We start from the raw sequence: 72,089 nt of genomic DNA, 5'->3' as shown, positions 1-72,089 counted from the left end.
ACAGTAGTGAGTGGGGAGTGACTGGTCTCTCCCACATAACAAGTGTGCATTGGGTGTGTGGATGGACCGGCCTCTCCTTTTAAACTTCTCTCTCAAATGATGGATGTGCATAAAAGGATGTATGGGAAGTGACTGGCCTCTCCTTTGGGACTTCTCTTTCAAATAATAGGTGTACGTAGTAGTGAGTGTGGGTGCTGGCCTCTCCTTTCAAGTATTTCTCTGAAACAATAGGTGTGCATAGTAGAGTGCATGGAGTGTTCTCTCCTTTGAGACCTCTCCCTCATATGACAGGTGTGTCACGTGGCCCAATTAGAAAATATGCAATTTTCATGAACACGTTTCTTAAGTTGCCTTCTTTCTGCAACGTAGTGACTTTTGGCAATCATTTGCGTACATGTCAGTGTAGAATAGGATTTTACGAAACTGCATCTACTTACATTTCAACTTCATAGGCACACTATCATGAAACCTTGAACATTAGGTACGATGTATGAAGTTTGCTGCACAAAGGTCACAGCTTATCTAGCTAACATAAACAATTGCAGCCTGACAAAGACCTCATCATGCCAGCCTGGGCACTGTTTATTACAGATACAAATATACTTTGTTGTTTAAATCAGAAGAGCACTCTACTGACACTTTGAGTTCACTGCATGCCGGTATTCCAGCTCAGCTGATTCCTATCACCTTCACAAGGGATGTCTCACGCTACACCAACAGTGTATCAATAGAAAATGATCTCTTGGAGGAATCAACAATCAAAAACTAGTCTTCACAATCAAAAATCTTCACATTCAAAAACTAGTCACCACCAATCATAAAAGGAACCAAAAGGCAATTAAATAAAATCTGTTTAATGAAACAGGTAGTTAAAAAACAATTGTACAATTAATTAAAATTTGTATGGTTAAAAACAATCTGAGCTATAACATACAAAGTTATATTGTACATACATTATTAAAACATTACATATAAGAGAGACACAACATTCAATACATACATATTTGGCATTTAAAAAACTTAATTGAAGAAATCAGCAAGTGAAGGTGCCTAAATATCAATGACAGTTCATTGTTCCTCAAATTTAACAGAACCACGGGGGCAGCAACACATTTCGGTGGAAGAACAGTGTAGGACTACCTTCTTCAGGACACCAACACCAAGTATCTATCTAAATATGCAGTATTCACCAATATTTATGGTTATTATTGTAAGGGTGAGTGACAATGTTGACCGTCACAGATCTGGTTGTAGAAATATGAAAATGTTATCTATATGTTTGCTCCTGTTGTTGCTAAAGGCCCAACCTTCTAGAAATCAATATTGGTGAAATACATGTGATTGGTTCAGGAATTATTGTTGGGCATACACCCCTACGTTCCTGTGATCAAATCATATTCTTGTAGGTACAAGAGTATTGTGGAGACAGTTAGAGTATGGGTACTTGAAAAGAGGCATTGTATAAAGTGTGGGCACTAGTCCAAAGAAGTTAGGGATAGGTAGGTGGAATTTTTATACCCCATTAAATACAAACCCCAATCTCCCAGCAATTTTCAGGGACTCTTATATGAACCGATGGTGACTAAGTGGATTTCTTCTACCTCGGCCAGGTATGCTTACAAAGGAAGACCAGCAGTCGGAGGTAACTGAAACATAAAAAGATTTATTGCGCTCGAGCGGGTACACCACCTCACAGCTCCATGTGGCTATGAGGGAAGTGGACAACTTACAAAGTCATAGACAGCCTTATATACTTTTGTGCTGGAATAAGCGTAGGTGGGAATGGATATGACAAATCAGCAACTGCCAAGGATGATTAACGATCCCGGGACGGTCCCACGTACTAGTCAGGACCAGTCACTCTGGAAATATGTATACATGGCATGTAAAACACAAATATAAAGATGATTCACTAAATCACATCTGTCATCAGTAATTGTGTGGCCCATATGAATAAAGCAGAACTATGCATTGCTTGTGCCAAGTATAAACATAGACAGGCCTGTGGTTACAGAGTCAGGCGCTCACTTGATTACTCAATCGGATATAGAACAAAAGGTTACATCTTCTTGTGTCAACAGTAATTTGTCTCCATCGGCAGTATTTAGTTAACTGTAATACATTGGCATTACTTAGATAGGAAAGTTGAGCAAATGAGTCATTGACCTTTAAACAATACACCCTGCTCTACTTGTGCGTCATAAAGTGAAGTGCAAACATATGCTCTGGGGTCGACTGGTGTATTAACATTTCTGTGTGCAGATGAAGCAGCCACACCATATGATCTGAGGTGGCAGGCAAGAAAGAGCTACTATAAAATGGATGCTGGAAAATAAAAAATGGAGGAGCTTTCGTCCATTACTAAAAACTGTATTTCCACAATCGGCCCTTTGGACGCAAGGTCCAACATTTTGTTGCGGCCTAATGCACATGTTCATATATGGGCCGGCTGTTACTATAGTGGGCCTCACTGCGCTCATTGACGTAATCAACAGTATTTGCGTCAGAAGGGTTATTATCTGAGATTTCAATATCCATCAATTGTTGGGTTACAACATCCCTCATAATAAGAGCATTAGTCACAGTCACTGGGGGCATTGGGGGTGGTTTTAGCAATCGCCCCAAACACTGGCAACACATGGGCAGACAATAATGAGAACACAGCACCCAATTACCACAAGGAAGATAGCCACTAGAAACATCCCTATCTTCCAGCCCCAAGCAGACAAGGCATTCCAAATGGAACCTACAGGATCCCAGGGGCCAACATCACTATGGGCCTGGGCACCTATATCATATAGCCTTTTGACAGCCTGTCTAAATGATGTTGATGAGTCAGGAATATACGTGCAGCAAGAGGACCCGATCACTCTACAGACTCCACCCCGTTCTGCTAACATCATGTCTAGCACAATCCTGTTTTGGAGAGAAACTAATCTGAGAGCCTTAAGCTCAACTGTGATGTTCTCAATTATGCCTGCTGTCTCTTCTATAGTAGCTTCTAGTAGACGGGACAACCTGCGTATGTTTCTGGAATTTATGGCAGGGCCATACCAAGGAACAAAGGCCTTTAGTACATCACCATCTATCTCAGCCGCTGTATCTCCTTGATCAACACTCCTCCTACCTCTCAGAGTTCTGGATGCTTTATTCACTTCTGCAGTACTTTTTACAGACATTGCTGGTGTTACAAGACCTAGGTGACAACAGCCACCCCAATTCACTGGTAGCCATACATAGGCCCTGGAACCACAAATGAAATAAACTGAGTCACCGATATAGAGTGGAACAGTTATTTCCTGGGAAGACACTTCAAATGTCATATTGCAATTGGTACTATTCCCCATGTTGGCGGTACCGTTGCTCCTAATACATATACTCCCAAGCACACTACGCTGCCTCATTTTCAAAAAGGGTATCTCTCTGGTGTCCCTATGGAGCGGAGGTGTGCTATCATTTTTTACCAAAAACAGCGGGGTGAATATGTTAGAAAATGGGAACGTTGCATTTGGTAAAATCACTTCAGAGCAATTCCCTGACTGGAGAATGTCTTTATCATAATGGGTGTACAAGGAGGCAATTGGTGTTCTGGTGGTAGAACGGGAAGTTACTAAGTTGCTGAAGACCCTTATTAGCTCAACTTTCAGCATCGCAATGTGTAATGCATAACAGGATGCTTCAAATGGCAGGGGTACCTGAAGAAGGGGTATACCTTCGTCTACATAGGCTGGGAATTGCATACAGATCCAACAATTATTTTTATCAATCACTTGATGGGTCTGATGAAGTAAGGTAAGGAAAGAATTATGACGCATCTCCTCTCTGTGGTCCATATCCTCTGGTGGTACTGTAACTGAGGGGACAAAGTCAGAGGGAAGCTCTGATGGGAGCGGGGCTGTTTTTGCAATAGGATGGTAGAGCTCTAGGAGATATAATAATCCAATGACCAAAGACATTATGCAAAATAACATACAGAATATGCATATTTTGGAGTACCAACGCCCCTTTTTGTTCACATTAAGAGTGGAATATGTATCCTCCATTTCTAGTAAAGGAAGATGTCTAGTTGTTCTTCCAAACGGAAATACCATTCGCTCTCAGAATTTTGATTTATATAATCTCACAAGTGCGGCAGTTCAACAGTGTTCGTTATAGGCCTCACTGTTACAGACCTTGCGATTGGCAAATTTGACCTCACACCCTCTCCTCCTATGGGTCGCTGGGCTTCGGAGGTATTTCTTTATTCTCTTTTCAGCTCAGAGTCGGCAGTGTCCTTATTTTACTAACCTCACTGCACAAGTTAGTCCTTTAAAGTTGGCACTATTCAGTGCGTGGCAGTTGGTGCTTGCTCCGTCCTAAGCACTCTTCATCTTCCTTGGGCGTAGATTGTATCCTGATGCAGCCTGTTGATCATCCATGCGTGCAGGAATGCAGTCACCAGTCCTTCGGTCAGAACGGTCCTCTTCCTGGGGCAGTGCTGGCCAGAACGGTGGTGCTCTCTTCACATTTGATAGATGAATCCAATTTTTGTGTCCGTCGCATCGAACCGCCGTCTGTGTGACTAACAGAACCTGCGCTGGCCCTTTCCACCTGGGCTGCAGACTGTTCTTCCTTACAAAGTTCTTGGTCAGGACCCAGTCCCCGGGTTTGATGTTGTGTACTTCTCCTTCCAGAGGCGGGGACCATGTGTCTCTGACCTGTTGGCGAATGGTAGACAGGGCAGAAGTTAGTTCTTTACAATAATCCAACAAAGCAGAATGCGTCAATTCTTGCAACTTTGGTGGAGAGGCAAACCCATATACATTGGCTGGTTTCCCCATAACAAGCTCATATGGAGAAAGTCTGTTTTTGGATGTAACAGTTGTCCTCATGGAGAACAAGGCTAAGGGTAATGCATCTACCCAGCTGAGAGTGCTTGATGCACATATTTTTTGCAGTTTATTTTTCAATGTAGCGTTACAGCGTTCCACAAGCCCTGCTGCTTTTGGGTGATAAACTGAATGAAAACTTTGCTTTATCCCCAACCCTTGGCAGACTAGGTCCATTATTTTATTCGAAAAATGTACCCCGTTGTCACTCCAGAGACTTCTGGCCAAGCCATAGCGGGTAAAGTACTCTCTCAACAACATTTTAGCTGTGCTCAATGCGGTATTGTCTTTTAAAGCGAATGCCTCCACCCAGTTACTGAAACTACATATAACGACCAAGACATATCTTTTGCCATTGGCAGGGGGCATTTCTATGTAATCCATCTGTAGGCATTCAAAGGGGTATTCTGGCAATCTGAAATGACCAGGTGGCACTTGTATTCCCTTTCCCACATTGTGGAGAGCACAGGTCATACAGTTCTTGGATAATTTTACAGCTGTCTTCCTAATGTTTTTGTTGACCCATATCTTTTCAATGGTATTTGTCATTCCATCAGCCCCCAAGTGTGCAGGACCATGAACCATGTGAAGCATGGGTAGGAGAAAACTGTCAGGCAGGACCCACTTTCTCAAATGTCCCAGTGTATGCATCCAAGCCCCAAAGTGTGTGTCAAAATATTATCCTTCCTTAACCCACTGCTTCCTCTCATCTTCACTTGCAAATTCTTGAATGTCCTTTATCTCTTTGTAGGGATCAATGTTTGTCTCTCCCTTATCAGTCTTTGACACTACATATGTTAAGGTGTACTCATTCAATGCAGTGTGTTTTGCTGTTTCATCGGCGAAGGCGTTTCCCTGACCTACATGGTCTGTGATTTTCTTGTGTGCACTACACTTCATGATGGCCAACTTAGTTGGTAATGCAAGGGCATTTAGTAATCTTGTGATCAAGGTGCCGTGCTGTATTTTCGCACCTCCAGATGTGATGTACCCCCTTTGGGCCCATAATCGGCCGAAGTTATGTGCCACCCCCCATGCATACTGACTATCGGTGTAAATGTTTACGGCTAAGTTTTCTGAAAGCTCACATGCTCTAGTTAGGGCAATCAACTCGGCTGCCTGAGCAGACATCTGTTCTATTTTACATGTTTCTACAACTGTTTTATTGGTTGTGATTGCATAGGCTGCAGAGGTAGTTCCATCCGGTCTCTTTAGACAAGAGCCATCCACAAATAGTGTTCCATCGACCTCTTGCATAGGTATGTCCACCAGATCTACTCGACCTTTCGTTTCAGTTTCAGTGACAATCACGCAATCATGTTGTACTTCATCCTGCTCCGAAGGGAGAGGCATCAGAGTAGCTGGGTTTATGGTGTTACACCTCTGCAAGGTCACATTAGTGGCCATCAGTATTAGCTCATACTGAGTCAACCTAGCATTAGTTAAATGCTGAGTTTTGGTTTTATTCAGCAGTATGTCTACTGAATGAGGTACGTAAACCATAACTGGATGTCCAAGCACAATAGATTCTGCCTGTCTCACTGCAGCAGCCACGGCAGCAATATTTCTGAGGCAGTTCGGTAGACCTCTTGCTACTGGATCCAATGTTGAGGAAAAATAGGCACATGGTCTATTCTTCTCTCCATTTTTCTGGGTTAGTACAGCCATTGCGCATCCTTCTCTCTCATGTACGAACAGTGCAAAGTTCTTAGTGTAATCTGGTGTGCCCAAAGCAGGTGCATTGCATAAAGCAGTTTTCAAAGCCACAAAGCTATCTTGATGTTCTTTATCCCAAGGAACAGGATCTTCCACATCTTTGTGAGTTAAGGACAGTAATGGTTTGGCCAGGTAAGAAAAATTTGGTACCCATTGTCTACAAAAGGAGACCATTCCAAGAAATGCACGCACATCTTTTTGAGTTCTAGGTCTGGGAATGTTCTGCACTGTTTGTATTCTTTCAGATGATAATCTCCTCCCACCTTTCGACAGGAGATGACCTAAGTAAGTTACCTCCTGTCGACAATATTGTAACTTAGCTGGTGAAACCTTGTGTCCATGCAGAGCAAGAAATGTTAGCCTGCTTACAAATGTCCTCTGTCTCAGCTGTGATCAGTAAGTCGTCTACATATTGCAGTAATACTGTACCTGGTGGCAACGCACAGTCATCTAATTGTCTCTTTAATGCCTGGCTATAGATGCTAGGGCTTTCAGTATACCCCTGGGGAACACGACAGAATTTATATGATCGCCCTTGGAAACTAAAACTGAACAAATACTGGCTGTCTGGGTGTATGGGGATACTGAAGAAGGCATTCTTCAGATCTATTACAGTAAACCACTGGGCTGAAGGTGGTACAGATGAAAACATTGCTGTAATGTCAGGTACAACTGGGTATTGTGGTTCCACTATTTTGTTTATGGCTCTCAAATAAACAATCATCCTATATTTGACCTGTCCCGTTCCATCATCACGTTTAACCACAGGTAAAATTGGACTATTACATGGACTGCTTGTAACTTCTTGTATGATTTTACGTTGTAATAAGTCTGATATGACTGCCCACGTTCTTCGAAGCCCTCGTTTTCGTGATCCATGGTAGGACGTCTAAATTCCAGACTCTACGCCTGTCGCAAGTAATGACGGCTGCATGCAGTCTAGTCTTCAAACATCTGCCTAGCGAGGTTCTGCAACAAGAAGGCGCGCAGTCGTGAATCAAACACTAGAGTGAAAAGCCGTTCGCATTTTCCCTTTTATCATAGCGGCGGTACTTCCCACATGTGCGGGGGTCTGTCCTCCACGAAGGCCCTCTGTCCGGCCACATCCCCCCACCCCTTCGTGAAAGGTGGGGGTGAACCAGGGGGTATACGTTCATCCAAAAACAGAAGCCAAGTTGGAATAGCCCGCGGTAACATAAAGAGAGGACACTTGGACTTTCGTTCTTCACTCGTATAACATATCAAAGCCTCACTACAATTTGGCAGCCACCATGGACAGTATTTGAAGCCAATAGGGTTGGTGTAGTAGCATAAGACTCCTGCCTACTATACTCGCTACTGTGTGGACAGCGCACTACAAGGACGCGCTCACCGGCTAAGGAGACAGGCGACACCGGACCTCGCCGCACCCGCTTCGCGGGTGCCGCATCGTCGTTGGACGCTGTAAGGGGCATCAGCCCAAGACTCTTGTGGGAAGTTGCTGGTCAGTGGTAGAGGGCTGCAGGGCTGCGAGCGTCAGGGACTCCATTACCCAGGAGTCCCTGCCAGACCGGCATCAACTTCCGGTCCGCTCTCCCTGGCGGCCGCCCACCGAAGGACCTTTTAAAAACTCCAACTCCCCCTAGCACCAGTGGGATACTCGCTACTGTGTGGACAGCGCACTACAAGGACGCGCTCACCGGCTAAGGAGACAGGCGACACCGGACCTCGCCGCACCCGCTTCGCGGGTGCCGCATCGTCGTTGGACACTGTAAGGGGCATCAGCCCAAGACTCTTGTGGGAAGTTGCTGGTCAGTGGTAGAGGGCTGCAGGGCTGCGAGCGTCAGGGACTCCATTACCCAGGAGTCCCTGCCAGACCGGCATCAACCTCCGGTCCGCTCTCCCTGGCGGCCGGCCCACCTCCCAGTACGCGGGTATAACTGGGACCAGCCCTCCCGCAGCGCGGGACGCAGCCCGGAGCAAAGACCGGGCTAAGAGCGGGCCGTTTGAGGCCGTTCGAGGACGGCAGCGGACGGCCCCGGCCCGTAACCCCTGGTCTGCCGTGTTACAAGTAAGATAGGCAAAATTGTGCCCGGAGCGGGTTTGGGTTTTTGAATACTCGTTCTGTCTATCTGGGCGGATTATCTAGTTACATTCGCATTTGTATAAAGAGTGTACTCAGGTCCGACTATAGAAGTTGGTGTTAACTCAGAAATCATGGCTTTGAGATCTGGTAAAACTCGCAATGTCCAAATCAAAACACCCACAGGAGTGGTATCAGGCCCATTAGACGCCTTTATCACACGAGCCACGGGTATCCTTGAAAAGGAAATTGCAATGGTGGAAAAGCGACTTTCCCTAGATTTGGTCAGTGGGAAACGCTCTTCACTAGGTAGGTTGGCCAAGATCCCCAGCCCCGTGCCACCTGCACAAGCACACGCAGCTTTTAATTGTATACACCTAGATACCACGGAAGCTATTGTTCATATGGATAGCGAGGAGATAGAGCCTCCCGCTCACACCACACTCTTTCCCAAACATCCCCTGGACGACCATGAAGTAACAGGAGAAATTGAAACTCAGGATAGTCATAACATTAAACAAAGTTCTGATTCTGTCGATTTATCCCCTGACTCTTCCAAAGTAGATTCTAATGTTCCAGCTCACACAGATTATACAGGTATAGACAAGGGTTCCAGGAAAAGAAAACAAGACTCCAGTTATAAGGGAGGGAGAAAACCCAAGATGCCGAAACTAAAAGACCCCGTTGGCAACCCTACATTAGGATCAGGCCATCCAAGCGGAAAACAATGTACAAATGCACTGACTAACACTTTATGCCCCTCCCTTATTTCTTTAGGTTCCTCAAACCCATGCCCAACATGTCTAAGCAGTGATGATTCCTTGCTGGCAAAGATGGAGGCTTTAATGAAAAACCTCCTATCACCTGTCCTGGAGAGGACTAGATTAATGACACTGCAAATAAACTCTTTGGAGGCTGTAGTTAACGCGAACTCTGCTATACTACTGTCCCTATCAGACATAGACTCCGGGTTGGCTAAACCTTCCCACTCATCTTCGGCCCCAAAAATAACTATTATCCCATCTAGTCTCGTTGATAACAACCCCAATCCGCCAGGGTCAGTAATAGACAACCTTAACTCTAATAAAGGGGGTGCTTATAAAAATTCCCCAAACAAGGTATCAAAGGCCGCGCCCCAACGCTCTCATATGACAAAGCCTATGAATAAAACCCCCGCTAGACGTCAATCTACCAAACCACCCCCCCAGGTAAAACCCAATACTGTTTCCCAGAGCCTCCCACCCCATAGGCCCCCAGCAAACCATCAAAATATTTTAAATCCCCCGGCAAAGAAACAACCCAGGCATCCTACGCCGCGGGTTGATATCCCCATAGAGGCAACACCTTACACCATGGTGCTGACTGGTGTTGCCCCACTGCCATCTGGTAAAAGGGAGACTCATGATGACCTGCGCAATAAGGTTATCTTTTGGCTGAATAAAAACAGACCCCTGCCTCCATCCTCGCCAACAGAAATCCTATTTGTAAGAAGGGTTGACTGGGTGGGCCAGAGTCCCAAGGATTTGGAGGGTGATTGTATTTTAATATCGTTCAGGGACTCTTGGGTGGTGGACACAATCTGTCGTGAAGCTAGGTTTGCCAGACAGGGAGACGTCCAAACTTTAGACCTTTCTTATTTTTATCCCCAAAGACAGGCTCACTCCCAAAAGGCCCCCAAACAGGGACGAACCATCACTAGGAACTACCCCATGACACCGCACCTACCAATTTTTCCACCACTATTCAACCGCTTTGGTCCCCTGTCTGATCTGGAGGCCATTGACTGACTCCATAAATCACCCCAAACACCTGAACCCGTAGAAAATGCCGTCCCTGGGGTAGGGGGTAAGAAGCAGGGTCAGGTGCCCACCCAACTTACAGTCATGGTAGAGGAGTGCAAAAGGGTCTCAGTACCAACAGGGAGGGACACACCATCTTCAAGGGAAGGGGGAACCTCTTGGTTGTTGGCTGAACATAGTCTTATGGGGGGGCCAGAAAATGGGCTGGAAGCTGGGACAGGACAGGACACGTTTGCAGCCTCCGAGGTGGTGGCCTCCTCCAAGGCACCCATACCGGAAACTCTTGCTCTAGTGTCCTGGAACATTGCTGGGATTAAAAGTCGTATCCATTCTGGTGACTGGCTCGAGTTCATGGATAAATACGATGTTATCCTACTCCAGGAAACCTGGGCTGCCGACCCATTTTATAAGCAGGGCTATGTAAATTTTTATAAAGCAGCCATTCGAAATGCTATTGGGAACACCAAAGGGCGAGCCTCCGGGGGGCTACTGATCTGGGTGAGACAATCCCTGGGTTATTGTATCACGGAGATAAATGTACCAAATCCGGATCTCCTTATTGTTAGGCTGAGAAAGTCTGGCCATCGGGACTTGATTTTGATAAACATATATGCACGAGGCCTGCCAGGTGGCCGTACGCCACCACTGTTGGAGGTATTAGAATCTGTTCTGGCAGCCCTCGACTGTACCAATGTTTGCTTGCTTGCTGGGGACCTAAATTGTTGTTTTGAACCCCTGTTAGACCCTGGGGACTGTTGGGGCTCTGTGGAGGACACAGTTTGGGGTATACCTGAGCTGTTGTCTGTCAAACCAGTACCTGCCACAGAGGCAGCGGTGAATTGGACGGCCTTTTGTCTCAACAGTGGCTTTCGGGCCTGTAATGGCCGAACTAAATCAGACCAGGGAGCCAACTGTACTTTCGACAACGGGCTAAGAAGAAGCCGCATTGATTACATCTTGTTGAAAGTAGCAGATTGGTCTCTGATGTTGGATATGGAGGTAACTCCCCGCCCAGAAAGCGACCATAACCCCTTGACTTTGCAATTAAAGTTGCCAGGACTAGCAAGATTAGAGGAACCCGGTATCACTCAGACAGGGGACACCTACCTAACAAATGATAGGAAGAGGGTAAAATGGTCCAAAATTGAGGGGGATGAGCTACTGAGAAACAAGATTACTAGTGTGGTTAATAATACTTTTAATAAAATGCTGACCCACGCTGAGTTGGGGGATAACACCAGAGAAGCCGACCTTATCTTAAATCTCCATAATCGTTGCTTTGATGACTTAAAAATCCTGCTTTCGCAACCTTGCAGACAGGGAAACAATACAGCACCTACTCGTCCCCACAAATGGTATAACAAAAACTGCAGGGAAGCTCATACTGCCCTAGTTAAAGCTGTTAAGTCTCGGAATGCAAGCTTGGTGAAAGCCGCCAGATCATCCTATAGGAAAACACAAGGGGAAGCTAAAAGGGAGTGGGAGGACAAATACTGGTCCGACCGCTTGGAAGCCTCCATGTCTAACAATCCCATCAAATTTTGGGAAATAGTCAAGTGGGGGAAGGATCCGGACGGACGTATCCCCACAAACCATGTGCCCCCCAATGAATGGGTGATCTTCTATGCAACTCAGTTCTGTGCAGTTAACCCTATGCCATCTAGTACATCAGTAGAGACTCCCCACCCCACCACCCAAAGTGAGATCATCACCTTCACAGAAGGAGAGGTCGAGCTCGCATTAAATCGCACCACGCGAGGGAAAGCGCCAGGTATGGATCTTATACCTGCCGACTTGTTCAAAGCTAACCCTGCCCTGTGGATACCATACATTGTCACGGTGGCAAACTCCATAACCGCAGGTGCAGACATACCCAAATCTTGGAAGGGGGCGGAGATCCTGCCGATCTACAAAAAGGGCAATAGGTCTAATCCGGGTAATTATCGCCCGATTAGTCTTATTGACTCTATACAAAAACTTATCGCTCGCATGGTCTTGGGCAGGGTCCAAGGATGGATTGAGATGGAGGACATCTTATCCCCAATGCAGGCGGGCTTCAGATCGGGAACCAGCACCATCGACCAGGTGTTCAGATTTTGTCTGATCTACTGGAAGGTGGTGCTGCTTGGCGGCGGTACCATCTTTGCAGCGTTCATCGATCTGAAGTCCGCCTTCGATCTCGTACCGAGGGAGAAAATGTGGGGAGTCTTGAAGACCCTAGGGATGCCAACAGAACTGCTTGATTTGATAATCAAACTGCATAAGGACAACTTTGCAAGGGTAAGATGGGGTGGTCAGGGCCAGGTGACAGAACCCTTCCCAGTCACCCGTGGTGTCCGCCAGGGCTGTGTTTTGGCACCCACTCTTTTCCTATTGTTCATTGACCAAGTCGTAAAATTCTTTGAATTGACCCCAACCGATGCCCCCATGCTGGCAGGACAGCGATTCCCAATGCTCATCTTTGCTGATGACACCCTACTCCTCTCCAGAACACGCAGCGGACTACAGCGGGCCCTGGACCGCTTTGAGGAGTTCTGTGTCATCAGCGACCTCAAGGTGAATGTTGGGAAAACCAAATTTATGGTGCTAACTAAGAACCACCCTGTCCGGAGTACAGTTAGTATGGGGGGAGTCAAACTGGACCAAGTAGAGAACATGACATACTTGGGGGTTATGCTAGATAGTCGCCTGAAATGGAAATCACAAGTTGATGCTCAACATCTTAAACTTGCCCGACTTACTGGCTGCTTACTCAGTGAGCAAAGGAAATCTATTACAAAGCGGGTCACACCAGCTCTTAAAATCTACGACGCAAAAATCAACCCTGCAATTCTATATGGTGCAGATCTGTGGGGCCACAAGGATTTGACGGGCCTGTTTAAAATACAGTGCAAGTTCCTCCGCAACCTGGTAGGTTTGCCACAGTCGTCCCCCTCAATCCCCCTTTGCTTGGACTTAGGATGTCCTCCAATTAACGAGTTGGCCAGATTTAGACTGGTTGCCTTTTGGAGGCGCCTATGGACCTCGCCTGACCTTATCCTATTTGCAAATGGGGTAGTAGAAGTAAGGGCAATTAGTGGATCGGAAAAAATTCCCTGGTTCCGAACGGTCAAATCCATCTTGACGGATATGGGTTTAGAGCACCTTTGGACATCCCCAGCCACTAGTACTTTCCCAACTAAACAGGCATTTAAAGAATTGTACTGGTCCACGCTTCGCCTGAACAGAATAAATGCCTCTTGCTCTACTAGTCTTACTGGTAGGTTTCTTTGTTTTAAGCTGGACCCCACACGTGAACACTATTGGGACACGGTTTCCAAATCCTTAGACAGGAAACTTTTCCACCAGTTCCGGGTGGGTACTTTGCCGTTGAATACCTTCACGAAAAATTGGTCCTCTAACACCACGGACCAATGTAAATGGTGTTCAGGCCAGAAGGAAACAGAGGGCCATTTTCTGTTTGCTTGTCCCAAATACCATGAACCAAGGGCCAAATGGCTAAAACCACTCTTTCAGAGCCTGCCCATAAGAAAATCAGAAGAGGCTATCCATGTTTTAAAAACTAACACACTTGAAATCTTCACAGTGTGTACTGCCAAATATCTGGGCTGGGCGTGGATACTGAGGGCAAAACAATAGCTTAAATCTGGACAGTATGAATTTACTTGAATTTATCTCTAATCCCATCCCCCTTAGGGGAATTTGTTTGTTGTTTCAGGATTGTCTACAAACTATTTAATTCCTTTTAATGTATGTGTATTTATTGTCCATTAATTATTGCTTGTAATATTGTCTTTTATGATTTTTTTTAACAATCGAAATAAAGACTTTAAAACCTGAACCTGAAACCTGACTGATCTAATACCCTCCTCACCTTCTTTTGATATTTTATATTGGGGAATGCGAGGCAATCTGACATTTGGCTTTAATGTAATATGTACTGGCTCAATATCCATTTCACCTACATCATTTGGTCCATGTGCCCATAATTTTGGATCAATATCCTGCAGTTCGGGTGGTATGTATTTTTTGTCTGAAACCATGTATTGTCTGGACACTCCTTGTTTCTTACAAGTTAGATAGACACCATCCGGCGTGCAGTATATAGTGGCATGCATCATTTTCAAAGCCTTTAAACCAAGCAAATTTAGCGAACATTTCTCTGTTAGTACAAATGGCATACTCCCTGTTATAGGACCAATTGTGAAATCCAATGGTCGTGAAATGGGGCTTGTGACAACAGCATTTGAAAATCCCACCGACTTATCTAATCTTCCCGTGAGAGGAACATGGGGGAGCAAGCGGTGGGAAATGGATGTGTTAGTGGCACCAGTATCTAGAAGAAATTTTCTCTCTTCACCTTCAACTACCATTTTTACATATGGGCCTGAAGAATCCACTGGTATCTGCACTCGCTCCCTGTCCTCTCCTGGGCATCCCTATTGTGTCCAGTCCTCGTTGTCATCATATTGTGCATAATCTTGAGTAAAATACGCATTGTTTTTGTTTCTATTGTCAAAATAATTTGTCTGCTCAGCGTCACTGTAATTTCTCTGTTGTCCTCTACCTCTACCTCTGTCTACACGGGGAGCTGAGCTTCCTCTGTAAGTGTTTGCGTTATTTCTCATACCTTGACCCTGGCCCTGTAACAAAGGGCACTCATTCTTCCAATGTCCCTCCTCATAGCAATGGGCACACTGATTGTACCCTAACCCTGCTCTTTGCTGCGTCAGAGCTGAAACAGCTCGACCAACCCCACGACTACGTCCACCTCCCCTCTGAAAATTTGTACGTCCTCTTGACCTTCCTCTGTCAGGAAAAGCTTGCTGCATCAATGCCTTTGTTTTTAATTCCTTCATTTGCTTATCCTTCTTTCCCTTGTCTGAGTTTCTCTTATTCTCATAATAACAAGCCAATGTTAATAACTCAGCTGGATCTTTAGCAGTCCAGGTACTTTCATATGTCTTTATACTGTCCGATAAGTCAGGTAAGATGTTGTTAACAAACTGGTTGGCAAAAATGCGCTTTCCTTGTACTGTCTGAATGTCCTGTCCACTATACCCTTTAAAAACCTCTTCTATCCTGCTGAAAAAATCAGTCACTTCCTCTCCCTCTTTCTGCCTACAGGCGGTCATTTTATCCCAGTCCACCTTTTGTCTAGGCAAAATTTCCTGCATGCGTGCTATAATGTGTCCGGGTAAAGCTTTTAGTACTGCTGGCACATCCTGTCCCGCTCGTCTATTAGTATCCGCAAGCGTTATGGCTCCCCAGTTAATATTTGGAGAATCATGATCCCTGACTGGTCGCCATAGTTCTTGTGGGACCAGAAAATCGAATAGAAAATCGATATCTTTTAATAGCATAGGTGTTAAATTAAGAGCGGATTCAAGGTTTTCATAAAATAATTTTGGATTACTTCTAGGGTCAGGTAACTCTTTTTTCAGGGCCAACAAATCTGCCCTAGTCCAGGGAGTGTGCACAAATTGTGGGATAGCGGCGAGATTTGCACCTCCTGGATTAGGAAGAGGATGTACCTCTCTCATAGGGTAAGCTGAAGCATTATCTCTGAGTTCTGGTCCTGGGCCATAATGTTGGTGGATATGTTTGTTAGTAGTATCACACATAATGGCATCTAGTTCTTTTTGGTAATGATAACATTCATTGAATGCATCCTTACATTGTGTGTCTGTTAATATGGAGTTTTCGCTATCCCTCCATAATTGTCGTAACCATCCTGGTGATTGTAAAAAAACTGTACTGTTGTCCATTACGAGATGACAATGGTTGAACAATCTATTTACCATACTATTAATGACAAAGTTCTTAGCTCTCAACTCCATTCCTTCAAATGTTTCCCGGGCTTCTATTTTAGTTATTTCCCCTAAGTCCATCCATTTTTGTGTCATTTTCTTTATAGTATCTTTCTCTGCAACACCTAATCGTGTGTGTCTAGCATATATGTCTGACACCCGTCTGTCCGTCCTTGGTGAGCCAAGGTAAGGGGAACTCAACCAATCGTATGGTCTGTGTGTATATACTGTGGGGGAATCACTTTGTGAAGCCAGTGGCGTCACTGGTGCAAGTGGTGTCATTGATATTGGAAGCGTCATGCTGGAAAGTGTTGGGGCGGACGATGTTGCTGGGGTGTTTCCTACAGATCCATATGCGCCCTGCGAACTATTAGTAGGAGAGGCTGTTTGTTGGGCCTGAGCCGGCACAACAGGGGCAGATGCTTGTTGGACCGGCACAGCAGAAGGGAGCACATGCTGAGTTTGTGGTGGGGCAACAATGTTAAGTTGTTGGCCCCCAATACCGGGACCTGGGGGAACAGGATTTTGGATATTATATGGGGGGGGCTTGTCTAACAAGTCCTCTAATACCTCATCGACAGGCGGGCAATTTCTTTTGTCTACCGCGACAAAACACTTTTCTGTTTTCATCCGAAATTCTCTGTCCTGCTGTTCAATATTTTCGTTTATCTTTATATCATTATATTCTGCTACCTTGGCCGTAGTTGTTTTATTCTTTTCTCTTTCCCTGTCTTGTTTTTGTTTCATGGCCCTAGTTCTAGCAGATTTCTCCCACGTTTGAAATGCCTCAAACATAGCAGGTCGGACTTTTCGTTCCATCATACATTGCTGTAAATACTGTAATTTAGCTAAATCAAAGGTACCATCAATAGGAAACTGTAATTCCTTATCTTTTGTTGTATACTCATGCCATATTCTATTGTATAGGTTCACTGATACTCCCTTTTTTATCATTAATATCCAACCAGGACTGTCTTCAACAGGGTTGGGGACGCTTTCGTCCAACCGGTAACCTGAACTTACACAACAGAACGTTTTAGAAATGCATTTCTTCATTGTTCCTATTATTTTTAGTTATAACTATTCTTTTACCCTTTTACTCACACTTTATTAAAAACTCTTAGTTAACCAAACTTATTTTTAACAAAACATGCAACAGAACAATCTCACCAATCTGTGGTGTGTCCTTGAATCGTCCTTAAATCGTCCGGCTGTTGGTCTTCGGACAACACGTCTGTTTCAAAAGGGAGCAGCTCGTAGACCTCTGCCGGGGAATCCTGTTGTCAAGAGGCCAGTCGGGACTTCAGATGGCAGCTGCTGCGGAGAAACGCTGTCTCCTTCGTGCAGGGGCCCCTACGACCATTCGGTCCTCAGTCGCACCTCTCAACCACGGACTCAGGTAGCCGTTGGATGTCCCACGGAGAGGTCCCACCAGAGTCGCCAGCTGACGAAGTGGATTTCTTCTACCTCGGCCAGGTATGCTTACAAAGGAAGACCAGCAGTCGGAGGTAACTGAAACATAAAAAGATTTATTGCGCTCGAGCGGGTACACCACCTCACAGCTCCATGTGGCTATGAGGGAAGTGGACAACTTACAAAGTCATAGACAGCCTTATATACTTTTGTGCTGGAATAAGCTTAGGTGGGAATGGATATGACAAATCAGCAACTGCCAAGGATGATTAACGATCCCGGGACGGTCCCACGTCCTAGTCAGGACCAGTCACTCTGGAAATATGTATACATGGCATGTAAAACACAAATATAAAGATGATTCACTAAATCACATCTGTCATCAGTAATTGTGTGGCCCATATGAATAAAGCAGAACTATGCATTGCTTGTGCCAAGTATAAACATAGACAGGCCTGTGGTTACAGAGTCAGGCGCTCACTTGATTACTCAATCGGATATAGAACAAAAGGTTACATCTTCTTGTGTCAACAGTAATTTGTCTCCATCAGCAGTATTTAGTTAACTGTAATACATTGGCATTACTTAGATAGGAAAGTTGAGCAAATGAGTCATTGACCTTTAAACAATACACCCTGCTCTACTTGTGCGTCATAAAGTGAAGTGCAAACATATGCTGTGGGGTCGACTGGTGTATTAACTTTTCTGTGTGCAGATGAAGCAGCCACACCATATGATCTGAGGTGGCAGGCAAGAAAGAGCTAATATAAAATGGATGCTGGAAAATAAAAAATGGAGGAGCTTTCGTCCATTACTAAAAACTGTATTTCCACAATGGGAAGAGGGAGGCCTTATAAAACTAGTAGACTTCAGGGGGAGAGTCAGCCCGTTTGAGACTATGCAGCAGAAGTGCAAACTAGGGTATAATGAGTTTTTTAAACATCTACATATTTGAGATTTTTTATTTTAAAAAGTAGGAGGGGCTTAAGGCTTTTCTAGGATCTTAATGGGTGATAGAGCTTTGAGCAGGATGACCCCCACAGGGAAATTCTATTAAATGTTGAATGGGCTCATGCCAGAGGATTCATAAAAACAGGAAAAGTGGTGGGAAGAAAAGATTCAGGCAGGAACAGATGCCCTCTCGGAGTCTAGAAATTTGGCACAGACTATCTTAATCTCTGCCTCACAGCAAGTACCGCATTTTAAAACATACTATAAATTGTACTATACCCCTGGGAAAATCGCTAAATGTGGCAGCACAAATAATGTGCACTGTCCCTAATGCCATCTGTACGAGACGGATTTGATACATATGTTTGCAACCTGTCCCGCCTAAAGGGGTTTGATAGGGGAAGTAACAGAGTTCCTGGTGGGGAAATTGGGGTTAAATATAGAATTTAGCCTCCAACATTTAGTGCTCGGGGTCAGCAATGACTCAATCTCCAACCAGGCAGTCATTTGTGTTTATCACAATGGCAAGAAAGCTTTCCACCTTCAGTCCAACAATGGCTAACTCTCCTAATAGCTCCTAATAGCTGTTTACCAAAAGGAAGCAGCATTATTTGCAAGAAAGGGAACGGGGCAAGGAGGAAAGGGGCTAGGGTCTGGGCCCTTTGATAAACTGGGAAGCCACACTCGAAGAGGGTTAGAAGAGCACTCTCTTCACATGTCATAAGATGTGGGGTTTTGAGGCTAGTAGGGCAATCTATTGTTGTCTTGCCCTGGGTTTTGTTTTTCGCTTTCTGTTTTGTCTTACAAGGTTCTGATAGGTGGTAATGATAAACCTTTATGTATAAACCCTGGATCTGCATGTCCTATGTTATAAGAATTAATTATAAGAATGGATTGTCTACTTGGGGGGGTAGAGGGGAAGGGGTAATTGATTTCTAAAAGGTGTAATAAAGACATGTTTAGATTTTAAAAAAAAGAAGTGAGACTAGGTCCCTTTAGCAATGATGGAGCAACACGGCGAGTCTTAGCCGGCTACACACCAGATCAAAATTTTGCTAATCTTATAGCAGAACCATTAAGAAAACTATATAACAGTTTGGTTAGAATATATAGAACCCTGACACAGTTTGCTATGCAAACAATGACCTTGGATTCTGTGAGGGCTGTTAAAGCTGCAAAACCACAATTAAATACACCAGACGTTAGCCCACATACAATCATTGCAGTCATGGGGAAAGTTCCCATCAGGTGTGAGGAAATTCCGCGCTTGATTGTACACAAACAACTCCTCTTGTAGCGTAGTTACTATTTTCCCAAAAGGCTCTGCTCATTGGAATAACATAAACTATAGTTTAGACGTAGGACTGAGGTCGACTAGGTCTCTATTCAATATGTTAGACTTAATTTAGGTTTGACAGCTAGCTCAGAGGTCACTAGAAACTTTCTCGAATGAACAGGGAGGAGTGAACTTCCCTGTTTTAGACAAGAAGGGATTCAGCTTCTGACAACCGCATAAATATGACAACTTTGCTCCCCCAGAATAAGGAGTATATCTCCAGAGTCGTGTGAAAACAATAGATAGCTATTTCACTCAGTCAACTGTGCATACTTAGTTTCACCAGAGTGCAGAGAAATAGAAAGACTGGCGTTTTCAATAAAAGGTGTTATTTATTGAGCAGTCTTCTTTCTCATGCAAGAGAAATGAATTTTCACAATTGCAATACTTGTTATAAAGTAAAGTGCGTACAGTAAATGGAGTATTATGAAATAATCCTGTAATAGCATTGATATGGTTTCTCAGCCATATGATACTTAAAAGGTATAAAATATATACATTTACATACAATGATAATAGTTTGACTAAACGTACTCAACTGGTGCTTCTAAATATGCCTACCCCGATGTACCCAACGTAAGCCTAGTACGTGGGAAGGAGTACATTTGCTGCAGTCTAAGTTAAGTTAGTTTTTGGCAAGAATCTTACTCAAGAATTCTCTAAGGGTCTAATCAGCTCCGTACCTTGGTTTTAGAATAGAGGAGGTCTTGTATCTCGCTCTCAGGACTCGATCTCCCAGTAACCCACAAGGGTGACTGGAAACACTGGAGCTGGATTTTCTCAGCAGGAGAAAAAGACAGCATCTTTCTCAGTGCGTCAAATGGGAGGGACGGCTTTCTTTGGCACTCACATCAGCTGGGCTTCGGATAAGTAGATAGCCGCTCTGCTCCACACCACCGTGTGTTGCTTAAGGCAAACACTGGTATATTTATAGCTGGAAGGTGCCGTGTTTGACGTAAGGTTGGACATAAGACGTCAATAAAAGATGTCACTAAGAACCGGCCATTCTTTCAGTGCTCGCAGGAGTTCTAGGACAAACGAAAACAAAAGCATGGGGAATTCCCAGGTTGCTGGAGGTTTGGTTTGTTGAAAGAACTCGTTGTACTCTCTAGGAGTCTAAGGAAGTAGCCTTGCCGTATTTGGTTTGCATTGGCTATTACTAAATATGGATTTGATTCTTATGCCTTTAATAGGGTATGATTCGTTATAACCACATAAGGGCATAAATCGGGAATATTTAATTAGGGTCCTAGATAAGATCACAAAACTCTTTAGGCAGTGCTTCCCCATATAGAACACCAGGAAAAGCACAGGATTTTTGCCATATGCTTGCTGATGGCGATCGCTCCCCCTGTGGAAGACTGCACCTCTTCGCTGCAGTATATACCAGAACTCTTGGTACACCATCATTAGCTGTTTTACCAGAAGTGTTTAAACAGATCCAAAATGAGTATGAGTAGCCCCTGCCCTGGACTTGGGGATGACATTTAAGGGCAATTTTGCCACAGCGTCTACCATAATGTTAAGCAAGATCAGAGGGGAAGAAGCAATACTGGCAATAAAGCAGAACGTATGGGGATTTGCTGGACAGTAGGAGCTCAAATTAGCAAACATTATTGAAGAAACATACTTTTAGACCTGGCTGCATTGGCATGGGTCACCCCTGCATTTTTTGCCTTTGCCTCCTGTGGTTTGCTGTGTGTTGGACTCCGTTTTACTGGTCTAGATGCTTTGGGTGCTTTGCCACTGCTGTTCAGTGCCAAAGTACAAGTGCTCTCTTTGTAAATTGTTGTTATGGATTGGTGTTTCCATGGTTGGCTGATTTGATTTACTAGTTAGTCCCTAGTCCAGGGCACTGTGTGTGCCCAGGACCTGCAAATCAAATGCAGCTAGTGGGCTGCAGTACTGATTGTGCCACCCACATAAACAGCCTGTAAATGTAACTTTGGCCTGCCATTGCAGAGCATGTGTGCAGTCTAGTACTTCCATGTCGACTTGGCAAGTGTACCCATTTGCCAGACCCTAACTTTTCCTTTTCTTACATGTTAGTCACCCCTAAGGTAGGCCCAAGGTACCCCTGTGGAAAGGGTGCTGTGTATGTGAAAGGTAGGAAACGCCCTGGAGTATATGGCATGTCCTGACAGTGAATGACTGCAAATTTCATTTTTCACTATTGCAAGGCTACCTGTTCTCATAGGATAGAATGGGGAGTTTGTTTATAACTAGGGCCATGGAATTTGCAGAATGTTGCCTACTCCGCGTTTCACGGAATATGCAGAGTAGGCAGCACCTCACACACTTCGCGGAGTGGCGGAGTTGGCACCAGCCCCCACCTCCCTTCCGCCCAATTAACCATTAAATCATAAGTGTATAAACAATTTAAAAATAAGTGAAACGTCTTACCTGAGATGCAGTGTCCCGGGGCTCCCTCTTCCGCCTTCATCGCAACTTCAGCATCAAAACTGCGCATTCGCGGGCATGCGCCTGCACAGTTTTGATGCTCCATCTGCCTTAAGAAAGGCACCTGTCTCAAACTGATGTTGACTAGGGGTTGTGTTGATGTCTTTATCTAAATGACTTGAAACTGTCACAGTTCTTGGAAAGGTATTCCAGACTACATTTGCATCAAAGGCAGACATGTTGATGTTTCTGCATAATTTGGGGGAAATGGCAGCCTCCATAGTCAAAGATTCTATTCTTCTGAATGTATAAAGTGCATGGCCACCAAGAAGAGCCTACCAGCGCTAACTAGGCACAGGGCAGCTAACAACCACTCTATGTCTTGGCTCTGGTAGCCATCTCCAAAGTTTTTTTAAAGTGTGAAGAAGTCCAAATCATGTGGTAGCTAATGTCTTGACCTGATTTTCCATTGTCAATTTTTCATCCAGCCCAACTCCTAAGCTTTTGACCTTCGATTTTGGAGTAGGATGGCTGCTCAGGGTAGTCGAACAATTCAATTTCATCCAGCTAGTGGGATTTTTTTCCCATTATCATTACTTCTGTCTTGCATCCATTGAGTTTTAAACTACTGGCTGTCATCCAATGTAATACTTGTTTCAACACGAGTTAAGTATGATGGGAGGTCTTTTCAGTTTGATCAGAAATGCTAATGATAATTTGTGTGGCGTCCACATGAGAGATTGGTGTAATACCATAGGATTTCATCATCTCTGCTAGTGGATCAACATACAGATTAAACAATGCGGGTTAAGAGATGAACCCTGAGGAATACCGCACTTAAGGGAACAAATCTTAAATTGCCTATCTTCTTCTTGTATATGGAAAGGTACCGTTATGAAGGAACGAGGTAAGCCATTTCTGGCCTGTGCCCCAATACCTACTTAACGCTAATTGTTTGATCAGAATTGGCTCAAAATCCTATTGAATGCGACACTTAGATCCAGTAGTATCAAGTGAGATGTGCTACGCATGTCCAGAATTGTCCTATGTTCTTCTGTACCCTCTAGGAGGGCAGTTTCTGTATTGCTTCCTGTTCTGAAGCATGTTTAGGTGAAAGGCAAATTTAAATTGGTATCTAGGAAGTAAGCTGTTTGTTTACACATTTCTCCAGAATTTTACATGGGCCTGGTAAAAGCGAGATTGGTTGATAATTCAAGCCCAGTAATGGGTCAGCCATCGATTTTTTGAAAAGTGGGCGGATTCTAACATGTTTCCACATTGATGGAACTTCCCAAATTTTTATTGGCTGATTAAACATATCAGTCATAAATGAAATAACTGGCATTCCTCCCTTAAACATAATGTCATGGGGTGCTGGATCCTGAGGGGAGCCTGATTTGGGTGATGACAAAATCATTTGTGTATCTTCAAAAGTCATCTCTAAGAAATTGCTCATTTTTCATTCCCCTGTTCTTGGGAAATTGTGCTCTCCTCATGTTCTCCTAAGGTATGCAGAGTAGAATTGACGTTTTCTAAAAAGAATTTGGCCATTTGATTACAATGTGCTTCTGAGGGGAGCGGACCTAATTTTCAATTAGTAGGGTGTGTTAAACTGTTCACCTGATTATAAAATTCTCTTTTAAAATTCGATGCATTTAGAATTTTTTGGGAAAATAATTGGCTCGCGCTTCCCTAATAGTGTAATGGTACTTCTTTACTGCCTTTTTGTAATTATTTATGGTTGCGTTTTCATAGTTTTTCCTCCATAATCTTTCTGCCTATTTAGAGTCTTTTTTTTTTAATTTCTGGAGTTCGCTTGGAAACCATGGTGCATTCCCTCCTGTGCATATCGATTGATTTTTGTTGTTTTAGAGGCTTTGGAGATTGGTGGCATTTAGGATCCAGGTTTTAAAAATATTGCACCGCTTAGCTATATCTCCTGGTATTATAGGAGTAGAATTGGAGAGCCTATCTTCCCAATTTTTTATAATTAATTTCATCCAGTATTGACGAACTCTCAGTTTGGTATATACCTCTGCTTTATGACGGCATTTAGTAAGCTGAAACTAAATCACTTTATGGTCAGACCCCATGATATCTAAGGGCTTTCCAATGATGAGATCAGATATGTTAGAAAAGGTAGGATCGAAAAAATGCCCTTGATTGTGAGTGTGACAATTAACTCACTGTCTTAACTGGACAGCTTCAAGGTCCATTAGGCCATTTCTGATCGTTTCACAATTCTTATTTTACACTTGATCATTAAGATTTCCCAAGACGGAAAAAATAGCTGTTGTGAGATTGCATTCTACCACATCATCTGGGGGCACTTGTATGAATTGTGTGGAGGGTCTTGGTGGCCTTTAAATGAGTAATCCCGAAAAGGTGAAGGTAGGTGCTAATTCCAATGAGAATAGCAAGCCTTTACACCCTACAAGTGGTATTGCATGAGTTTTCACTTTTACTCCTTGCTTATGTATAATTGCAACTCCTCCTCCCCTCTCTCCTCCTTCTCTAACTCTTCTAGCGATGTCAACCTCCATTACCTGGGGTGGATTTGGGGTCAAAGATAAACAGCTGGACAGGCTAACTAAAATGGAAACTATAGCTAAAAATGGAATCTATATATTTCATGACCTAAAACCAAACAAAGAGGCCTAAAAGCAAGTGATTAAAAGAATTTAATTATGGAGGGAAATATTCATTAGATGTATGACATTGCTAGAATAATTTCTCAGCTAAAAAGTTACTAAATGATCACTAAATAAGCTTTTGATTGATCTTGCTTACCAGACATATTCAAAATATAATAACAGAATAAAAGCACTTTTCAGAAACGTGAATTTGATGAGATAGCAATTTATCACATTTTACATGTTAAATAACACATGTTGAAACTGAAATGAAAAAGGGGTCTCTGCGCTGGAAAACATGATCCTTACAACAGTCCCCTTATTTAAAAAAAATAATACATTAAAAAATATCAATTAGAATGTGCAACATCACCGTGAGGAATATAATAAACAAGGTTTAATGCTCAATTGAAAATAATGGGGAACTAGTCAAATATTTTCATTTTCTGATTATTGCACCTGGGTGCAAAAAAGAGAGAGAAATGTATAAAGAAGGCAAAAAGTGTAACCAGTCTCATGTAAAACTCTATGGGGCATATTACCAACAACTAGCGATAATTATCGCTATGTTGGCTTAGCGGCAATATTTTTATCGCCGTGCTGCGGCGATTTATATCGCTTAGGAACCTTGCTATTATCAAGGTTTATCTCCTAAGCGATAAAAATCGGCCGAAATGCATGAATATTGCTGAAAAGTCAGCGATATTCATGCATTACCGAGCTAATGCTCTTAGCCATGTTATCCACCTCCCATTGGATAACATGGCTAAGAACTGCTCAGGGCAGGTGTTAGCTTTTGGAGATATTTGCGCTTAGCGCGAATATCTCCAAAAGTTGGTAATAGGAGCTAGCGATGTTAGCGACTGTTTCCAGTCGCTAACATCTAGGCAAGCCCACTTTGCATGTCATTAGTGATAAATTTCTCTGACATGCAAAGTGGGGCCCAAGATGGTCGCTATCTCCTACTAGCTGTTGCTAACTGGTGTTAGCGACAGCTAGGTAATAGGGAGATAATTTTATCTCCGCTTTCTTGGCTTTTAAAGCCAAAAAAGCTGAGATAAACTCCCTTGATAATATGCCCCATTATGTTTAAAAGAAACCCAAAAAAAACAGGTAGTTACTTTTGTGCATCGTGATGCTCTCTGGTCACCTTTCCTTCTTTCCGGTGATGATGTAGACGTGAGCTCGCCACTGAATTTGAAGGTTGAACATTGTTTAGTCTTTTAGCGACGTTTTTGTGAACAACACAGTGAAGTAAATAGAACTGCAGCTGTTGGATTAGATAACACTGCTCTCGATTTAACGGAGCAGAAACAGTACATAATGTTCCGATGTTGCTGGAGCAAAAGAAGCACATCATTGCTCTTTGATGGAATTGCATGCAGAAGAGATGTCTTGTGGCCTTACTCCGCCGAGAGCAGGTTTTGGCACTGCTTGTGAATTAGTATTTGCTGATTTTAATGACTCATCAACTTCTGCATGCTCCAGGATGAGCAACTGCAGTGCAGTCCAATAGATTAGGGGAACCTATTTGTTTTAAACAGTTCCTTTTTTTATAGATTGTCTAAAGTCAGGTGCTCACAAGTAGTTGCTCCAAAACTAGAATACCACTTTTAAGGCACTGCTTCTTGGTAGATATTTGTATTCCATATTACATGTTTAAAAAATAAACGTTGTTGTGCCACAAGGCACCCATGTCAGTAGGAAATCCAGACTTTGAATGTCTTTCATTCACTGAATGTCTTTCAGTCTTGGGTCCTTAACGAATTCTTTACAGGAATAAAATACCTCTTTTAGAATTTAAGTCATAGCAAGCTCTTTTTAATTTCTCAATGCACATAATCTATCGAACCTATTTTGCGCCAAGGCACATTTTCAAAACCATCTTTTTCAAAAGGAAAAATATAACAATTTGTATGTGTTTTTTTACAGTTAACATGTAGGAATAATCAGACTTGAATCATTGCCTAGAAGCGTATGCATGTATCTTGAAGTCATAAGGCTTCAAACTAAAATCACATACAGTCAAATTGAAAATGCCATTCTGAATACAGTAAATTGCAAATACCATTCTGATGTGTGTCAGTTAAATTACATTGAATAATGTTTTCTTTCCAATACTGGTAGCTTTGGACAGTAAGAGTCTCAACAAACTGTGTAGTATAACTGAGTCTGTGAGTGTTTTATTTGTGCTTGACCAGATTTCTCTGAATTGTCGGTGCTCTGCATTTAGCAAAAAGCAGAAGTGCTTGGCATATCAGCAACAAAACATTCTCTGAAAGCTTTATGCTTATTTGTGTTCAGGGCCTTGCAGTGTTCCTAATGTGTATATTGGGTATAATTGCACGCTTCCAAGGATTCAATGCTATCATAGATTTTATAATAACCACAACTATGAAAATAGTATTTCTTTGAAATTAAAAACATGAAAACCCAAACCTTCATTATCAAAGGTAGCATAAACAAAAAAATCGATCAATAATATGTTGTAGAGTATCAAAGTTCCATGGACCTGCAAAGGAATCAGGAGTAGTCATATAATTCATCTAACATTTCAACACACATGCCACTTGTAATGTTTCATTGGGCCCCATAACTTAAGAAGGAGCGCTTTTCCAGACTATACCCTTTGGCACAGGATAAGCTACAATGTTTTTAACGCAGAGATCTTTTCGAGCTCTGTGGGATGAGAGATGTAGTTGTAGTTCAAGAAATCTCGGGTTGTGGAAGAGTTCTTTTATTGACGCAATGTCCATTCAGTAGTGGCATAACAAGTCAGTGTTTTAAACACATGGTGAAAATAAACACTGTTGAAGTGATTCAAACATAGAACCACAGTGGTATCGAGTACCTGTGACAAAAAAATCATATGCAAGAAGAAATTGATGGTGTAGAGTGGCTGGATTGTGAAGAAAGGTCCTCAGCATAGAATTTCGATTTATTTTCCTAAAGGTTGTTGCTCACAGAGGCATCACCAGTGTTGATGTGGACTCATGTTGAGGTTCATGGAAAACCAGAGCAGTAGTTAAGAGTGTAGAATTGTTGAAATTGCAGCAGTCGGTTCCTCTATGGAATCTAGAACTTGGCGTAAAGCTGGAGACTTATTAGGCTCTGCAGTTCCTGGATTGGGACTCAAGCTACCAGCATCACTGTACTCTTCCTGGGATATTTCCTCCAAAGTAGGGAGCAACTGGGAGGCTGTATTCTGAAGCCACTTTAGTGTCAAGAGTGGGGTCTGTTAACAGATTTGGACACATGACGCTTCCAACAGATTATGCAATCAACTCAGTCCAGCACTCAATACCCCAGCTGTCGCGGCGTATTGAACAGATCAAAGCTTGCTCACCTAACCAACTGCTTACTACTCAAAATAAGTTGGTGAGTTACAGATAAACACTCAGAGCAGATGTATCATCCCTGTAAGCCTTTGAGATGAACACAGGACCATTGCCTTAATGAGAAAAATAAAAACTGTTGCAGTGGCTTTGATACTACAAGACTTTTTGACAGCTTAAGCATATCAGCATTTCTTTGTGGCCAAAACCCATATGAATCTGAAGCCTGTATCAACAGAATCTAATACAAAATATTAATAGTTACATCTGTGATTAGCCCTGACATTGTCATGGGAGAGATCGCTGATAAAGAGCAATCAAACAGTGTGGAGAGTTTGCACAGGCCTTTAAAAACTAAACATGTCATTTATTGACTAAAACAATTGCCTCACTGCACATATTTATTTTTCCTCTAGTTTATTCAATTGAGGATGGTGACCGCAGACACCAGTTTTGGTGCTTTAGCTTTGACACTGCAGATTATATGCCAGCATGTGCAGACACATTATTTCTTTGAGCTGGTGTGATTAAATATAACATAGCTCGCTCATCCAAGAGCATGTTTCCCTTTAACTTCTGGTTAGAACACTATTCGTGTTTTCTCAATAGAGAGTATAGGAGTGATCTAGCGACTAGTCTCCTTTTGAAGTTGCTTAAATCACTGTCAAAATACCTGTGCCGATCTACGCTTGAGATCGGGTTACCTGCTGATTCCTTAGAAATGGATGATCTGCATCCTCAGCAAAGAAAAGTTTGCTGCACACTTCCCTTAAACTTGAATTCCTTCACCTTTATGGTCCATGATGCATGGCATAGACCACTGAAAGCTTGTCACCTTCTCCAGAATGTATGTTATGTTATGTTATGTTAATGGGGGTCTTATAGAGCGCTCGGCTACTCGGGCAGAGTGTCCTGGCGCTATACAGATCTGTAGAGGTGTGACCAAGAAAAACACAGGCGAACTACTGTCCAAACAGCCAAGTCTTGAGCCTCTTCCTAAAGGACAACAGGTTGTCTAATCTCCTGAGGGAAAGTGGCAGTTTGTCCTAAAGTTGTGAAGCCAGCAATCTGTATGAGCGTTCTCCAATGCGCGCTCGTTTGGTTGCAGGAACAATGGCCAGCGCTTGAGAGGCGGATCGTAAAGATCTAGAAGGAAAATAAAACCGCACTCTTCTCCTTAAGTAGACAGCGCTGGTGCTGGGCAGAGATTTAAAGGCTGTGATAAGATTCTTGAAAGAAATGCGTTTTCGCACCGGCTTGTATATTCCTTTGTTGGTTTTCCTTCTGAATCTCTGAATCTGTTTAGGCCCTAATGTATGCTATGTACATTGCAAACTATAAAAAACATTAAACTGAAACCTACAATCCTTTTGCTTTTTCCTGTCTCCAATATAATATTTAGTCTCTCATATCTAGTATGTGTTGCACGTGATTTGATGCGTTTAATATGTCTCTCCAGGGAACATATTTTATTTTATCACGTTTATCATCTCTTGTGTTTATCCACAACCATGTAAGTTTGTTTTAGTAATGTTGTACTTTGGGACATTCTTTAGCAAATGGCCAGGCTGAAAAATAGGGCCTTGTCACTGACTGGTTTGAGCATCCTCACCCATTCTATACCATGTGGGCTTTGAAAAAGAATCATTCCCAGATCCATGTCAATTCTCACTATACACCACATCATCACCTCTCATTCCCAACTTTTTTATATCTTACCTCAAAGCATCTCTAAGTGTCTCATGGACACCTGACACTGGATGGGACTACGTTGAGTCGTGCTGAACTTTCCATTCCTCATAACTCACCAAGGGGCATATTATCAAGGATGGCATTAAAAATATTGCCGGTTTAGCAGCAGAAAACTGCAGCTAAAGCGGCAATAATGAGCTTGATAATATGCCCTGGAGAATTCCAATAGAAGCCCATGTTCACACCAGCCATTACAGGTAAGGGGATAACCCAATACGAGTTTGTGGACCTGGGTACAGTTCGGTATAGAAAAAATGGCGGAGAAGGGTAGGTCACAGAGCACGGACACAGGAGATTCGAGCTGAAACCCAAGGGCTCATCCCTGATGGTTCGTCCCGCCGACCCCTCATGTGGCTTTTAGTTCTTGACCAGTAGGCATAGGACAACCCACAGAGGTAACATACACCATCACACACATGACACTAGCATGTTGTTTTTCACCTTTTTAAGGTCCTGATGAATCGCGGGCAATTACCCATTGTGAGAAACATGTCGACCACCTTCACCCCTAGTCTCATCTAGGGTCACCTGACCTAACTTGTTGACACCTAGTGAGCTAGCCCCTTGTTTTTAATTGCAGCCAGGGGACCCCCAGAATAAAGTGAATTCCGGTACCCCTAGCTACATTTTAATATCCCATCCACTATCACACACCATCCCGCCCACACACCCACACCTCACCATAAGGCTGTTGGATAAAAAGATCTCCGCCAAAGAGCCCCTCTTTGAGGTGAGCCCGTCGGGGATTGCACCGCCTCCCCGACGAGGAGCAACCGCCAATGATGAAGCATGACACCCTTCTGGGTGTGTGAGGCAAATCCATCCAACAAAATGGATGCCCCAGGGTGTTACTCCTACACCTTTGGTCACGCCAGTTAAATCTCCCCTAGTCTTCCATTGGAACAGTCCAGCTACCCCCCTTTGTTGAATTCTCACTATACACCACATCATCACCTCTCATTCCCAACTTTTTTATATCTTACCTCAAAGCATCTCTAAGTGTCTCATGGACACCTGACACTGGATGGGACTACGTTGAGTCGTGCTGAACTTTACATTCCTCATAACTCACCAAGGGGCATATTATCAAGGATGGCATTAAAAATATTGCCGGTTTAGCAGCAGAAAACTGCAGCTAAAGCGGCAATAATGAGCTTGATAATATGCCCTGGAGAATTCCAATAGAAGCCCATGCTCACACCAGCCATTACAGGTAAGGGGATAACCCAATACGAGTTTGTGGACCTGGGTACAGTTCGGTATAGAAAAAATGGTCCTCAACCCAATCACTCGTCAGAGTAAACATAAATTACATTCATTTTTAATTAAGAGCTAAATAAATACCATGCTATTTTTAAGTAAACCATAATTTTCACAAGCAAAAATGTGCAGCAGCCAATAGTCAATGAAATACAGTTTTATTTCATTAGGTGGTAAGAATATATACCTTTTCAAATTTGCAATAGTATTATAAGAGATTGCTCCGAGTAGAGCGTGCAAAGGAGAGATGTACTCAAAGGTTTAGTGGGCGGGAAATAATCCCAGAGTGAGGTAAAAAAGGAAATAGAAAGGTTGGTGTGTTGTTGATTCAACATATCAATCTTGTTAACCTGGCCCAAAAATATTTTACAAGGTCTATTTACATTGTTCACAGTCACAGATTGTTATCTTGTGAGGCACGTCAGGGATATGTACTGGTGGGGTCCAGGTAAGGGGGGGGAATAATGTTCGTCGACGTTTCGACTCGATTTGTGGCACTTAGGCTAGTTGCACCTGGGCCTGCGAGTCTTCCTCAGGACAGGGGTGAAGGGGGGGGCAACCAACTAGTGGTATGGGATTCCTCATCTAAGTGGAGAAAGGTTGCTATCAATACTGGTACATCAATTGTGCTTGCAAATCAACCAAGCTCCTGGACAGTGGATTTGTTAAAGGAGCTTACCTGTTTATCATTGTGGTGAGAATGGTAATAATTATTTCACTCGTGAGGCAGGAACAGTCATTCCATTGCCATAGGTATATTTAGCATACTGCCACTCGAGCGTTGGTCGGGTTAGCAACAGTTAGTGGAGGTCCGTAAAGGACAGAAAAGCTGGTGGTCCGCTTTAGTGGTAAATTTAAAAACAGAATTAAAACTAGAAAGTGATGCTAGTACAATGAGGAGCACAAACAGGTAATCTGTAATTGCATGTTACTAAGCGTTCTGAGATGCAACTGTGCGCTTGCAAACCGGGTGCCAAAATTGTGATCTTCTCATGCACCGGAAAAACAAGTAAACGGACCTCGGGAAACCCTTCCAGCCACCCGGGAGTACCGCAGGGGCTGGTCTGTAGCGTCTTTGTTCTCAATGGGAAAGACAACGCCCTCTGTGCGCCGCTGGTTAAGTGAGCGCTTGTCTGAATCTCACGCTTCCCACGTTTGGGCCAACGGGATGGAAACGGAAGAGAGGCTACCCCTGGTGTAGTCCGGCGTACTGGGCACAGCGAAGAAAATCTCATGCTTGCCGCTTACTCACCAGGAGGGGTCAAGAACATAACTATCAAGGTGTATTAACTAGAGTAGATAATTTAATAGCCCTGGACATGGACGTGTATTAACAGTGCAATGGACACGATGACCAATCTTTAATGCCAAAACTCGAGTCTCTGGATATCCATAATATATACATTATACTGGATGCAATAGATACACAATTGTAGATGTGTACCTATAATAAATTAACGGTGCATTATAAACAAAACATGAACATGTGTTTAGAGTGCAATGGACATGATTAACAATCTCTAATGACACTACTCAAGTCTCTGGATTTCCATAGTATATTTACATTATAATGGATTAAATAGATACATAGTTGTGAATAATTGTACGGTGCATTACATACAGTACAAATACAGAATTCAAAGTGACAACACAATATGTACATGAGTAAAGGCAGTATAGGGTGCACTCAACAGTAATTACGACAACTATGTATTATCACTGTGGTATCCAGCTCATATACAAGGTGGGTAGGTGATGGCTCGCCTGCTGTGAAATCAAAGGGGAGCGAGAGAAGAGGTACATTTAGACATTCATAAGTGCAGCTACTTGTCTGCCTATTTCCTCCGATTCGTTCAACTCCCTTGCCACTGTGTCTAAAAGGTGTATTCACCTACATTCTCTTACGTTCAAGATGTTTGCAAAGTCCCCACCCCTAGGGTTTTGTTTCACTCTCTAAATAACCCACCATTTCAAACTTTCAGGGGTATGTTCAAAAGCAGTGAAATGGTCAACATGGGGTGCCCCCTGGACCTTGCAGCGAATGCGACTGCAATGTTGCAGAATCCTGCTCTTTACCTTTTGGACAGTTTGACCAATATACATGAAGTTGCAAGGGCATGTGATTGCATATACTACTCCTGATGTGTTGCAGTTACTGTGCTCCTGTAGGGGGTAAGTGCAATTGTTGTGGCTGAATTGTTTGCATTCCCTTGTCATAGAGCAAGCCGTGCAATGTCCATATTTATGATGTCCTTTCAAAGGTGATATCCTCCAAAGGATGGCTGCCTGAGATGTTTCGGCCTGGGGTATTAAGGATTTTACAAAGTGTTCCCTCACATTTTTTGCTTTTTTGAAAGCATGTAAAGGCTGTGGTGGACCACCTATTTCATCCTGGACCAAGTGCCAATGATGGTTAATCACTTTTTTAATGGCAATACTCTTGGTGGAGAAAGTAGTAACGCAAACAATGCGTTCCTTCTCCTCCGGTGGCTTTTGATGTGGTGTCAGGAGACACTCTCTGTGGTTAAACCATGCACGCTTACGGGTCCTTTTCAGAAGCCTGAGAGGGTATCCCCTCTCCTTCAGGTGAGTCAGTCAGTCCGCTGATTCCTGGAAGAAATCTTCCTTCTTTGAGCAATTCCTCCACAGCCTCAGGAACTGCCTGAATGGGAGGTTGTCCCCGGGGTTGCGTGCTGTGGTAGCTAGTGTATCTGAGTAATGTGTTGTGGTCGCTAGACTTCCTATACAGACTAGTGTATAGTCTATCTTGTTCAGCGATTATGGTTATGTCAAGAAAATGTATAGAAGAGCCGTCAAACTATAGGGTAAACTGGATGTCACTGGACCGTGTGTTCACCCAGGTGTGAAATGCCTGTAATTGCTCCTCATTACCTTTCCAGATGATCAGCATGCCGTCCATGTAGCGACGCCAAAGGGTAATGGTTTGCCTTAAGGGGGTTAGCCTCACTAAGGACATGTGTTTGTTCGAATTCGTCCATAAATATGATGGCTAGATTGGCGGCAAAGCTAGCCCCCATAGCCACGCCCTTGGTTTGCAGATAGTATGTACCCTGGAAGCAAAAGAAGTCCTTAGTCATGGCGATCACTAGGAGTTCAATCAAGAATTCAGTGGGTACCAGATGTGGTCTTGGACGCTTGTTAAGCACAGACCGCATGCAAATGAGAGCTTGGTCTTGGGGTATGTTGGTATATAACGCCGTTATATTCATTGTAGCCAGTAGGTTAATGTTTTTGTTGTGCTGGCTTTCATCTACCAATTGGATAGTGTGCATCTTATCCCTCAGATACGTACTTGTGTTCTCGGCGATGGGCCTGGGAAACACGTCTATGTATTTGCAGAGCGGTTCAATCAAGGACCCACACCCGAAGATGATGGGTCTACCCGGTGGGCCCTGCATCCGCTTGTGTATTTTTGAGAGTGTGTATGTAGTCGGTGTTCTAGGGTGGCTGTTGTTAAGATAATCGCATTCCTGTTTAGGCAAGAGACCACTCTCTAGACCTTTTGATGTGATTTTCTTGATGGTCTCGCTAATCTCTCCTGTCATGTCCCTCCTAAGTTTCAGGTAGTGTCCTTCTACCCCCAATTGTGATAGAATCTCTTGTTTATAGTCCTCTGTGTTTTGTATGACTATAGCTCAGCCCTTATCGGCGGGCTTGATAACTATCCCCCTGTAATTCTTAAGGTTTCTAGGGCCAATTGCTCGGGTTTGGAGGTGTTCTAGTGTGTGTATTTGTGGTGTTCTAAGATCTGGTTGATATCACGCATAACTACCTGCTAATAGGCCAGGATTTTATATGTCATCATATGTGTGGGGGGTTAAATTTGGACAGTGGGATTTTGTGAAAATAGTGTTTGAGCCTGATTTTTCAAAAGAATTGGTGAAGTTCCCCTTTGAGGTTGAATTGGTTGGGGCGATGGAGCCAAAGGAGAGGCCCTTCTCTAAAATTCTCTAAAATTCTTTGTTCGTCAGGTGTCAGGGTGTAGTTCGATAGATTGACTACCGGGTTCTCTGATGAATATGTCAACCTGTAGTGTTGCCGTCGGGTCTGTATGTCCCCGTGGCTGTCCTGTTGGAATTGGATGGATTTCCTCTGTCTGACTCTTCCTGCTCTCCCCTGGTCCATGTTTGCTCTCTCATTCCCCTGGATCTGCCCCAGGGCGTCCTCTCCCACGGTGCTCCCACCATTGTCCCTCCACTAAAATAGTGGGCTGCTCGGGGTAAGTGTTCCCTGTGTTGGGGGTAGCGTTCCAAGGTCCTGCTCTATCTATTCTACTTTCAGACCCACTGATAACGGAAGAGTTAGAGAAGGTGGTATACTTCCTGAAACCCCTCCTGCCTCTACTGGAGAAGATACTACTTTGGTGTAGTATCCTTCCTGGAGGTATGGATAGGTTATCTTTTTGTTGTAAGAATTGACGTCTTTCGCCAATTTGTCTAGTTTAAAAGACTGTGTGTATTTGTCAAACTCCTGAATTGTCTTGTTGAATCTCTCTAATGCCTCTTTGGAGTTAATCAGTGCCTTATCCTCAATGATCTCTTTTCTTAGATCCGCAATTCCCTTCATTACCTGTTATACTTCCTCCAGTGCTGTCTCTATTCCAAGCACCATCCAGTGCCTGGAACAATTGTTGGAAACAAAGCTAAAATTCTCTTTGAATTTAGGGTCATCTAGAAATATGGCAGGCTCCTTCCTTACTTGTAGCTCAACCGGGATCACATTAGACTGGAGATATTTGGCCAACACTTATCAATGAGGCCTTGTCCGGATTAACTTTTTTTCTATTCAACCTACCTAAACACATATCTACAGCCACATACAAACACCAGGAAGGCTGGATCACTGTCAAGAACAGTGTAATGTATGACTTCCTTATATTACCCTTCAGATGAATAAACAATTTGGCCCGAGTTATCACAACCTACACCACCTTGAAACCTGAGATCAGCTAGTGACAACCGTTTGACTACACTCATTAAATCCTGTAATTCATCCAGTTTCGAGCCTTCTATCTGTGATGCAGGCTTCACTTGAACGACCTAGTGCCCAATAGGATGCAATCGAATAACTCTGAGTTCAAAATTGCACTGAATCTCAAGACAGAAACCCATTCACCATCATGTGAATTTGTAAATAGTGTACCTCTGACATACCTTTTGTTTTCCCCCATCCAGGGACAGGATACATTCCTTGTTTGTTTGTGTTCGTGTTCGCCAAACAAATTTACACATTGACACAGCTCATTGTGACCAAAACTACTTTCCTATTGCCTTTGATTATGTAAAAGACATACATTCATTATGTTTTTAGCATTGCTGTTGCTATGCACACCATTTGTGAGCATAATATGTTTTTTTCGGTGTACAGACAAAATATCGACTCCAAAATATCGACTGGACATAATATCGAGTTTTAAATATAGACTGGACAAAATATCGACTGGACATAATATCGACTACAAAAATATCGTTTTTCAGGTAAGTGAAGTAATATCGACTGTATAAAATATAGATAGCAAAAATATCGAATTTTTAATAATATATAATATTTTATAGTGTATTTTAATGTAATAATATGTGTGAATAGTGTGTATTAATGTTATAAAATATTTTATTAAATGAATTTTGTTTTTATAATAATTGCGTAATGTAATTCTGTAGCGGGTTGTGGGTTTATAGGGGAATAGGGTGGGAAGTAATTTAATAATAATTAATTAATTAATATATGTTTGTTAATATATTTAATTAATAATTAATTGATAATTAATTAATATTAATTAGTTAATTAATTAATATAATGTTGAACATATTTTGTATTAGTAATTAATTGTTAATTAATTAATTGTAATTAGTTAATTACATTAATTAGAGTAAATTTTTAATATATATAATTTTGTCTTATTTTTAAGTAATTAATTTGGAAAAAATAATATTAATTATTAAAATAATTACAGCTAATGTTCTAATATATTTACTTTATTGTTATTGTTAATTAATAATTAATTGGTAATTAAATAATATTGATAAATTTTGGGTAAAGGAGCATTTTTAGGGTTCAGGGTCAGTTTTCTGTTTTAGGGTAAAGGGGTATTTTTGGGGTTCAGGGTCAGTTTTCAGTTTTTGGGTAAAGGGGCATTTTTAGGGTTCAGGGTCAGTTTTCAGTTTTAGGGTAAAGGGGTATTTTTAGGGTTCAGGGTCAGTTTTCAGTTCATGGGTAAAGGGGTATTTTTAGGGTTCAGGGTCAGTTTTCAGTTCATGGGTAAAGGGGTATTTTTAGGGTTCAGGGTCAGTTTTCAGTTCTTGGGTAAAGGGGTATTTTTAGGGTTCAGGGTCAGTTTTCAGTTTTTGGGTAAAGGGGCATTTTTAGGGTTCAGGGTCAGTTTTCAGTTTTTGGGTAAAGGGGTATTTTTAGGGTTCAGGGTCAGTTTTGGGTTTTTGGGTAAAGGGGTATTTTTAGGGTTCAGGGTCAGTTTTGGGTTTTTGGGTAAAGGGGTATTTTTAGGGTTCAGGGTCAACAAATAAGATTGTAAAAAATTATTTTTATTATTTTCATTTATTATTTAATTATTATAATTTAATTTAAGTAGTTTTAAGTATATTTTAGTAATTAAAATTTAATATTAATTTAATTTAACACTGTTTTTAATAAAGTCGATATTTTTTACATCTATATTATTGTTAACGATATTTTGTACTCGATATTTTTGTACTTACCTGTTTGTAGATACAAACTCGATATTTTGACTGTCGATATTTTGTCCACGATATTTTGGCAAGTCGATATTTTGTCCCTCGATATTATTTCAGTGATCCGTTTTTTTCTTCTCATAAATAAAGTAGGTAAATAAAGACTGAGCTGGATAGATCGTTGTGGACTTTCATCCTTACATTAACCCTCATACTTTATGTGCTGTTTAGACTAGGATGTTAGCATTGAGTGGATATCCTTTGTGTTATGAGGTTCTGAAATGACGATTGAGAATATGTGTTCTTTTGCAGTAAATTTAGCCTCAAGGCTGTAGGTTGAGCTTTTGCACTCAGTATCACTGAACCTGGTGCTTGTGCATTATACATGAAATATTTAAATCAATAGCTGGGTGAATGTAAGCATGTATGTGTGGGCAGGGCCTAGTACCACAAATCAAACAACTTGGTAACTGTCAGAAAGGCCCTTTCAGCTCTTCACAGTTGATCAGACCTTTTGTGTGACTGCCGCAGCCGGTGTTTTGGGAAGACTGAGTGACAACAATGTACAATTTCATATGCATCCCATGCAGCCTTGGCTATGCCCACTGGAAAGATGACACGAGTCAAAGGTAAGTTGAATAGGTTTTAATGTATAAGTACACTGGCACCAAAGGTATGTCTTCTTACAAAGAGCACCTCGCAGCAACTGCCACGATAACTGTCATACACTCTCCCAACGCTCCAGGATAGAACACACTGATGTCATAGAGCCTAGAGGGTAGAGGGTTGGCAGAGGCAGTAGCGCGAGCAGGGAAATGATGAAGGCAATAGTAAACAGATAAACACAACACCCACCTGCTCGCATCATAGCTGCCAAGGTTTAAGATTGCTTATGTGTGCCATTTTCATAATTTCAGTGTAATTCTGAGTGGCATTCAATAACTGAGAAAAATCAAGCAATGAAGGTGAGGGAAACATATTAAGTATCCGAAATTACACCCATTTGAGCAATGAGAAACTCTAAGAAAATCTTAAAACTTCTGCAAAGTACCAGTAATGTAAGGGTACTAGGATGTGAGAGAGGCACCAATGCAGAGCTTGAGCCAGTCTCACTGAGGCTGAATTCAACTTTGTGCAGACTGCAGAGAGTGACTGCAATGCAGAGCTCAGTTCAGGTACTGTGACCACTGATGCGTGGTACTTGGCAGGGGGGATTTTACTCAGAACTTGCAATTCTGAAATTAAGTTGCAAGACAATGTTAGTCAGTGGAATCAAATATTCCCCTGTGCCCCTGCTTTGACACATAATCTGTTCCCTACTGTAAGCCACACACATGCACACACACACACACACATCTACCCCAATTCTACTATTCTCCTTTATACATCTACTTCACAATCAGAATGAAACAACTACCTCTGCTCACTAATTTATACTCAGTACAAAAGTTCACCATCCATTACCAGGAGCTTCCCTAGAGATAGTTGTGCTCCTTGAGGATTTGGATTTACCATCCTCCATTACTCTGCAGTGAGTTGCAGCTGCGACAGACTGAGACACTGCATCATAAATAAAGTAGGTAAATAAAGACTGAGCTGGATAGATCGTTGTGGACTTTCATCCTTACATTAACCCTCATACTTTATGTGCTGTTTAGACTAGGATGTTAGCATTGAGTGGATATCCTTTGTGTTATGAGGTTCTGAAATGACGATTGAGAATATGTGTTCTTTTGCAGTAAATTTAGCCTCAAGGCTGTAGGTTGAGCTTTTGCACTCAGTATCACTGAACCTGGTGCTTGTGCATTATACATGAAATATTTAAATCAATAGCTGGGTGAATGTAAGCATGTATGTGTGGGCAGGGCCTAGTACCACAAATCAAACAACTTGGTAACTGTCAGAAAGGCCCTTTCAGCTCTTCACAGTTGATCAGACCTTTTGTGTGACTGCCGCAGCCGGTGTTTTGGGAAGACTGAGTGACAACAATGTACAATTTCATATGCATCCCATGCAGCCTTGGCTATGCCCACTGGAAAGATGACACGAGTCAAAGGTAAGTTGAATAGGTTTTAATGTATAAGTACACTGGCACCAAAGGTATGTCTTCTTACAAAGAGCACCTCGCAGCAACTGCCACGATAACTGTCATACACTCTCCCAACGCTCCAGGATAGAACACACTGATGTCATAGAGCCTAGAGGGTAGAGGGTTGGCAGAGGCAGTAGCGCGAGCAGGGAAATGATGAAGGCAATAGTAAACAGATAAACACAACACCCACCTGCTCGCATCATAGCTGCCAAGGTTTAAGATTGCTTATGTGTGCCATTTTCATAATTTCAGTGTAATTATGAGTGGCATTCAATAACTATTAGTGACACTTTCTCCTGAGAAAAATCAAGCAATGAAGGTGAGGGAAACATATTAAGTATCCGAAATTACACCCATTTGAGCAATGAGAAACTCTAAGAAAATCTTAAAACTTCTGCAAAGTACCAGTAATGTAAGGGTACTAGGATGTGAGAGAGGCACCAATGCAGAGCTTGAGCCAGTCTCACTGAGGCTGAATTCAACTTTGTGCAGACTGCAGAGAGTGACTGCAATGCAGAGCTCCGTTCAGGTACTGTGACCACTGATGCGTGGTACTTGGCAGGGGGGATTTTACTCAGAACTTGCAATTCTGAAATTAAGTTGCAAGACAATGTTAGTCAGTGGAATCAAAGATTCCCCTGTGCCCCTGCTTTGACATATAATCTGTTCCCTACTGTAAGCCACACACATGCACACACACACACACACACACACACACACACATCTACCCCAATTCTACTATTCTCCTTTATACATCTACTTCAACTCTGTGGATGGCTTGCAAAAATGTAAATAAATGGATTGGTGTGCGTGTCACCGTAACTATCCATCTATCCTAAGCTAATCCATTATGCTATGCACGCGTGGGTTCGGATCCCATCCTCGTCGCCACATTGTAAAGATGACACGAGTCAAAGGTAAGTTGAATAGGTTTTAATGTATAAGTACACTGGCACCAAAGGTACGTCTTCTTACAAAGATCCCCTCGCAGCAACTGCCACGATAACTGTCATACACTCTCCCAACACTCCAGGATAGAACACACTGACGTCATAGAGCCTAGAGGGTAGAGGGTTGGCAGAGGCAGTAGCGCGAGCAGGGAAATGATAAAGGCAATAGTAAACAGATAAACACAACACCCACCTGCTCGCATCATTGCTACCAAGGTTTAAGATTGCTTATGTGTGCCATTTTCATAATTTCAGTGTAATTATGAGTGGCATTCAATAACTATTAGTGACACTTTCTCCTGAGAAAAATCAAGCAATGAAGGTGAGGGAAACATATTAAGTATCCGAAATTACACCCATTTGAGCAATGAGAAACTCTAAGAAAATCTTAAAACTTCTGCAAAGTACCAGTAATGTAAGGGCACTAGGATGTGAGAGAGGCACCAATGCAGAGCTTGAGCCAGTCTCACTGAGGCTGAATTCAACTGTGTGCAGACTACAGAGAGTGACTGCAATGCAGAGCTCAGTTCAGGTACTGTGACCACTCGTGCGTGGTACTTGGCAGGGGGGATTTTACTCAGAACTTGCAATTCTGAAATTAAGTTGCAAGACAATGTTAGTCAGTGGAATCAAATATTCCCCTGTGCCCCTGCTTTGACACATAATCTGTTCCCTACTGTAAGCCACACACATGCACACACACACACACACATCTACCCCAATTCTACTATTCTCCTTTATACATCTACTTCACAATCAGAATGAAACAACTACCTCTGCTCACTAATTTATACTCAGTACAAAAGTTCACCATCCATTACCAGGAGCTTCCCTAGAGATAGTTGTGCTCCTTGAGGATTTGGATTTACCATCCTCCATTACTCTGCAGTGAGTTGCAGCTGCGACAGACTGAGACACTGCATTAGGTCACCAATTAATTCTATTTAAATTATCTAGTAGTAACCAGATGTTACTGGTGCAAGTGTCAGATTAGCTGTTAGTGCAAGTAAGAGTGCAGGAGTGAATGCTAGTGCTGGAGCAGATGTCAGTGCTGCTGTGAGGGAGATTAATGATGCCACCCCAAGCGAGTGAGTGCATGTGAGAGTTAAAGTGTCGATATAGGTGCTGGTACAAGTGACAGTAAAGGTGTCAGAGAGGTGAGAGTGAGCTTACTGTTTCAGGTTCCAGTTGCATGAGTGAGGTGCAAATGAGATTACTTTGCAACTTCCTTTGCAGGTATGAGGAAGGTAATCTCTGGCTGAAGCATCTAACTTCCTTTGATTGTGCCCCATACATTATTGACTCCGTAAAATCCTTGGGAGTCATCCTGGACAAACATTTAAATATGCAGGCGCAAATCTACAATGCCACCAAGGGAGCCAATTATCAGTTGAGTATCCTAAGGAAACCCTTCCTCCTAAAGACTGATCTAAAAATGGTGGTACAAGCTCTAGTGTTACCAAGACTTGACTATGGAAGCACCACTCTACGCGGTCTTAAAATACAAGCTAGCACTGCTCAGGGCATTGTTTAATGCTGCGGCCAGGCTGGGCTCCGGAATAAAAAGAAATAACCACATCACCCCGGCTTTGAAGGCTCTGAACTGGCTACCCTACGAGGAGAGAATACAACTAAGGATTGCCTGCATGACACATAAACCCTACATAGCAACAACCCCAGCTATTTAGCACAAAAGCTAGAGCGTTCGGGAGGATGCAGACATTCGCAAAGTTCGAGCTCACTACTACTAAAACCTCAATCCTTCCACAAAAAGAGAACTGTGTGCAGAGTTTTCTCAGGTATCACACCGAAGATTTGGAACACCCTTCCCCCAGATGTACGCAGAATCTTCTCCTATACCGCCTTAAAAAAAGCGAAAATGTTTCTAATGAACAAATTAAGATCCTTAAAACTTTAAATCTCTAAGGACCATTTGCCAGTGATTATATCCAAACACCAATGTCTACCTCTTTTGTACTGTATGTGATTTCTGATTGAATGTATAATGTGTGATAACAGTGTACTGTAAAGCGCTCTGATACCCCCGTGGGTCATGTTTGCGCTATATAAAACTAAAACTATAATACTGGTGCAGGTGGGAGTGAGTTGTGACTGAGGCTGTTTGTATAAGTATACCATTTGTTTTATGAGTGCAGGTGGGAGTGAGTTAAATATACTTAATTGTCTCCCCATGCACTCACTAATCTATATTTGAGCATTCATTCTCTCATCTACTTGCTCTTTTATTTGTTCATCCTGGCACTCTCATCAGCCTATTCACCCATTGATCTGCTCATGCACATAATTATCACTCTGTGCCTGCACCTTTTCCATGATCCATGCACTCTTTCATTCGCCTACTAATCTATCCAAGTAGCACTCATTCATATTCACTCACGCATTGATGCACTAAACCACCGTTTTGTATTCATTCATGCACTCACACACACACTTGTATCTTATCTACTCTTGCAAACATTCAACTATACATTGAACCATCCATGAATGGCGTGCTCATATATAAATCTATGTAGCAGCATTAATAGATTCTCAAAAGCATACACACATTTCCCCAAAGACTCTCACATGCACAAACTCACAATCAATGAAAACACCTTTGATAAAAAAGGCAGACCTAAAGTCTTTGCTAAAGCTTGCATTATTTTAATTGTCATTTTGGAAATCATTGCTAACTTCCTTCTTTAGGCTTGTTTTGAAGTGCTTATTGTTCAATCGAAGAACTGTTGCTCGATCTAGCATGTCCTGTTTTGGAAGGGGGCTAGTAAGCAAAATATGCACCACTCGTCACAGGAATTATCTACTAAACTGTTACTGACTTCAAGGGTACAGAATGGAGAGCAGGGTGATGGAGACCAAAAACGCACATTCCTCATGACCACCCTTCCCTCGGAGAGCGGCGGTCTGACCATGGATGCCCTAGCTTGAAGAAAGCTGCGAGGGATCCTGCTTCCGATATGAGGTTGTGAAAGATGAGCAGCTTCTTTCTTATCAGCCCGGGTCCAGCAAAGCAACTCAAATATTGAAATGAGATGCAGTGGAACCATCAGTGAGCGCACATTACAGGCGCTTTACTTCGCCACAATGTGTTACAGCAAACAAATGATGGACAGAATGCTGACAAGGCAAACATTCTCCCCCAGTCAAAAGATCTGGGTTAAATCCATTGTTCTTTTGCCCACTACGCCACACCCCAGTTTGGACCCAGCCATATGGAAATCAGTCCTGACCCTGTGACCCATGGGAACAGTCCAGGCCGAACTGCCAGGCCAGATCCTCTCTGGACCGGAAACAAGCATCCTGGGACCCGTTTCGGGGTATTTCACCTTTCTTCGGCCAGGCTAGCTTGAATCCATTGGCACAGTGAGCAAGGAACCCACATCTGGGCATACTTTTCCCCTCACAAAGTAGAGCTCAAATACCTTTAGGTGAGTTCACACTATATATAAAACTGGTCAAGAAGTAGTGGGGCCAGCCTTGTGCAGCAGGATATTAACATGACACCAGCCAAATAAAGGCACCACCACCACCCCCCCGAGCCAACCTGTCTGTCAGTTCTGGAACTGTTGGAAGACCCCAAGGTACACTCACTCACAGAGGCGGGCTTGGCTTGATGTGTGTTAAGCATCGAGGGCCTGCCCTGGCACCTACAGGATTTGTTCAATTGTTGATAGAGGGTTGTTGTGTTGAAATGAGGATCCTTCAACGAAGGTTTAGTTGCAAAACCTTTATTGGTTACATGCGTGATAGATAGCACAACCCACGACCGCTCATCCTGGTATCCCCACCGTAACTGTCAAACCAACAGAGCAGCAGGGTTTGAACGAGAACTCCAGGATTAGTGGCATGGCGAATAACAATAACGCACGAGGGCAGGCGCGTGGAACTGACAAGTTGTCCTTAAAGAAACAAGGACAACTGGTGACTATAACATCACCCTCTTTTTTTGACAGGAAAAGAGCATAATTAGCAAGCAGTACGAAAGTCAAATTTAACAAAGAGCACAGAGCAGACAAATGCAATGAAATGAGAGCAGAAAAGAGCAATGGAAAAGAAGTTGCATATGAGAATAATAAGAGTTTATGTAAATGAAAGAAGAAAAGCAGGAAAGATAAAAACAAACAACTCATGCATCTTTCTCACAAAAGATAAGCACCCACTCCCTCACACAATTAAAATAAAACAACAACCTAAGTACAAACATAATGAGAGCTGGCCAGGCTGACAAGAGTAAAGTACAGGGTTGAGGCAATATGTTGAAGGAGTGATAAGATGAAAAGAGTACAAGAAGCAATGAAAGAGTGGAGGACTGGTGTGGACAGAACAAGCAAAATGAAGTAGTGTTAAGCAGTAATAAGAAAGATAGGTAAACAGAAAAACACGGTGAAGTAAAGTGTAGTAAAAATGAAGCTTTAAGTGATGAATCCACAAGAGAGTGGAACGGTCAATAAAATTGACGAATCCACGGAAGGGTGGAACCGTCAAACTACCTGTAAATAGTAGAATACATTGTAAGTGATGAATCCACTGAGGGTGGAACGATCAAACTACTAGTGCACCATGAAACAATGTGTAAAATGCACAGATGTGGTTGTACCACGTGAAACAATGGGTAAAATGCGCAGATGTGGTGTAAACTACCTATGAAGTGTGAACATAGCACACAGAACAAAGCAAAATGTATATATGAAGTGTGAGCATGGCACACTGAACAAATCAAAATGTGTGTATGAAGTGTGGACATGGCACACTGAACAAAACAAAATGTACGTATGAAGTGTGAGCATGGCACACTGAACAAAGCAAAATGTGTCTAAGCGAATATGTAGGTGTGTTGTACAAACCACATGGTACGAAACATTATATGCATGCTGTAAAACTGGGTGTAAATGCTTGTACATGTTCCCCATAATAAAATAACATAACTGTAATATTTAAGCAGGTGTAGCATGTGGTATATAAAGCCACACAGAATAATGTAACCCCATAGAATTACACCAATCCTAAAAAGAAAAACTGAGCGTGCACTTCATATAATGACTTATTTCAAATATGAACGTAAAAATATTCAGGAAATACCCGTCTTTAAATATAACTGCTAAAAATATCACTCCCATGGAAAATACCTAAATAAGATTGGTAAGAAATAAATCCACATGTACAATTAGGCTTTTTCAACAATAACATTATACGGAATTCATAAGAAAGAAGAAATGCTGTACCCAGAAAATAATAAATTAAAATAATTAAAGTGGTCACCGTGGTCTGGATACTAGTGGAAGGCATTTGTTTCAAATTGAACTGTTGCTGACTTTTCATAACAGTAGACACAAAGTCCTTGAGTTTAACAGCAGAACAGAAATGAAAGGAATCAGCAGGAAATACCTTGAGTTCATGAGTTCCTTCGAGAGATCTATAACTGCTAAAGTGCAGAATACCACTAATGCCCACATGCATCAAAGGAAATTGCATTCGCAAACGGTGCGAATCGCAAAATTCGTCCGTTTGCGAATGCAATTTCTTGATTTGGGATGCATCATCTTTGAAGCGTTTTTTTGCTATTTTAGGAATCGCAAAATGCTTTGCGATTACTAAAATAAATCGCAAAAGTAGCGAATCGCATTTTTTTGCGAGAAATTACAATGCATGAAAATTCGCTATTTGCGATTTCTTATGAAATCGCAAATAGGAATTCTTAAAATATGAAGAAGTCAAACCTGGTGGTAATTTTTTCGAAATTGCTCAAAACCGGTGACATCCATCAAGAGTGCATATAAGGGGCCTCAGAAAGCATCAAACCTTTTTCCACAATGGCAGCACTTTTCTTTTTGGCACGTAGGCAGAAGTTGAGAGCAGCAGCAGGATGAAGGAGAAGGTTGATTCAAGAGAGAATTTTCAGAGTGCGCATTTCCTTACTAGGGCAGACAGAAGCAGAAATATATGATAAGTATAGGCTTAATGCTCACTTAATTTTAGATTTAATAGAAGAATTGGACCCAATCTTGCAGAGACAAAACACGCAGGACACAAGCTATACCAATCCATGTTCAGGTATTGTGTTCACTGCACCTCCTTGCCTCTGGGTCATTTCAGGGTGTAATAGCCATTGCTGGTGGTGTCTCCCAGAGTTCACTTTCTAGATTTTTCAATGCTTTTCTGAATGCCATGTTGCAAAGGATAGAGCCTCACATCAAATTCCCTATTACACAACAGGATTTGCTAAAAACCAAGTTAGATTTCTATAACATGGCTCATTTTCCACATGTCATAGGCTGTGAATATGGCACACAGGTTCCCATTTGCCCACCCTCTGAAAATGAGTACATTTTCCGCAACAGGAAATGTTACCATTCTCTTAACATACATGCAATTTGCAATTCTAAAACTATGATCAAAGACTTAGTGGCAAGTTACTCTGGAAGTGCCCATGACTCCTACATTTTTAGACACAGTGCCATCCACACACGACTGCTTGCAGGTGAATTTGGAGATGGATATTTGCTTGGTAATTATACATTTTTATTTTTAACATATCCCAGTTCCTGTTAGACACATGTTACTAACGCATTGTATCTGTCATTATCACTTTCTTTAGGTGACAGTGCCTATGCAGTGAGGTCATACACATTAACACCATATCTCAATCCAGCAACCAGAAAAGAGCAGCAGTACAACCATGCTCACATATCAACCCGCAATTTGATAGAGAGAACCTTTAGTGTGATGAAATCTCGCTTTCACATTCTCCATAAGACTGGTGGAGCTTTACAATATCGTCATGAAATTTGCTGTAAAATAGTTGCAGCATTTGCAATGTTGCACAACTTAGCCACTAATAGAGGCATCGAATTGGATGTGGATGATGTACTACCTCAAAATGATACTCAGGCTCAACAACCCCAACCAAGATTACATGGACCAGAAGCAGCAGAGGGTAGAAGGAGAAGGGCTGAGATAACACAACATTATTTTAAAAAAAGGTAAGAATCACACAGGACAATCAGATGCATGACTGTAATCTGCTTATTTTTCAAAAGTAAAAGGATATGCAGTTTTTGATTGAAATTTAAATGCATTCTGATGAATTAGTCAATTACTTTGCCTTCATTTTAAAACAGAAAACAATGTTTTTTAAATCAGATGGACACCTTTTTTGTCAAAAATTTAGCTGAAAAGGTACCATACTATTTTTTGCGTCCACGCACCCCTAATGCTTTTCCTGTAATTATCATATCGCCCATGGCCATATTGCTGGAAATGTTTTTTTCCTGTTGCTACGCCGTGCTCCAAGTTAGGCTGGGTCAAGTATGCCACTGATACTTCTGCCAACTTCACTACCCCCAATTTGAAGCTGGTTTGCAGGTTCAGTATCACTTTGTATTCTTTCTACAGCATTTTGGAGTGTCCGCATTCCCCTGGCAATCTCTGCACAAATGTGTTTCATTTCCACTTGCATGCCAACTGTCTTCTTGCAGAGCTGAGCAGTAGTGCTTGAAAGCCGAGACATTCCCCTGGTGTGACCCTGTATGCAGGTCATTGTTCTAAGTTGCCTCTTAGCACTTCCAACTTGCTGGGTCTGTATCACTGTGCAGAGTGTCTCCAAAGAATTAGCAATGCGGTCTAGCTTTTCAGATGTTGTTTTATGCCCTTTATCAATTACATTTGTCATTTGTTTAATACTGTTGTGCATTGCACAAAACTCTTTACTGATGTGATCAAGTTTTCCCTTCATGACTCTAATGTCTTTGCCTTGTAGGCGCTGTACTTTAAGGATTTTATCCTCAACAACACTGCCGGTGCTGCTATCCTCTAGAGCTATTCCTCTTTGTGATGCTTGTGACCGGCGCCTGTAAAACTGTTGAAGTCTATTACGCCTGATCCACATTGGGTTAGAGGTTGCTGGAGTTGCAACAGTCTGCATTTCAGAGACATTAACATTTTGATCTTCTTCACTATCAGACTGATGCAGTTGGCGTACTCTGTGTCTTTCCCTTCTTTGAAAAATAAAAGATGATGAAATTGCAGCATTGAAGTCATCTGTGTCATGTCCTTCTTGAGTGTTTAACTCTGTCAATTCATTTTCTATGATTTCTTGTTGTGTATCTATGATTGAAAAAGTGCAAGCAGTCTGTTACTTATTAATTTGTACTTTTTAAACTTATTTGCAAAATTGCTTCTCAACTACAAATCACATGCTGCATGACTACTTTGGTTTCCTAAAATACTAACATTCGTTTTAACAAACTTTACTTTTTATCAGCATATTTGAATTTAGAAAAAACTACAACACCCATGATGCACTGCTTTCTGACTTAAAAATGTGAATTATCAGGTTTGGGAAACATAAATGAAGTAGTTCAAGAGAGGAGTGAAATGGAAGCAGGTATAACATCTTTTTAAGCCCTCTATCACTCACATTGTACATTTGAAAAATACATTTCAAAAACTCTTACCTTCAGAAGGTGTAGCAAGCTCAGACGTATCAATGTCAATTATTCCAACAACAGCCTCAGTTGAAAGTGTGCCTTCCACCATGTCTTCAAGGGGGGTATTGGGCCTATTCCTGGGGGTTTCCCACCAGTCCTTTTGGCAGCTTTCATCCTGGTTGCAATTCTTTCTTTGGCACGACTGCGCAGGTCATACCAGCGTTTCTGTAAATTATTTATGTCAGGATGTGCAACACCCACAGCATTGACCTTAGCTTAGATAGCAAGCCACAGTTTCCTTTTAACTGCTTCAGACACCTTCAAAGATTGTTTACCAAAAAGTTGGTCCTGCCTCATAGTGACCTCCTCAATGAGTATTTCCAGCTCCTGGTCACTGAATTTAATTTTTCTTTTCCTGTCTTGGATATCATCTACATCATTTTCATTAGCCATTTCTCCCAAGGATTCAGCCACACAGTCTGCTACAGTTCCTCCAGGCTAAACTCCCAAAGCCAACTGCCAAACCTCAAGTTCAAACCAGGGAGCAGCTGTGTGCAATTACTCTGCCGCCTTCCTGGTTGTAAATTCATCCACACAGTCTGCTGCAGTTCCTCCAGGCTGAGCTCCAAAAGCCAACTGACAAACCTCCAGTTCAATGCAGGGAGCAGCTGTGTGCAATTACTCAGCTGCCTTCCTGGTTGTAATCACATTGTGATTCATCAAGTGTGCTTTTTCTCAATTTGCAAATTTGCAAAATGCGAATTCGCCAAAATCATGCGATTCGGTAAAAATTGTGATTTTTACCAAATTGCAAAAAATATTCGAAAAAAATGCAATTCCTTATTTGCGATTCCTTAAAAATCGCAAATAAGGAATCACATTTTCAAACGTTGATGCATGTGCCGATAGATCTGTAAGTAAAATATGCTGGTTGTAAATGCTGTGGAAAGTAGTGCGGGAATAAGTGATGCGAATGCCATGGCTGTAGACTCCGGTAACTGCAATTGCCTGAGGTGATGAGATATAACAGACGCAGAGTAAAGCTGTTGCTTGTGATAAGGTGCAAGCTTAAGATGGTGGGACGTACAGCATGCATGATTCACAGATGTCACAGTGGGGCAAAGAAGCTAGCATGAGAAAGGTAACGCTGTGTGTGCAGAGAGGGTTCACATGGTGTGAAGCTCGTGGAATGTTTGAAAGTAAGCAGTCCAACTGCCAAGATGCAACGGCAGACAGTAGAGACCCACGCCCACCGTACAATGTGTTAACTCAGACTCCGGTGATCCAAAATGTACATTGTCTCACAAAAGATGCAGCACCACACACGAGAAGATATTGTGGCAGTCATTCTAGGGAAGAGGATAAGCTCACCTGTGGTGTGACCATTCGTGAAACAAATCGCTATGTTGTAGTACAATGAGCTGATGTTGTACACTGATCAGGTGTTGACAATGCGGAAAACGTAGTGTAATGCCTTTTGAATTGTGCGGACAGCAAGGACAGAAGCGCTTAAACAGCGTTGAGGCAGCAGTGCGTAATCCTTAGGTAGTTTTCCTAGTACTATTATAAACGGTGCCTGTATCTTGAAATATTTTGCTTGAAGATGTTTAAACTGAGCGTTGGAGCCGGTCGGCGGGTTGTGATAATAAGTTGGGTTGGGAGTGGGTTGTGCTATCTGTGGTGACGGACTAGCGTTACGTAGGCAGGAACCGGAAGGGCGGGACCGGAAGCGGTAGGCGGCCATTTTAGTTAGTTGGCGCCGACCGTGGGAAGAGGCAGAAGTTGTTCCCGGCGCTCCGGTGAATAAAGAGAAGTTAACTATCACAAGGCTTCGTTGTGGTTATTTGGGATTTCCACAATGGCGACGAGGATTGGGATTTAGACCCTGCCCCCCCAGCCAACGGAGCTGAACAAAAAAAAAAAAGTTATAAAGAACACTCGGAATCAACACCGGAGCGTGGCAGCGGACACCAAACGGCCTTCATCTGTAGCCCAGCCAGCTATCACAGACCGGCGTAAGCAGAGGCAGAGGTACGCCACAGGGACATAGTGCATAAGATACACGGAGGGCCCAAAGAGCCGCACACCACCTGCAACAGGGCGCCGTCCTGTGAAGGTCCACAGTATTGCAGCTAACCTCACCCCTGGCCAGAGGCCCTGCCCAGCATGCTGGCGGCGAGGCAACCACGCGGGGAAGGGTCGACAGAAAGAAATACGGACAGCAAGAACGTACAGCAAACGCCAACACCTGGCGGGAGCGAGTCGGAGAACGGTGCTGCAAGCAGTGAGCACAGTGAGGTTCAGTGACGATCGTAAGTGGTGTTTTCGACTCGTACGAATATGGTCGAGTCTGGTATCTATGAACCGCAAATGACGAGTTTAGTGGGTGTACGCGTTTTCGCTGTGCTAACCTAAACCGTTCGTTTGTTTCGTGGGTTTCTACATCCGAGCCCACGGGTTCCATCTTAGATGCGGCATCCATTTTGTCTTTGCCCTCAAGTAGCCAGCGAATGGACGCTGTCCGCTTCGCGACCCTGGGATTCCCAAACTCTTGCGGAAGACACGTTTCCTTTGAAAGTGTCTTTATGATGAGGGGGATGGCACTGTAAGGCAGATGGCCCCGCTCGAGGCTCATCTTGCCGTGCCGGTCTATTGTCTTAGTTGTGCATCCATTAAACACGTCCCCTTTTGATGCCTACAGCTCGTGTTTCCCGATACCACCCCTTTTACACCCTTTCCGATCTCCCCACTGTTTCTGTCTTCCTCTGCACCTGTTTCTGTCCCTTCCTCGTTTTGTTTACTGCTGATTGGAATGTACTAATGGTGGGAAGATGGGCTTTTACAGTTCGGAACTACCAAACGTTTCTGTACTTATGTTCCGGGCCTTGAATACATGAAAGCAACCCCTTATGGTTTTTACGATGGGAACCGAGTTATAAACCTTTGTGTACCGTGTTATCTTATGCATGAAAACTGTATAAAAAGGAGCGATCCACAGAGGCAAGTCGAATCAGACTCCTCGAACCTACACATGCTGTACTTCTTGTGACTTCTGTGTTCCCTGCAGTAATAAACCTCGAATCTTTGACGCCGAAGGAAGTGTCCCGTGTCTCTGTCATTTGTACGCCGAGACAGGTTACCCACGAAGGTTTTAGGTGTTATCCCTGGCACCGCTGGGTCTTAGCAGAACCCAGTCCTTCAGTTGGCGCCCAACGTGGGGCTGCATCAGTGGTACCGGTCCAAGCCCGACGATCGTGAGGAACTTCGTGTGAAATCTCCGAGGGAAGGTGCACTCGCTTCATCGATCCTGTTGTCGAAACAAGTGGCCCGACGACTTTTCCCGCGAAGATTCTCCGCCTCCTGACGGCTGCGACGGACTGCTGCCCTAACTGTAGACCTGTTTTGGCGCCTGGCGTAGACCTTGGTACAGCGAGACGATTGACGGGCCTTCCTGGTGACGCCATCGATCTTTGAGTTAAGTATTTGTGGGTCGCTCCCATAGTCCTTAGTTGTGGGTGCTTGGTTGTTGCATGGTTCCATTGCATTTGTGGTTCTCAGTACTTGGTTCTTTGTTGTGATATTTGACGTCTGCAGTCGCCAAAAACCGAGGGTTTTGCTCTTTGTAGGGATATTGTGATCCTATAACCCTTGACGTTTGTGAAACTCGGTTAGTGTGCACGATGCCTAGCCGTAGTACTTTGTTCAGTTGTTTTAGAAGTTGTGGTGCGGATTCCCGATTGGAGGACTCGCGTCCGATACCTCTGATTGGAACTCCAACTTATGAACTGTACAGTAAACACGGGTTAGGTCCAATTACATTCAATGAGTGTTGGGTTCGCTATACTAAAAAAGACATTGCCCTTAGTTGGCCACCTCATGGTAGTTTTGAGACCCCGATTCTAGACAATCTTGAAGCCAAATTGTTTCAGAGAAAATCAAGGCCGGCCATGTTTGATTCCTTCCGGTTGTGGCGTAAAGAAGCCAAACAGAAAGAAATCAAGCAGATTAAACGTAATAAGAGAGAAGGAATTGTTACTACGGTAAGAAACGCAGAGCAGTTCCAGCGAGATAAGGAGGAAAAGGAAAAGGAAGTTTTCGATAGATTGCAGCGTATGTCTGTAGATAAGTGCTATCCCACTTTACCGGCAGATACGGATAAGAAGGAGGAGGTTACAGAGGACCCCTTAATGTCTTATCTCATGAAGTCACCACCTCCGTACGTACAGGGTACTGTAACTCCTGAGGTTCCTCCTGCCCCTGTTCCTCCTGCTCCTGTTCCACAACCTGTCCCTCAACCCGTTCTTGCTCCTCTACCTGCTTCCGTCCCTACTGCTCCTCCGCTTGTACTTCCCCATACTCCTGCTCCCGCTGTTTCTACTGTTCTGGTTTCTCCTGCTGTTCCCTCTGTTTCTGATACTTCTCTTGTTACCCCATTGGGTTACTCTACTACCCCGTCTACTGGACGTCGTGTCCCTTCTGTTGCTGCTAACTTCTTCAATTCTCTTGGACCGATTCTTGAGTCCGCTGGTTCCGACGGTCCCCAAAGGCGAAGTCAGCTTCCCGGTAGTAGGGAACGTGACTGTCTATATAATATGGCGATGGCTTGGATGAAATATCCCCTTAGGAATCCACCACATGTGGTGATTGACACGTTCTCTCAGTTCAATATACCGACTCAGAGGTTCGTGTTTGAGGAAATGTGCAAGGTTTTGCGAGACCAAATATCGGTTGATGCATCTGAAGAAACGATGTCTGCTCTAACTAACCTCCAGCTTCAGTTTGCGAGTGGAATGATAGTGGGTAGCAATGTTTGACGTGCTGTCGAGCAGTTGCTGTCTTTTCGTCCTTCTATAATGCCTCGAGCATTGTTTGTAGAAGACATTGAGGGACCGCTAGAAGCGCCTGGTCAGTACCCCATGCGCGAAGTTCCACCAGTGTGGATGCCAGGTGATGCTAATGCCATTCCTATCGTCCTGCCGCACTTTCAGAGAGTATGGATACATCTTCCATGGAAACGGTCGGAGGTTTTGCAGGTGAAACAATCTATGCCTGACCCTCGCAAAAGTCCTGCAGGGTACTATAAAGAATTATCGCAGCTTGTGGATGCTACGATAATGAATCTTGCTGATATCGATATGCTGTTTGGTAATGTCGTACCGCAACCGGTATGGGCAAAGATTCGCCAGGAAGATCATGCTGCAGAATTAGGCGGTGATTGGAATGCATTAAGGGCTGCTGACGCCTTGCAAGTTGGCGGAGCCAAGTCCGATCAGCTGATTACGGCTTTGCCCAGAGAATTATCACTCTAATGAAAACGCTTATGCCAGCTATGAAGGTGAACTGGGACAAACTATCTGCTTGCAAACAAAAGAAGGATGAAAGTGTCTCTGATTTCTTTACGAGATTTGAGGAGGCATTCATTGATCATAGTGGTCAGGATATGGGTACTGAGGGAGGTCAGCGATTGTTTGTGGATAAGTTTGTTTCAAATTTGTTACCGGACTTAAGCAACAAATTGAGAAATTCTGAGAGTGCGTGGGCTGTTTCTACTGCTGCTCAAATATTGGCTACGGCACAATATTATGAGAATAGAGAGAAAGAAGAGAATGATCGTGCTGATAAAAAGATGAAAGAGCTCAAAACAAAAGTGCTGTTGCAGCAAGCATATCCTCAACGTTCGAATCAGAACGATTCGCAACAGCGGAATAGATCGCAGTCTCAGTCGAATAGGTCACAATCCCGAAATGACTCCTCTTCTGACAGATCTTCATTGGGGTACAATCAGTGTGCCTATTGTAGGAACGAGGGTCATCTGAAATTCGATTGTCCAATTTTGCGTGATCGCAATAGTGGTAATTCATCTAGAGGAGGTCGTAGCGGTCCTCAACAGACATCACGCGGTAGAGGTCGCGGTGCTCAAACTGATCGTTCCAATAACTCTTCCGATTCTAACAATTGTTTTGATCAGCGTGGATCATCACAAAGCAGATCTGCTCAGTACAATGTAGACGATTATTACGTCGATCACAACATCGACAATGGTAATTACTAGGACAGCCATAGACAAAGAGAGGGAGTAGTATCAGTTCCGGTCGATCAGAGAGGGCCTTACGTCGCAGTTGCCACCTCGGGCGTCGTTGAGCCTTTTCTGTTGGACACTGGTGCAGCGAAAAGTTCCATCATACATTCGAAACTCCCTGGCGCACCTTTGTCTGGCTTAACAAATGTTTCCGTTGGATTCTCTGGCACCCCTGTTAGCAATCCGGTTTCGTGCCCTTTGCCCCTTACAATTGGGCCTCGTGAGCTGAAAGCTCAGCTGATTTTGACTACTGGTTGTGGTGAAAATCTTTTGGGCCTGAATTTGCTAAAACGTCTGTATGCGACTTTGTATTTTTCCCCTGCGGGAGTAAAGCTTACGTTGGGTGAGAGAGTTGTCTCTCCTATGTACTTATCCATCGATAAGCTTCCACCGGAATTGAGTTCTCTTCCTGCATCTTTGTGGGTGACAGGTCCCAATGACGTGGGCCTGCTTGACATCTCCCCTTATGTTGTTCACTTGAAATCTAATGTGTGCTTGCCACGTATTCCCCAGTATCGTATCTCCCTTGATGGTGAACGAGCGTTGTTAGCAATTATCTACGATTTGATTGAGAAAGATGTTATCGAGGAGACTCGGGGAAACGTGTGCAACAGCCCTGTACTTCCCATTCTAAAGCGCACTGATCCATCAAAACCCCCTGTTTATCGTTTTGTTATTGATTTACGGGAGGTGAATAAAATTGTGATTCCTCAGTTCCCTGAGGTGCCTGACATTACGGCTCTACTAACTCTGATTCCAGCCTCTGCATCTTGTTTCTCAGTGATCGATCTGAAAAATGCGTTTTTCAGCATTCCGATTGCTGAGGAGAGTAGAGACCTTTTCGGTTTCTCTCTTGGTGGCCGCAGCTTCAGGTTTAAACGTGCTCCTCAGGGCTACTGTGAGAGTCCATCGATATACAGTCACGCCTTGAAGGGCCAACTTGATGCGTTTGTGTTGCCGGCCGGTGCGGCCTTAATCCAATATGTCGATGACTTATTGGTGGCTGCAGATACTCAGGACATTTGCAAACTTGCAACGGTGTCGTTGTTGCAGCATCTCTGTGACTTACATCACAAGGTGTCACCTTCTAAACTGCAATATTGTTGCCAAGAAGTGACCTATCTAGGTCACTTATTGTCAAAGGAGGGAAGAAGGTTGACCCTAGAAAGAATTGCAGCAATTGCTCGAATGACTGTGCCAACAACTCAGAGAGATGTGCGTGCCTTTTTAGGTATCACGTCATACTGCAGGCAATGGATTCCAAATTTTTCATTGCTAGCGGAACCATTGGTGGCTCTTACGTTTAAGGATGTTCCAACTCCTTTGCCATGGACGGAAGAATGTCAGAAAAGTTTTTCTGGACTACGTGACGCGTTGTGTTCGGCCCCTGTGTTAGGTACCCCTGACTACAGTAAGCCGTTTACACTATACGTTCACGAGAGGGAAGGTTGTGCGTTGAGTGTTTTGACGCAACAATTCGGCGGTAAGCAGCGTCCATGTGCATATTTTTCCTCGACCTTGGACCCAGTAGCTAGAGCATTGCCGAGTTGTTTGAGAGCAACAGCGGCAGCTGCGGTGTCCATCCGACAATCTGCAGGATTGGTCATGGATAATATGCTTACGGTGATGGTTCCGCATGCAGTTGACACTCTCTTGAATCGTACGAAAACTCAGCACTTGACGAGTGCAAGGTTGTCTGGTTATGAGTTGACGCTTTTGGCAAGTCACATTCAAATAAAACGTTGCAACGTTCTGAACCCGGCGACTTTGTTGCCAATTAGTATGGAATCAGACAAAGTAGCACCTCATGACTGCTACTTACGAACGGAGGAAGAAACAAAAGGTCGTGTGGACCTGAAAAATACTCCTTTGGAAGATCCCGATGGGACTTTGTATATGGATGGGTCGTGTTTTAAGTTGCCGAATGGTGACGTGACGACTGCGTATGCTGTGGTAACATTGAGTACTGTTGTGGAAGCTGCGAGATTGAATCAGAATTCTGCTCAGGTGGCAGAGCTGATTGCCTTGACTAGAGCGTGTGTGTTGTCGAAAGGGAAACGGGTGAATGTGTTTACCGACAGCCAATATGCTTTTGGCGTCGCACATAGTTTTGGACGATTGTGGCGAGAGAGAGGTTTTATGACGTCGCATGGCACTAAGATTCAGCATGGACAGCTTGTGAATGATCTTTTGGATGCACTTACTTTGCCTGAGCAGGTGGCGATTGTTAAATGTAGTGCGCACCGAAAGGTGACAGATGATGTTGGTCGTGGAAATGCGTTTGCGGATGAGACTGCTAAGGAGACTGCCCGGAACCTTAGCACGAGAATGTATGTGACGAGTTCGGTTAGGTGGCCTACGGAGACTGGTATGTGTGAGGACACTATCGAGAGTGTGAAAGCGATTCAGAATGAGGCCACCGAGACTGAAAAGACGAAGTGGAAAGAGAGTACGGGAAAGTTGGATGCGAATGGTTGTTGGATCGATTTGTCGGAGCATAAGAGATGGATGTTGCCAGATGCATATGTACTAGCTGTTGTGACGATGGCACACGGCGTGGCACATATTAGTGCGAAAGGTATCTGCAAGTTGTTGTCCCCGGTATGGAAGAATGATGGTACTACAAAGTGTGCTGAGAGATTGGTTAAGAATTGTATGATATGTATGATGTACAATCCTGGAAAGGGAACCCCTACACCTCCTGGCCATTTTGCTCCCCCTACATGTCCCTTTGAAGTGATTCAGCTAGACTTTATCCATATGGAGCGATGTAATAATCTGAAGTACGTTTTAGTTGTGGTTTGCGCGTTCTCCCGATGGATTGAAGCCTACCCTCTCAAAGATAACACTGCTTTGTCCACTGCGAAAATCCCACTGAAGGAATACTTTCCTCGGTATGGAATGCCACGGATTGTATGGTCTGATAACGGAAGTGAGTTTGTGGGGAGTGTGATGAAAAGTGTGTGTAAGGGCCTTGGAATTACTCAAAAATTCCATAGCGCCAATCATCCTCAGTCAGCGGGTTTGGTTGAAGGGTACAATGGCACGCTCAAATTGAAGTTGGCGAAGATTCAGGCTACGACTGGTCTTTCGTGCCCTGACGCTTTGCCTCTAGCTCTTCTGTCAACTAGGGCGACTGTACACTCCCGAGTAGGGCTTAGTCCCTACGAAATAGTGTTCGGCCGTCCTGCAAATGTTTGGGGGGTCCCTAGACCCGGTGTGTTTTCTGATCTTGAATATCCAATGTTGATCGATTATCTTCATGATCTGACTGCTAAACTGAGGTTAATTCACAAACAGGTCTTTGAAGCATTGCCGGCGCAGACGGAGGGTCCAGGCCATCAGCTCCAGCCTGGAGACTGGGTGGTAACGCGGAACTTCGGACGAAAGCGTAACCTTGAACCCCGCTTTACTGGACCATACCAAGTGCTCCTTGCCACGAGGACTGCTGTTCGTTTGGAAGGACGGAAAAACTGGGTGCACGCCACCCATACTAAAAAGGTACCTATACCTTTACCAGCAGACTCGTGGGTGAGGAAGGGCATTGCTTCGTCTGAAACGGAAACTGTGCAGACCTTCGTCTCTTTTAGTGACGCTCAGCCTGTTGGAGAGCCCTCAGTGCAGCAGAACGACATTGTTGAACATTTGCCATCGAAAAGCTCAAGATCTGAACAATTGACTGATCAGCAGAACTCTGTCCCGCCATCGGATCAGTTGTTTGACGAGCAGACACGTCCTGGGAAAAGCCGCTACTTTCTGCGATCCAATACCAGAGACTAATAAAAGCTTTGCTTTCCCCTTTGACATCTACGTTACCCCATTGACACCATTCAGTCTGAACACACTCGTATAATTGTGGTTTTTGTAATGTTGTGAGTTTGTTTCCATATATGTGTTTTGCTTCCACAGCTAGGAGATTTTGTATATATATTTGTAAATAAAAAATACCTTACATCCGGGTGGACCGTAAGGCCGCGCGGGTACTTCCTTCTGGTTAGTAGGTCTTGACACTAGGTCGAAGGCCGTCGGTTCCTGGGAACTCCTGGGGATTGACTATTGCTACACAGAACGAAGTGCGTCAAAAACGTTGCGGACGGTTTTAGAGGATGCCATTCTCTAAGCTGGTGGATTTGGAAAAAGCTCAGGCTCAAAGATTCAAGTTGCAGCAAATTATTCGTACAAAATGCTTCATGTTTCAGGTGTTTTTTCTGTTCTTAACTGTTTCCTCGCTATTGGTGGGTGTGGTATATTATCTGATACAGTCGTTCTTGCCTTCTGCCTCACCTACCCCCTCTTCTGAACCTAAACCTACACCCACTGTTTCTCCTCATTCCTTCCACATCCTACCCCAACACGAGCAAGTCAGACGTGCGGAATTTATGAATAATTCCTTTGTTCGGCTCCTTCATCAGCATCAGTTGGTGGTTAACTTTACCAATTGTTGGGTGTGTGGGTTAATGCCACATACCACCGATAAGGGAATTCCGTACTTGGTTCTTCTTTATAGTTCCCAGGGTTCAGCTCGAGCATTCCAAACAATGTTTCGAAGTGCACTAGATTCCTACCCCAATCAAGAGCCACGTCCTCCGCACTTTGGTCCCGGTCCGTATCACAAGCCTTTGGCGATAGCGATTGCTGATTTAGATAGGGATATCTATGAGCCGTCGCTCATCCCAGAGGAAGAGGTGCATGCCTATAGGGATCTGAGTGAGGCTGAGTATAGTGCGCTCGTGGGTGAAAGACAGCTTAAAAGCTCGTCTCCAATATGGATCGTACCCCACCTTTGTAATTTCTGTCTAAAAGGTCGTGGCCGAAGCCCGAGAGCTCATCTTGGAGAGAGTGCTTGCTCTGAGACGTACGTCTTACCGATGCTCTCTTCCCCTGTGTTTCTGACTGCCAAGGGTACGTACTTTGTCTGTTATGATCGTGCATATACATGGTTGCCCCTTGACTTTGCAGGCTCATGTTATATTGCAAACTTGTTGCCACCGACTTTTACAATGTACAAAAAGGTGAGCAACCCAATATACCCTTGCGGGCTCGGGCAAAGTTTGTAATAGAGAATGGCCAGCAAGGGGTTTTGCTTATTCTAAGATTTTTACAGCACCGTTAGGACTTGTTTAAGATTAATCACAGTACCTAAGCTTGAGTTTGATCAGTGGCTGTTAAATTTAATTCAAAGGAAACAAGTTCCTAAAAAAGGAACACAAGATGTTACCACACTAACATCAAAATTAAGCACGAATACTCAATAAAACGTGAAACCAGGGTTTTTCTTGTCTGAAAGTTATTATTGAACTTCAAGGCAAAGTACATAAATTTCTGTACAAAAACAACGAACAATCATAAAGAATAGGGTGCATACATGGATATAATAAGGATATTCAAGGCCTTGGTTGCTTGTCCTTGGACATATCCAAATTTTGAGTCCAGACTGCTGGGTCACAGTAGTTGATTGATTTTAACTCAAAGTCAGACGAAAATCAAAAGATGACATGAGACAAACTAAGCAGAGTTGGACTGAACAAGTCAACTTGTTACAATAATAACTTTCAGACAAGAAAAACCCTGGTTTCACGTTTTATTGAGTATTCGTGCTTAATTTTGATGTTAGTGTGGTAACATCTTGTGTTCCTTTTTTAGGAACTTGTTTCCTTTGAATTAAATTTAACAGCCACTGATCAAACTCAAGCTTAGGTACTGTGATTAATCTTAAACAAGTCCTAACGGTGCTGTAAAAATCTTAGAATAAACAAAACCCCTTGCTGGCCATTCTCTATTACCGACTTTTACAGTCGCCTCCGATTACCACAAGACTCGAATTGTGAGGGGCGTGATTAGCGAAGAGGACACTGCCGGTCAAGAGGCAGGAGACTTTTTCAAGGGTTTCTTTCCATTTTGGGGACCTATGGTCAATAGTAGGAACCTGAGACAGTTGACCCGAGTGGTGGAATCGACAGCTAATATCACTGCCAGTGCCCTTGGTAATATCACAGCAGAGCTACAGGCGGATAGGCTTATGACGTTACAAAACCGTATGGTTTTAGACGTTGTCCTAGCAGATCGAGGTGGAGTATGTAAGGTGATCCATTCGAGCTGCTGTATTTTCATTCCAGATAACGCTCCGACTGTCTATCAAGCCATCTCAAAGTTGCATAAAATCTCTGAGTCCATACACGTGGACGTAGGGGATTGGACGCTACTTGGGTGGTTTTGGGGCCTAATGTCGACTTGGGGTTGGAAAATTCTGATGATCATCGGGGATGTTGTGGCATTCCTGTTCACGTGTTGCCTTTGTGTGCAGTGTGGTCCTGCCTTATGTGGCCTCTGTGCTACGACGTGTATAAGACAACCGCCTGTTACCAAGGGAACTCTGATGGATAGAATTATGTTACAGCAGCATCTGGATGGTCTGATGAATATCGAGTATGATTCCGACTAGTGCTTGCCTACATGAGGGCAAAAGGAGCGTCTGAGGTTCCGTGACGATCGTAAGTGGTGTTTTCGACTCGTACGAATATGGTCGAGTCTGGTATCTATGAACCGCAAATGACGAGTTTAGTGGGTGTACGCGTTTTCGCTGTGCTAACCTAAACCGTTCGTTTGTTTCGTGGGTTTCTACATCCGAGCCCACGGGTTCCATCTTAGATGCTGCATCTATTTTGTCTCTTGCCCTCAAGTAGCCAGCGAATGGACGCTGTCCGCTTCGCGACCCTGGGATTCCCAAACTCTTGCAGAAGACACATTTCCTTTGAAAGTGTCTTTATGATGAGGGGGATGGCACTGTAAGGCAGATGGCCCCGCTCGAGGCTCATCTTGCCGTGCCGGTCTATTGTCTTAGTTGTGCATCCATTAAACACATCCCCTTTTGATGCCTACAGCTCGTGTTGCCCGATACCACCCCTTTTACACCCTTTCCGATCTCCCCACTGTTTCTGTCTTCCTCTGCACCTGTTTCTGTCCCTTCCTCGTTTTGTTTACTGCTGATTGGAATGTACTAATGGTGGGAAGATGGGCTTTTACAGTTGGGAACTACCAAACATTTCTGTACTTATGTTCCGGGCCTTGAATGCATGAAAGCAACCCCTTATGGTTTTTACGATGGGAACCGAGTTATAAACCTTTGTGTACCGTGTTATCTTATGCGTGAAAACTGTATAAAAAGGAGCGATCCACAGAGGCAAGTCGAATCAGACTCCTCAAACCTACACATGCTGTACTTCTTGTGACTTCTGTGTTCCCTGCAGTAATAAACCTCGAATCTTTGACGCCGAAGGAAGTGTCCCGTGTCTCTGTCATTTGTACGCCAAGACAGGTTACCCACAAAGGTTTTAGGTGTTATCCCTGGCACCGCTGGGTCTTAGCAGAACCCAGTCCTTCAACAGTGATGAGGACGCTGACCCGCATCAGCCACCGGGTAGCCCACCGGGTAAGAGCGCACAAGAGCAAGCAAATACTAGAGGAGGCAACAAGATGGCTGCTCAGTCCACCTCCCTCACACAAATGGAACCTTTCATGGAGAAGAGCGGGGAACCGGAAATGCAGTGGGAGGACTGGAAAAGGTACTTCCTCAACTATCTAGAAGCTCTGGAAGAAGAAGGTGGGGCTCCATTCCCGAGTCCGAGGAGGAAGAAGATATTGCTGCACAACTTGGGTCCAGAAGGGATCAGGGTGTACGACACCATAGTCAAGGGCACAAGAAATGCGGCGGACACGGATGTGTTCGGTCCTGCCATCGCAGACCTAGACGCACACTACAGGCCAGTACTTTGTGTGGCAATAGACAGACACAACTTCTTCCAGAGGAAGCAGAAGGGGGGAGAATCGGTGGCCGAATATGTGGTGGCACTACAAAAGTTAGCCTTGACGTGCAAATTTGGAACGCTGCACGATGACCTAGTTAGAGACCAAATCATTATGCACACGTCCAGCACTCACATTCTGGAAAAGTTGTGGGTCAACGGTGATGCTCCCCTGAAAGAAGTATGGGCTATGGTGAAAAAGGCAGAAATGTCTAAGAGGTGCGCACAAGCGACCCGGAAAGAAGCAGGAGGAACGCAAACCGTGTGTAAGATTACTACACCGGTAAGGAACGAAAGAGCGGGGCCAAGGGACCAACAAAAGGGACACAATGGAAAACGGACACCCCAAACTAGCCATGCAGAACAGAGGACTAGCAAGGGTGGCAGACCGAGTTGTTATAGATGCGGCAGCATGTCGCACTTGGGCAATGATAAAGCATGCCCCGCATTCAGAGCCAGGTGCTCATTCTGTAGCGTATTTGGGCACTACGAAAAGGTGTGCTGCCGAAAACCCAGAGGAGCCAGAGCAAAATACGTGGACCAGGAACAGTAGGAAGATGTAGAGAGCCAGGAAGAAGAAGGGGACTCGTAAGAAATCCTCTACATCGATGTGCAAGTACTAGAAATGGATGGCGAAGAAACAGACAAACCCAAACTCACGATGAGCATTGGAGGAGTATCGATGGAAATGATCGTAGATAGTGGAGCACCCATCTCCATAATACAAAGGAAGGTCTGGGAAGAAAAGTTTGGGGCCCAAAGGGAAGAAAGTTTACGTCCAATTGATTTGAGGCCCGTAACGTATACAGGACATAGAATCCCAATGTTAGGGTATTGCCCCTTGTTGTTCGAATTTAGAGGACGCCAGGCAAATTGTAAACTATACATTGCCGAGAAAGGGCCGTCAGTGCTCAGCTGGAAGGACCAAGGAGCACTGGGTATACTGTTGAATCAAGGTGGAGTAGAGAAGATCTTATTGATGGACAGGGAAGGAGAAAGCAAAGGAGGGTCCTGGCAGGAGTCATACCCCAAAGTTTTCAATGGTCAAATAGGAGAATTAATCAAGTACAGACACCTTATAAAGCTGAAGGAATGAGCAACACCTGTGGTCCATAAAGTGTGGAACATCCCGTTCCGGTGCAGAGAGGCTGTACAAGCAGAACTGGACAGGTTGGAAAAGGAAGGAGTCATTAGAGCCATAGAGAGTGCGGAATGGCTTTCGCCCCTGGTAGTGGCACAGAAGCCCAATGGAAGGGTGAGACTATGCGTGGACCTCAGAGAACTCAATAAAAATATCATAGTTGACAAGTTTCCATTACCACGTATCAGCGAGATGTTGGCAAAGACCAAAGGCAAACGGTGGTTCTCCACAATAGACTTGTCGTCAGCCTATCACCAAGTCAAATTGCAATCATCGTGCAGTCACCTCACACCGTTCATAACTCCCTTCGGATGCTATGAGTTTGTACGGATGCCGTTTGGCCTGGCCTCAGCGGCAGCAGTATTCCAAAAACTCATGCACAGACTATTCCGGAAAGAAAAAGGGATCCAGTTCTTTCAGGATGATATCATGGTCATGGGTGAAACGAAAGTGGAACACGATGAGAAGCTGCACATGGTACTACGCACACTGCAAGAAAATGGACTGACGGCGGAGTGGTCAAAATGCAGGTTCAGAGTACAATCTGTCACATATTTGGGACACGAAGTGAGCGGAAAGGGGATTGAACCTAAAAGATCAAATATGCAAGCCATTTTGAATGCTCCTGCCCCGAGCAAGAAGGAGGATGTCAGGTCATTCTTGGGAATGGCTGAATTTTACAGCAAATTCATTCCCCACTTCGCCACGAAAACTCATCACTTAAGGCAACTGCTGAAAGAGAAGAACGGATTCCAGTGGAACTAGGAGGAGCAGACCGAATTTGAGACTCTAAAACAGGAGATGAGCAACGCAATTCCCCTCAAGGGATTTGACCCAGAGGCAGAATCAATATTAACAACAGACGCAAGTGACTGAGGTCTGAGAGCGGTGCTAATGCAGCGGTCAAAAAATGGGGAAATATCCACCGTGTGTTTTGCCTCAAGGTCCCTGGCGCCAAATGAAGGGAAGTTTAGCGTCATTGAGAAAGAGATGCTGGCTGTTGTGTGGGCGATGGAGAGGTTCAGGCAGTATCTGTGGGGCGCGAAAGTTCTTGTGAGAACTGACCACAAACCGCTGGTCAAGGTACTGACGTCCAGCAGACATGCACACGCCACCCCGAGGATTGCCAAAATGACATTGCGTTTGTTAGACTTTGTGTATGTAGTAGAACACATACCAGGACCGCAGAAAAAAGTAGCTGATTTTCTAAGCCGAGCGACAGCCATGGAGACGGCAGAGGCACAGGAACGCCCAAGGTGGGAAGGATACGTGGTGGCCACTATTCAAGACCTGGAAAAGGTGATTAGCGCACAAGACTGGGAAGAGGCCTACAAAGCAGACCAGGACCTGGAAGTGATCAAGGGATATGTCACACATGGATGGCCAGAAAAGAGGCACCTAAAGGATACACTGAGACGGTTCTGGGAAGTAAGAGAAGAACTGTCTTTGGCAGACAACCCAGTATTTCTGGTCAGGAAGAACCTGGAAAGAGCGCAAGAATTGTACACGGAGCACTTCAATAGGAGACATAATGTGCAAGGAGTAGAGTTGGAGAAAGGCGACTGGGTCCGGGTAAAGTCAGCCATCATAAGAAGGGAAGGAGAGAGCAAGTTCTCACCGCCCCTGCGAGTAGTAGAGCTGTATGCCCGTTCGGCATTACTGAGTGATGGCAAACTATGGTCGCAGGACAGAATGGCGAAATGCAGCAAGATCTTGAAGTGGGGAGCAGAGATGGAGGAAGGCATTGAGAATGTAAGAGAAGGAGAAGAAGAAAGTGATGGAAGGAACAAGGGAAATGTAGAAGGAGTGAAACAAGTTGAAGAGAGCAGCACGGAAGGGAAAGAAGGAGATGGAGTAGAAGAAGGAATAGAAGGCGGGAGCAAGGAAAGGTCGGACAGGGAAGTGAAGGAAAGAATCGCTGAAGAGACCAGTGGAAAGAGTGACCAGGAGGTGCAGAGTGGCAAAATGAAAGACTGTGTGAAGAAGACGAGAGCAGGAAGGGAAGTAAGGATTCCGGTTAAGTTCAAAGACTTTGAAATGGACTACAAGTAAGGACTAGAATTTTGTTGTGTCATTGTACCAAAAGGGGGGAGATATGTGGTGACGGACTAGCGTCACGTAGGCAGGAACCGGAAGGGCGGGACCGGAAGCGGTAGGCGGCCATTTTAGTTAGTTGGCGCCGACCGTGGGAAGAGGCAGAAATTGTTCCCGGCGCTCCGGTGAATAAAGAGAAGTTAACTATCACAAGGCTTCGTTGTAGTTATTTGGGACTTCCACACTATCTCTCACGCATGTAACCAATAAAGGTTTTGAAACTAAACCTTCATTCAAGGATCCTCATTTCAACACAAGAACCCTCTTTCAACATCAATGTTGATGATGTGTGAAGGCTCATTAAAAGTAAACGGGGCCAAGTCACCAACGTATTTTCAGTCAGAGCATATTCTCGTCTCGCCAGACAGCACACTCACTGCCTGCGTGCTTGCTGCTTAAATGAAACTCCTTGAATAGCAGCCTCGTGGGAGTGATAGAGGCCAGCTATAATGCATGATTAATGCATTTTAGTGTAGTGATGAGGATACCAGCACTAAAATGACTTAGTATAACCCCCGATTCGTTGTGTTTGGCAGGGCTGTCGCATCATTTAAACAAATAGTGTTGATCGTATTACTATTAGTAGAAAATGTATTTGCATTCAGGAAGCCCATAACATTTATGCAACATTATCATGGAAAGTAATAAAAACGAAACACCTTACAATGTACAATTTTATTTAACTGCCCAGTTAGACGATAATAATTAGGGAATACATATCCAGCTCATGGGCAGTGCGTAGTTATACACAATAAACCCATTAAATTCACTCATATTTTACAGAAGTAAATGATGATACTAAATTATTATTACAGTGCACTAGAGACCTCAATGTGACCCTTAAACTAAATATACAAATATGATTTGCCATGCAACCTAAAGGGTCGTTATCATACGGAAATGCAAAAAGTTATTTTTCAGTCCATTAAAGTGATTAAGAGCACAGTGGAGTCACAGATACAAATCCAATAAGCATTAACAAAGCCAAAAGGTCGTGCCTGTGATGAGCTTATACCAACCGCCTTTGCTAATGCAAGTATCCCCCCACATAGCTGCTGTACATCCGCATGCATATACAGTTGAAACCTTATGATGATTTATTTCTCATAGGTAAAGAAAAATCTTTCTTAGATCTCCACCCATTCATGCATATGCACGTGTCAGTCATCATGGAAAAACAGTTCAAGATAGCAAGTGCATTTATGTGCGCGCAGATAGTTCTGAAAGAAAGTCAAGTATTATAACTGTGCATGAATATGTAGTTGATATCGTTTTTCCTAAGGTAAAAACAAAATCCAAGATACCTCCAACATGCATACCCATGCGTGTATGGCCATCTTCGAATGGTTTAATAATCATTTTAAAATGACTTATTTAAATCAATCAATGCAAATAGCAAGTCATAATTTGATACTATATTGAATCGAGGATTGCCTCTACATTTCCAGGAAGTTCTACCAACAGGCCCTAACTGCAATGTGGGATGTCAAAGGACTGTTTTAATTTTTAAGTGTTATGATAGACCCCTGCAAAAATCTTACCAACATCGTACACATTTTTGATTTCCGTTTCACATTAGGTAAATCTGTTAAACTAGGGCCGATTATGAGTCTGGAGGTTCTCGGATCGCCAGACTCGTGGTGGGGCGGCAGTCTTAAAGCAGCCACATTACGATCGTAGTGGTCGTGCCACCCTAGGATTCCAACACCACCAGAAAACCACCATTCCCTGGCTGTGGCACAGTGGTCCAGAGACATCCATATCCTTAGTGGGAACGCCATGATCCCGTCAAGCATATTAGGAGCTTCCTCTCAGCAAGGGTTTTCATGGCAGTTTCTCCTCCAGGAAAACCCTCATGGATAGGGAAATAAAAGGGCACACAGAGGGGTACATCATGTGCCCCCCCCCTGTGTGCATGCAAAGACATTCCAGCACTGCATGGACTTCTCAGTCCATGCCATGCTGGAACTGTTTGATGTTCCCATTGCAGTGCCTATTTTATTACTAATGCTAAGTGAATAAAGAGAAAATGCCATACTAATTCATGTTTTCTCCAATTCTTTACGTGCATAGTTTATGAAGATTCTTCCCCTATCTGCAACGTTACCAACAGGTGTCTTACATTTTGAACTGAAGATTGATTTATTATTAGTCATATTTTTCCAACAGCCATTAAGAAGTAGCCCAGTTTAATTGTCAATTAATTGTGTCTCTTCCTAGATCAAACCTACAAATATTTGTTCTGATTGCGCCCTATTGCAGCACAAATACCCAATCGGAACTCACTGGCTCGATGGGAGATGGCTGACTATCAGGTTATAAATGAAGAAGACATTGTGGTTGGAGGGACTCAAGCCCAATTAGAAAAAGAAAAACCGTCCCCTTTGAATAGGAACATGAATGCACAGTATAGTAAAGAAGCTGCAACTTTACTACAAACGCTCTTAACAATGGGTGGTAAGCACCTCTGCTGAGCATATTAGTAAAGTGTCAGACATCTCCACACCTGTGCTCCAATCCACTCACATGTGCTATTCAACACAAGGTATGCATATTAGAAGATAGATCATGCATTCTTTGACCTGCCTTTAGTTAAAGTCATTATCTTTGGTTTTTTCCACATTCCTTATTAAGTAATTTTTTTAATCAGAATTGGCAACAAATGTAGTAATCATTATGGTCCTATAAGGTTCTGTACTAGAAGAATTAAATTGACTGCTTCGGACATGATGCAAGTGGGTTTGTCGCTAGGTTTGGTGGATGAGAGTTTACCAGTTCTAAATAGGTCATTATGTTAGATTCATGTCAATTAAATCAGGAGGGGGCAAGGATTGCTTTAGACTGGTATGTATATTGATTCTATCTGTCAATGACCCCTTTAAGGTTTGTCTGCAACTTTACTCATGTATTTTCATACAGGGCCTTAATCTGAATCAAGAGTGACACATTAATTCCTAACTTCCCCAGAAGAGACTTATCTACTTAGTCAAAAGCAGGACCGTGACCAACAAAACAACAGTGCAGCTTTTTCCCCCTTTTTAGGTCGGCATTTGAGACCTCTTGTATATACTTTAGTATATACTTTGGTATATATCTATATGTGTTTGTACTTTGTGGACTCTGGAGATCAGCCCTAGGGCTTGTCTGCTTCCGCATAGGGACTTTTTTCTGTTCATCTACCTCTATTTGACTGTCTTGATAGAAAACTACTATCAGAGGTCAGTAAAATACCAGAATTGCTTTCTGCTGAGGGACTTATAAAGTCCCGAAGGCGAAACCGATTTCATTGTAAATGCTTGTTGTAACTGATGCGAGGGCATATTCTGCCCTTAAATCCTGTCTGCGTTAGTGGGAGAAGGCTGTTTGCTTCAATCCACAAACATGCCTGGTCCAACAATGCAATTCATAACAATCATTTTTGGTGAAATTACAACTGTGCTTTTTAATAGAACCAAAAGGCGTGTTGAACATTGGAAGCACTCACCCCAGTCAACTGATCTGGGTTTAATCCATCATCATTCTTTAGCTCACTCCGCCACTCGAGTTCAGACTGGCCATATGCAAATCAGTCTGACCCTGTGCCTAATGGGAACAGTCCAGCCCGAACTGCCAAGCATGTCTTCCCTGGATCGGAAACAAGCAACCTGGGACCAGAACCATAGCTGTTTGCAGACCTCTTATTACTGATATTTTTAAATTTACATACAGTGACCTTTGGCTCTGACCCAGAGAACTACTATTCTCCCCCTTCCAAGCAATTGGCCTTTTGGAAGAATCCTGCTGTCCACAACACTGTATTAGGGCATACATTTACATCTTCAACAGTATGAGTAATCATCACACATTCAGTTCTCAAATCAAGTTTTGTTGATTATTTTTACTGCAAAATACTTTTTTAATGCTCCATGAGCCTAAGATTGCTCTTATCCGACTCTTAAAGTCGGATAAGGGGGCCTCCAAAATGGCCTCCCCAAAGGTCTGATCATGAAAGATTTAGGGTGCCATCTACCTTTCAGCATGCTCAGCAATTGCTTCCTTCCTGGTGTTCTTTGTTGCTTGCACTGAGTTGGATCTAAATAGGTCAGAGGGCAGTATCACTATACATGAGCACTCATGGCAAATATGTGGGGGTTTGTGAAGTAGCAGGGATGAGAAACCAATTAATTTGAGATCTGATTCTTCTTGATAAGGGGTTCCACAATTTGGAGATTTGAACTGAGAATGAGATCCCTCGCAGGTAGGATTTATCAAAGCAATAAATCACCAGCTAGAATGCACATGAGGTCTTTATCTTGTGTATGTATGTATGTATTGTGCAGTAGATGTAAAGCTTTTGAAGAGGATTCTTAGTCTAACTGCTTGCACTGCTAGGAGTGCAACATAAAGATTTGTAAGTGACATTGTTCAAGGTAGCAGAAACCAGAGAAGCACTTAAAGAGTGAGCAAGCACTGCTGTTGAGGATGTAGTTGTCATAGGAATGTGGGCTTCAAGTTCTGGACCTGCAACAGTTGGCAGAACAGATATTTTTGCAAACCTGTTGGTACGGCATATGAGTTGCAGAAGTTTCTATTTGGGGTGAGGCGGCCAGGAAACAAAAAATCTACAATAGGGGTTGGAGGAGGCTGAAGGAGGATTGGATAACCCCTTTGACCTGAGTTTCCAAGAAGAGACCCAACTGTAGGATAGCTCCAAAGTTCCTCACTGGGTAAAACTGAAGGAGCAAGGAGCTCAGAAAATAGGAATTTCATTGTGAACGGAGGTAATTTCTTCAAGTAAAGATTTATATTGTACTACCATAAAACATATTTCATGTCAACCAGTTGTGCGCTGTGACAAGGAAAGGTCTGAAAATTGAGGCATCTTTTGGAATGCTCAGAGTGTGCATAGCATGGTGTACCATATATGGCCATATGAATTGTTCAGGAGGGGCAAGTGGCTGGCCTATATGTTAAAAATGAAGATAGATAAATACCAGAGCAATGAAGTCTTGTCTAAAGACAGAAAGGAACCACAAAAATATAGAGGGAGTGTGTGTCACTATGGGAAGAATGAGAGAATCCAATTCACATACTTCAAATCAGGTGTTTGTTAACTTAACTTTTACACCAATGCAATTGAGTCTCCAGATGGGGACTGGTTGAAGCAGGATATCAAATGTTATAGAAATGACCAGGAAGATGAGTATGACAATATTGATCCTGTGTGCCTAGTTTTGAATGTCATCCATATAGAAAAATGGAGATGATATAAATCTGTTCTGCAAAAAGGTTTGAAACCTATGTTGGCATTCATTTGCTAGTGCCCTCACCCTGTCTATAAAACATCCCTCAGCAAGACATTTGTGATAAGCAGTGTCAGTGATGTCCAAACTTGTTTTTTTTCAACAGGGATTTGAAATAACAATTTTTGAATTCCTCAGGAACGACACCATTGCATTATACTCA

At 43.3% G+C, this 72,089-nt stretch overlaps 1 pseudogene; it reads right to left on the bottom strand.

Moving 5' to 3' along the window:
- Positions 1 to 48,330: 48,330 nt before the first annotated feature.
- On the bottom strand, positions 48,331 to 49,981 carry LOC147707415 (uncharacterized; annotated as a pseudogene).
- Positions 49,982 to 72,089: the final 22,108 nt, after the last annotated feature.

The sequence above is a fragment of the Lissotriton vulgaris genome, chromosome 6, assembly GCF_964263255.1.
Source record: "Lissotriton vulgaris chromosome 6, aLisVul1.2, whole genome shotgun sequence".
Lineage (NCBI taxonomy): Eukaryota > Metazoa > Chordata > Amphibia > Caudata > Salamandridae > Lissotriton > Lissotriton vulgaris.
The sequence above is the reverse complement of the archived record's forward strand: the minus strand, read 5'-3'. Positions and strand labels throughout refer to the sequence as shown.